This window comes from Parambassis ranga, chromosome 1, assembly GCF_900634625.1.
Source record: "Parambassis ranga chromosome 1, fParRan2.1, whole genome shotgun sequence".
Lineage (NCBI taxonomy): Eukaryota > Metazoa > Chordata > Actinopteri > Ambassidae > Parambassis > Parambassis ranga.
In genome coordinates this window covers 12,488,971-12,558,688 of record NC_041022.1, presented here as the reverse complement: position 1 = coordinate 12,558,688, position 69,718 = coordinate 12,488,971, and the positions used below count along the sequence as shown (strand labels likewise).

Here is a 69,718-nt window from a genome sequence, read left to right as displayed (position 1 = left end):
ATTCTACCATGAAGGCCTGATTCACACAGTCTTCTCTTAACAGTTGTTCTAGAGATGTGTCTGCTGCTAGAACTCTGTGTGGCATTGACCTGGTCTCTAATCTGAGCTGCTGTTAACCTGCGATTTCTGAGGCTGGTGACTCGGATGACCTTATCCTCCACAGCAGTGGTGACTCTTGGTCTTCCTTTCCTGGGGCGGTCCGCATGTGAGCCAGTTTCTTTGTACTTTGCACTTGGGGACACTTTCAAAGTTTTCCCAATTTTTCGGACTGACTGACCTTCACTTCTTAAAATATTGATGGCCACTCGTTTTTTCTTTACTTAGCTGCTTTTTTCTTGCCGTAATACAAATTCTAACAGTCTATTCAGTAAGACTATCAGCTGTGTATCCACCTGACTTCTGCACAACACAACTGATGGTTCCAACCCCATTTATAAGGCAATCCCACTTATTAAACCTGACAGGGCACACCTGTGAAGTGAAAACCATTTCAGGTGACTACCTCTTGAAGCTCATCAAGAGAATGCCAAGAGTGTGCAAAGCAGTGACCAAAGCAAAAGGTGGCTACTTTGAAGAACCTAGAATATGACATATTTTCAGTTGTTTCACACTTTGTTGTTATGTAAACAATTCCACATGGGTTAATTCATAGTTTTGATGCCTTCAGTGTGAATCTACAATTTTCATAGTCATGAAAATAAAGAAACTTCTTTGAATGCGAAGGTGTGTCCAAACATTTGGTCTGTACTGTATATGGATGTATGCTTTTTTTTTTCTTCTGGCTACATTGTTTTGTGTGTGTACACTCAAAAAAACAATATTTCTTGGGGAAAATAAGAATTTATTGTCAGTTCTTCTTAACAGTAACTTCCATATCTACACTGACAGTGTGCATTAATTACATTCATACATCATAAAAATAAATATATATATATATCATTCATAAACATCTGTACATTAAGGAGGAATAGCTGCAAGGAGGGGGAAGGTGATAAAGAGGAAAGGCAGAGTGGAGTAGAGGTTTATGAACAGAAATGCCATGTGCAAGTAATTTTGAAATTATAGATTAATTCATGGGTACCTCATGGAAGTAAATACATATTGACACAATATTTGTTTAGCTTTGGGGGATCAACCTTTGTGCAGATGTATAGTCAGGTGTTTGGGGAGGCAAAGGACAACATCGGGCGAGGTAGAGAACAAGGTGAAGGAAAATGAAAGCAGGGAGGTATTAAAGTTGTGATAAAGACACAGAAAGGTTTCTAGAGAATTCCATATTTTGCCAGGTCGCTCAGCTCCATGTCACCGAAGGCTTCCCATGGGCAGACAACTGTGATGTCTGTGCCAAGGCCCTCCATGCCGGGGATGTCGTCTCCAAATCTAAAGGGAAAAAAAATTATTTCCAATTTTTGGTAATCAAGTAGAAATGTTCCAGGTAGATAACCTGAAGCTCTGGAGACATAAAAGGCCATCTTACCCCTTCTGGCCTGGCTTAGGAGCCTTGCTCTTGAATGTGCGAGTTGTCCTTTGCTTGAATTTAGGAGGTGCCTTCTTGTCGGCGGGTGTGGCAACAGCTGCGTCTGCCATTTTTATTCCCTGAGAGAAATAGAATAAGAGTTAGTTAGATAATCCTGTAGTTACTTGAAGACCCTTCACCCCCCCCCCCCCCAGCCCTGTCAATAAGCTCCCTCTGCCCCGTGCTTCAGTCATATAACTCTTGCAGGTAAAATTATAAACAAAGCTGTCAAAGCTCCTTAAATCCATGTTACACAAACAGCTTTGTCTATTTTTACACCTTGGCTTTTAAGATTACCCCAAGTTACAGGCTGCATATTTTGAGGCCAGGACATTACTTAATTCTAAGGTTGGGCTGAAGTCAACACACTCACAGTGTGGTGTGAATCATAAACTCTGAGAATAAGGGGATTTGGACCTGAACTACTCATTTTCAATCTGCTTTAGTCTAACCTGCTCTGACCTTTGTGGACTCTTATCTTCAAGGAACATTTAGCAGCACTCTGGACTTTACCAGATTTCTGACTGATTCCAGAAATGAAAGATAATTACCTGTATAGACTTTGATTTAACTGGAACAGTTTAATCAGGTATTTTAAGAACAAATATATCTTAGTTTTATATACAGTTTCACTGTATATAAATTAAACTCATATCCTAACAATTTACATCTTATGTCAATTAAAATATAAATTACAAAACAGTCTTCATACAGACAATGTGCAAAAAGACTAAAAGAGAGATATAAATTAAAGCAAACTGCAAAATATATTCAGTAAATAAATGTGTCATTACAGTAATTAAAGCCAGGACCCTCCTAGAACTTCCTATGAATCCATTTACAGACCTAGAAGTCAGCCAAAAATCACAACTTCACAAATGAGTGAAGATCTTACCTTTGTTTCGTAGGTGAGTGTTCGACTTGTCGCTGATGTCTCTCTGGTCTGGTTTGAGTCGTTCTGCCTTTTTGTCTTCTTATATACTCAACCAGTAATCCCTCTTATGTACTCACCTATATTTGTTTTTAACACCACACCCTCTTTTGGTAGCTTAGAGCTTAAAGAGGGACCCAAGAAGTCTAAAAATGTCATGAAAACACCTTACATAAGGCAGAATATCTGGATTTACTTGACAATATTAGCTGGTTTAAGAATGGGTGCCATCCTTCATGAGGTAGTGTTTTCTGGAGCATTCACAGTTTTATTAAGTTAATGAGGCATTAGAAAATACTGGAGAGGAAACAAAGACAATTTTATTTTAAGGATGGGATTTCCTTTGGCAATTAACATAAGATGTGCTTTTTTTAAGGGCAAAACATGTAAGTGTATATCTTTAGCCTCTGGCTCCTTGTGTCACATTTATAAATGTTTATTTCAGGTGGCTCTGACAGTCTCAGTGGTGCTCTTTGCCCTCGGTTCATTCCATGAGATGAGGGATTAAAAGCTGAGTTAGGTGTTCTTTATTTGTCACCATGTTATTGATCGCCTGAGAAGAGTTCAGGGTGCCTATGCTCTTACATCACATGCTCCAGATCCTCGTGCAGGCTGTCTCAGGACACATGCTTGTTTACAAATATAAAAATTTGTTATTTCTGATCTAATTTTCCTGAAGCTGAATATTTCTCTATCTGCATTCAATCCTCTATGAATTAAGATTCATAAATAATATTTAAATAACACAAAGAGACAAACAAAAAAACACTTAAAAATAAAGGGAAGATTTGTGTGAAAACACCATCCTGCACCAGTTCCTCCTTCTATCACCTGTCTGTTGGAGAAGCTGCTTGTACAAAATCAAATCTTTTTTATGTGTACAGATGCAGTGTGTGTGGTGACAGGTAGACCGGTATCTTTCATACTTAGTGTCTTAGTCATGCTGATACAGTGCCAATAAGTGATTGACTCTAATTTGCACGTTGATGGGCCTATCTAATCTTCTATTTATATCTTGTTATCCTTCGTCTTCTCTATTCACGGCTGAGCTGGTACAGGTGAGGACTGACCTGAGCTGGCAAATAAGAGAATCACAGAATAAACATCTAAGTGGATTAATGGCTCTGCAGCCTTTAAAACCAAGCCTGTCAGACCGAGAAGCCACAAGTGAGAAACCAACCGACTGAACGGACCAACTTCAGGGAATCTTCAGACTCCAAACAAACAGTAAGAAGAAACTGCTACAGATACTTTTACAGCTGCCAGGAAGAAAGAAAACACAGGCGGAGTTATGGCTTTTTTTGGAGCTGAGAGGAGACTGTACATGAGTAGTCTGATGTAGTCGTGTTGGTTCTGCTCAAGACACATTTCTCTGTGTCTTTTTTGGATTTTTTTAAGAACTTAAATCAGTTTTGAACAGTGGATGTGCACTATATATCAAATGTTTAACTGACTGTTGACAAAAAAAGGCTAGAAGGAGATTATTTGATGTAGGAGAAAATTGTACTGTTGACTGGCTTTAAAAACAAACAATGAGCAAGTTCCAGTGCAGCTCCAGTAATAACTTAACATGACTAGTCTAGAATATCTTTCAATAAATGGTAAAGGTGAGTATGTGTTCAGATTTTCATTGTTTTTTTCTTTCTCTTTTAGCAAACAAGAAAAATGGCAGACGTTGCTGTTGCAGCTCCCGCCGACAAGAAGGGTCCCCCCAAATTCAAGCAGAGGACCACTCGTACCTTCAAGAGCAAGGCTCCAAAACCAGGACAGAAAGGGTGAGACATTAATCATTTCACACCTCCTTGTACTACCTGGGTAACATAAACTAAACTAAACCTGTCTCTCAGTTTGCACTCATCAGAACTTGTCTTTCTCTCACTCTCAGATTTGGAGACGACATCCCCGGGATGGAAGGTCTTGGCACTGACATCACAGTGGTCTGCCCATGGGAAGCCTTTGGGGACATGGAGCTGAGCGACCTGGCAAAATATGGAATTGTGTAGCCCTCTTTACCCATGTTGTCCCTCAGACCTAAGCAGCTGAAATACTACTACCTGTAAGCTCTACGATGGAGGCAGCCTTTGAGTCTATAGAGTTTAGACCTGGAAATAAAATCCCGCACTCTCTGTTGTCTCATGCACTTTATTCTCCCCTTGCCTTTCTACCTGTGCTCTATTATCTTTTCCTGCTTCCCTTCTTTGTCTCTTACGAGGCTAACCAGAGCTGTCAGCACAGAGAAAAGAAGACAAATGTGTCTTTTGTAATATATATTTTGTAAATTTGAAAGAGGGTTTGATATCTGTTATTGGGATACCTGAGGACTGTCCTACTTTTCTCTTCTTCTTACCCCTTCTCTTCAAGGCTGCTGATTCAACATGCACAGATGTCTATTTTGTGTATTAGTGAAATGAGATTTTATTTTTACAAGTCGCTAATGAAACAACCCTGTCAATTGTCTCAGTAGAAACAATTGCACTAAATAAAAATATTTTCTGTAGAACATCTTTGTGCCTCTCTAATTATTTAGAAAAATTATTTAAGACATTTTCTTTTTAACATTTTGCACTTCAGGCAGAAAAAATACCTTGACAGAAAAATCATCTTGCACAAAATATAGGTATATAACACTTTGGCTACTGCACTCATATATCATGAAACAAAAAAATGGACTGAGTGAGAAGAATAAATTGGCAGCAGGAACGATAATCAGAAGCCAGTGTTGCCATAGCAACTACTCAGTCTTAAAAGAATCTCTGTTTTTCTGTGTAATGGAACAGCCTGTGAAGATGATCCCTTCACTGAAATAGCATCACTGCAACAAACAACAAAGGTCAAAGGTTAAATAACAGTACACAAGCATTACATTGACATATGCAACAGCTCCACTTGTGACGTTTCATGTGGGATTTTTGTTGTTTGTTGGGGCCAGTGACAATCTGTCATCAGTTAGCTGTTCACACCCTCTGAACTGTGAGTTCAAAAGGGCCTATTGCTGGTGGGGCAGAAACATAACAAACATCAGTTCAGAAACCTTTTGCCACTTTATTTTTGATGACCTGCGGGCAGACAAGAGGGAAAAGATTACCAATTTAAAGAATTTAGAAAATAAAGGAAATTATTAGAAAGGGTGTTTGAATAAATAGATATATGCATGTGACAGACATATCCAGGATAAAACCTCAGCAGAAATAACCCTTAGAATTAAAAACCCTCATCAAAATCCTATGTGAAGGACAGACATAAGTTTTTAAATAATATTATTTCATACAGTTTTGTCCAAAGGATTGGTCCCAAACACAATGACCCACTAATTGGACTGAGCTCCTGGATAAAAACAAGGTGTTTTTAAAAGATCTGCTATAGTTAGCTGTGGACAAAAGAAACAACCCATGCCAAGGTGTATTGGTGTAGAAGTATCTTCTACTGTCGATTTTTACTCACAGACTATGGGATTAGAGATTGCAAAGTCACAGAGCGTCCATGCACAGTAATAGTTAGGGATCAATCACATTAGTGCAACAATCCTCACAGAGTCCAGCATTACTTTTAAAAAACCATATATTTGCAGCATTTGGACACATTTCTTTCTTCTCCTACTTTATTTGATAGTTTATGTTTAGACTCAACATCCTTAACTATATGGCCATGTGTTCTCAATAAAAAGCTTTGTATTCTCTCATGATGCAGGTGTGACAAGTGTTGGATCTCTCCCCACATCCATAACATGATGCTCACTCTGCAGATTTTTAGTCATATGTTCTATTTATGTTATCTCTGTCACCTCTGGAGCTCTAAACATAAACATAACATTGATACTAAACCAATTAGTTTTCATTTTGATTGAACATATTAAAACTAATTACCTGACAATTATCACATACCTCTTTTTGCAGATTCTGCATATGTTTCCTGCACAGACAAAGGATTATACAGTGTAAGATCATAAAGGGTCAGAGGACTTCACCATCCCCTGTGGACTCCTGACATAGCCATCAGTCTGTGACTCTTTTTACAACCCACCCAGTGAAATACATACTGCACACAGCTGACACAGCTAAAGTGACCAGACCAAACATACCACTCATATAAAGCCATTCTGAACATTTATTCAGTTAGATTATTTTCAGATTATGTACATATTTTTGTTATTTATTTTAACAATAGCAATATTTTTACACTTCACTTAAAATGCTCACCAGGATTCCAAAAAGTGGACTTATGTTAGTGTTTTAGTGTTTTAGATGTTCTGTCCTGTTTGGATAAATTGCATAAGTGAGCCACTGACAGTACCAGAAGAATCTAAGTGTCTGAGGATTAGTGACACCGTCACGCACACTGTGGGGCTATGTCAAAGCAGTTAATGCTGTGGTTGTGTAACTCATGATTGAGAGAAAGAGGCAGCTTTAACCTGGTCTAAATCCATCACCTTCAAATCACTTGCATGACATCATTGATCTTACCACTCTTCTCTGTGTTTGAGGGTAACCATCCACCCAATCATTTGAACCATTCATGCACACTTGACACTTGACATTACATCATTATTTCTTATTTCATCTAAAACATTCTTATAATTAATAAACAATTGTAAAAAAAAAACAATATTATTGACGACATATACCCACAGGCTGACACAGGTGCATATGGAAAATAACAAAGAAGCTTCTAGAAAGAGATGATCTGAGTGAAAATCTTTCCATGTTTTAACAATTGGTTTGTTTCATGGATGGATTAATTGATTGTCTCTGCTGCAGCTCACAGTTCCTGTTATCAAAGCCTATGTTACAGTTCCAACATGCAGCTGCCCTTATGATTAAGTCCATCCAAAGCTGTGATATAGCATACAGCGAGACTGCTTCTGTCAACTTGTGATCGTTTTTTCGACCTGTTTTTCAATAGCGCTTTATGAAGAAGTGATGACAGCTTGAGGACACCAGGCTTGTGACAGGTGTCCTGGGAATGACTCCATTCTCTGCATCTGTTCAATAACATGCAGGATTTCTCAGGCAAAATAATTTTAACATTTTTTTTTGGCAAATATTTCAAGAGTTGCCACAATCCTTAAAGGAAAACAGACTCTGCCTGCTGATGTTTTAATTCCTGCCTCTGTGTGTACAGTAATCATTGCTTCTGCTTTGTTTATTTGTAGCACTAACTATATGAGCTACTGACCCTGTAATTGTAACCTAGCCTGTGTCTTCTTTGAGCCTGTTGAACATTTAACACCAGTGCACACAGGGTCAGAAATGTTTTATTCATCCCAGTCCTGCCTGCCTCTCCATCTTCTTTTAATTTCATTTTCTGCCATTCTCTGGCAGGTTTTTCTGTCAGGAATGTTATAAACACCAACATTACTGCAAAACAAGTGTCAGCACTGCTGTAACATAAAGATAGTAAAAAGTTGTTTGTTGCCTTTAAAAGTGCAGCTAGAAAAACAAATAGCAGTCCCTTTGAAATAGGTTCCTAAGATGGTAAATGGTCTGCGTATATATAGCATTTTTCAACCTATTCAAAAGTACTCAAAGCATTTACACGTTTATGAGGAAATAAAAACAGCAAGAAACCTTTCTGACTGAGGGGGGAAACATAAAAATATTTGTTTTTCCAGCTTAATATTGAGTTACATAGCTGTTGTAGCTCCTCTTCTCCTCCTTTATCAAGGTTAACGTTAGCAGGAGGGTCAGTGATTATATATATTAAATTTTAAAAAAGAATTTACAGATTTCCTTTTTTATTATGTAATTTTGCACAAATACACTGTTTTTTACCTCATGAAATGATTGTGACAATTTGATTTATTCTCGATAAAGTGTATTTGATATTGTATATGATTTGTATTGATTAATCACTTCCGAACATATCACAGTGAAAATGAAAACAGGAATAAAAAGAGGAGTGTCTAAAAACTAATTTGTTTCAACTTCATGGGCAACAGTGTACATTTTCTTTTCTTTTTTTATTTAATCACAATGTACCATTGTTGTTGCTTTGAAACCAAGTATGGTAATCATAATTTGCATTCAGTGTATTTTTGAAGTATTGTGTGGTACTGATGACATATAGACCTCTGTAATATGTGAACTGCAATCTGAAGCACTGCTGTGACAGAGCAGGTGTTAGTAGGAAGCTTTGTCTTCACTGAGAAGTTGTGTGCTCATGCAGCGGTGACGTGTGTACATGTGTCTCAGAGTAGTCATAAGTCCTGTTGCCCTAATTTGCAGCATTAGTGTTTCCCTGTTGCTCTTAAGCCCCGTGTGAGCAGACATCACGCTTGCCTACCCGGTAAACAAGATAATTTCAGCTGACATTTGTTTGTGCCTGTGACAAGTCCCTAATTAACACAAAAGTCTGCCTTGCTGCTGTGTGGTTGCGGCATGTTTTTATTATGTATTTTTAGATTATCTTCAGTCATTTGGATCACTAACATTCTCCTACCTTTATGCATTGTAAGGATTGTCATGCTTCTGCTGTGGAATTTTTGTCAATGTATTTGACCACAAGACCATTTTAGGCTCACTATCTAATATTTTTAGCATTATAAGTGACAAGCATTTGGGTTTTATTGATCCAGACCAAAACTGTCTTGTCCTCAGGAGTCTTGTATTTTTGTGCACGTAGTTCTGTGGTTGACCAGGCATGCAGCTTTAAGTGAAGTAAAGTAAAGTTTTTAGAGGGAAAATAATATTGTGCCAACCTTAATAAAATCATTATTTTTAGTTTTTTTTTGTCTGAAGACTGCTGTGCTGTTATGACAGCATCTACAGATCTATTTATATGCATTACTCACTTTTTCTTTTGTTAGTTTGTTCTTCAGTTATTTCTGTTTTTAGTTTTTTTCAGTACTAATAAGTATTACTTTTTAATAAATTTCAATGTATTTGCTTTGTGTTATTATATTATATTATTATATTATAAAGGTAGTCTATATTTTAACACACTGGACAACAATTAGATAGTTAATGTTTAATTTATGAATTTTTTAATCTTTATCCTTAGTATGTGTATTTATGTTTATTTCCTGTGTGTCTACTAACATCAGAGAGATGTAAGGCAATAATAACTTTGTCTACATGATGGTGGATAAGTAGAAGCTGTGTCCCTCATGTGGTGAATCTACCATAGTGCAGCTGAGTTAATCTTTCACAGGTCACACTGACTTCTTCTATGACTACTTATAACCCACATGTAGGCCTGTCTGTGTATTATACTACAACTGCTCTCTCTTCCCATAACAGATCTTCACATAATCATATGCAATGTGTAACACATGCAAACACACACACACAGACTGTCGCACAGTGACACGTCATCCAATGTCCCTGTACTCAAACTTATCAACGGCACCTGGCCGATTCCCATGAAGCTACACCACAGCACCACAGATGTCTCAGCGGCCATGTGGCAACTATCGGAGAGGCAGCAGAGGTGACAGGACTCTTCAAACAGGACATCAAACAGCTTGAGAGTCTTTTGGGCTACAGGCCTCTGTGTGAGTTAAATCGGTCGAAACATGCTGGTCACTGTGGTTCTTGCCTTCCTTGTGTCTTCTGCCACTGCCACCGGCAAAGGTAAAATGTTTAAGTTTACATAATATATGTATTCTGAGAATGTTAGGCTGTCTGGCTAGATATTTTTTTACTTTGGCCTATGGTTAAATATCTGGGCAACTTTACTTAATGGACTACCATGCCTATTTTGTACACATATTCATGGTCCCAAAAAATAATGTGTGTCAGTATTAGCATGGGGATATCTTTTTAGCATTTTCACATTACTTGCTGAAGTGTGTATGTACATCGTCACAGTGCTGTATAATCCCTGCTGAAATGCGTGTCTATCCTGTCCCCCTACTTCAGACATTGGCATTCTGAGGCTGAATGACACCAAAGTTGCTGAGGCCTTCATTGACTCTGCTGAAGTGGTGGTCATCGGATTCCTGGAGGTCAGACGAGAAAATTGCATGTCTGAAGTGTGGGTTCAAATAAGCTTTCCTTGTCTTTTTATGGCTCAGTTTACTATCCGACATGCATGCTGCAAACCTCACATAATCAGACAAATTAGCTAAAATTGAGATTGTGAAAAAACACTCTAAACTCACAAAAAAACATCCAAAATACAGCATGTTTTTTGCACCCTGATCTTAGTGATGCTGCTGCTGTCACGAATAGATTTTCGAAGAAGGATATGTTTCCTGTGGCCACACCTTGGCAGCGCTGGTGATGTGAGAACAGAGCTAGCTGTCCCACGGAGGCAAGCCCTTTGGCCAGACTCTGTGTGCGGGGGAAGATACCAGGCTTGACAGGAAATACATACGTATCTAAAGACTTGTGGGATTGGCTCCATTGACCCTCTCGTAAACAAGTGCCATCGTAGGGACAAGGTTCATAAGAGGCGAGTGGAAGGGAGAGAGAGAGCACATAAGGATAGCACATAGCTGGACCGTGATGCTGAAGGCAAAAACAGACTAAAATGTTGGTGCTGTGACTCACTGAGAATGAACACATATTACAGGCTGCAAAATGAGAAATCGGATTGCCAGAGCTCATGCAAGAGTGTCTCAGAAATAGACATGATTCGCCTTCCAATGAGTCAGCCTCATCTTTCTTTTTTATTTACTTGTTTTTTGTGTTTCTTCATGCAACCTGCACCTTTCAGATTTTTTTTACAAATTCATTCTTCTTTAACTCTTTCTTCAAGAAGAAATGTTAATCAGACAGTTTCTGGTAAACAACCAAATAATACCAATAAAACCAAAAAACACCACAACTAATAACCCTCTAACTCCAACCTCCAACTAATGTCCTCTGTGTTTCAGGGAGTGGAGAGTCATGGCTATAAGGAACTCCTGGAGGCTGCAAAGCGAGTAGACTCTGTCCCTGTGGCCATTTGCACTGTAAAGGAGGTGTGGGCTGACTACAGTCTCTCCTCAGACACCATCACGCTCTTCAGAAAAGTAATCTACACCACACTGACCATCCATGATTTTATATATTTTTGTTAACAAATGTTGTGGCTATGCCCACTTGATGGTGTGTGTTGTGTGATTCAGGCAGATAACCACCAGGAGAACCTCGTTGTGGCTGAGGCCAAGAAATTAGATGCTGATGGACTTGTTAACTTCATTACTATCAACGAGGTCCGATACATCACAGAGTACAACCAAGTGGTAGGTCTGACACAGTTTCAAGAGACAGATAAAAATGAGAGGAGCAGAGACCTGACAAATGAGAGAAAAAACACATTGTCTCACTGTTAGATCTGAAAAAAAGAATTAAATTTACCAGTGAGAAAAGAGCTTCTTTCACCCTAACCAGCCCTTTTTTATCTCTCTTTTTTCAGACAGCAGTGGGTCTGTTTAATTCAGAGGTGAAGACACACCTCCTGCTCTTTGTCAATAGGGGCACTAAAGAATATACCGAGCTCAAGCAGCAACTGGGAGCTTTGGCCCCTGAGTTTACAGAAAAGGTGAGAATACTCTGAAATTCACCTCCAAGTTTCTAAATAATTACACTGTAGATGTCTCTTGTAACCTAGAATAAAAGCAGGCAAATTTCACATTCTGCCATGAATCAGATCTGTAATTAGGCTTAAATCATAAAACCTAAATGACTAAATGACTAAATGACTGTCTCTATTCCAGTTCTTGTTTGTGCTGATCAATGGAGCCGTGAAGTCCAACTTTCGGTCACTCAACTACTTTGGTCTGAAGTCACATGACCTCCCACGCGTTGGCATCTACGATGGCGACTCTGACATGAAGTGGCTCTTACCTGAGGGAGAAATCTCTACAGAGCGAGTGAGGGAGTTCTGTCAGTCATTTCTGCAGGGAGAACTGAAGGTGAGGAGACGCAGACTGTAAATACATTATTTATTACAATGCAGTATGTAAAGAGGTTCTATATTCATTTCCATGTGGTTATGAAAAAAAAAGTAATTTAGTTAGTCAAGAGTACCAAGAAAGAAATCCCTAAACTTCGGCCCTTTGGAGACAAGTGAAGTTACAGTGAAAAACAAGAAAGAAGAATAAAAACATGATAGGAAAAGTCTGTTGAAAGTGAAAGAAAGGAAAACAGCCAGACGGGGGCCACATCAAAATTGTACAACAAGCACCTCTTTCTGTCACTGTGAAGTATGTGCCACACAAAAGACAGGAAACCTCACTGTACACCAATTTGCTGTCACACCACAGAGTCTGAGGCCCTTCAGTGGATTCACAACTGTGGACTCACAAAGCTGCACTTGATTACAAAAACCATCTTCTCAGGTTTGCTCACAGCAGCGTCCACTAACTGACTCCCTACAATCACCAAGATGACCAGTATCACAATTTGTTCAATAGTCTGGTGGCATCTGCCTCCTGAGGCTCCACAGATTGTGAAGGCTTTGACTGTGGTCACACTCACACTTATACGCTTATAATATATATAATATATAATATTATCATGCTTATAAAGCTAATGTATGAATTAATGAATTATAGAGCATACATTTATTTGGGTTACTATGAACTTCACACATAACTTCACCCTTATTGCACAACCAAACCTTAAGCATCCTAAAGTCTACCCACTAAACTGAAAAAGTGCAGATATAATACTGATATAGAGACGCTGATCAAAAGCATGGCACTGAAACAAGCATTTGTGAAATACTAGAAAATATAATTAACCATGAAGTAAGTTATTAGTTAAAACCCACATTCATCATTAGTTTATAGTGAGGAATTCATGATGTGAATGTGAATTCATGCTTTACTCATTGTGAGTTAAGCAATAATTAAGTGTATGAATTGTATCATTATTATAAAGTGTTCATTATCCAACACCAAATGTTCAGTTCTGGTTGCTGTATTGTGACTTGTATTTCACTTACTTGCACTTTTACATTCTTCAGGAGGTGAAACAGGCCGGAGCTGAGCCCAAAACAGAGCTGTAGGTCACAAAAAACAAATGTAAATGAATAATTATACCTTAATTAAAAAAAATGAAAAAGGAGCATCTGATGTGAATTGTATTTCTTCTGTGAGAAATAGATTGTGAAATGGATTAGACACTCTTTTTTGCTGTGCAGGGAAACTATGCAAAGATCATATTTGCATGTGTGTATATCATGTGTCCTCACTTCTTTGCCTGTGTATGTTATGTTTTGTCTGTTTACACGAGTGTAAGCCCGTCTGCGGTCTGGTTGGCTGACCACAGGTAACTGGCCACAAGTCGCAAAGATTTGGCAGAGTTTGTTAGCCTTTCCCCTAATGTTATTGTCAGCACCACAACACACCGACCTCAGAGAGACTGACAGAGAGCAGACTGGGAAGATGGAAGGTCGAGGCAGTCGAGGCACAGTATTTAGTCGTGGTTTCTCATATGATTCATTCTGGATTGAAAACTAAAGTGAAAAAAAAAACATCTGCAGAAGATAAACTAACATGAAACTCCTCAGTGAGGAAAGGGGGCAGCAATCAAACACAATTAGAAAGAAGGGCATCTAATTAAAAATTAACTTGATATTCAACTTGAGGAAAGGCTCTATAAATATGGGATAAAAGGGAGAGTATTTAGCTATAAAAGCACTATAAAGCAGCAACAGATGGGCTGCAGACATCAAGAGGGAAAACGTTTGGGCTTGTCCCAGAAATATTCTCTCAAGCAAGAGGGGAATTTCATGGCCCAGACTAGGATCAGTATAATTAGTGGTGTTGTACTGCCAAGCGGATACATCCGGCGGAATTGGGAAAGCCTGGCAGGTGAACATTTCTCAGAGACCAAATGGAAATATACAGTATGTGTCCTCTGCTGATTTACGCCTACAACTAACACAGATGACAAATGAGACAGTGTTACATAAAGAGCTGAAGGCACACACAGGACATCAAGAGGCAATTTATAAGACAAAAGCCCCTAAATCTTTGTTTTACACATTTCTGCATATAAGAACTAGAATTGACATATGACATACATACACATGACCTTTGATTTTCTTTTTCAGGTTTTTCTGATACAAAAAAAATAAATCTTTTTTTTTTTTTTACTTAAAAAGTGATTTACTGGTGCTGTCTTGTAAGCTGTAAGTTTAAGACTTAATGCTTACAATATATATATATATATATACATAATAAATGTGGTTGTTCAGGAGACAATGTGCTGGGGGAACTTGTTTTAAATATGCTTACATGTGTATTATATATACTGTATGTATTAGGCCTAAGAATAACAATAAAACTATCCTTAACCCTCAGGCGTCATTGGGGACTTTTTTGTCCATTTGGGAAATTTTTGCCTCTTTACCTGGCCACCATTTTATCTGTGTTGGTGCATATGGCACAATTTTTTTGTAACAAAGACTCTCTCTAGACACATTTTAGAATTCCAATTTAAATTTTTCAAATACATCACCAGAACATGGTGAAACAAATTTACTACCCTTTTGTGTCATTAGGGGACAAAAATGTCCACTTACAAAAAACTGCTATAAAAAATTAACAGATTATTTTTTCTTACTTTTTTCTGCATAAATATGTTAAACAACTTCAGCCCTGCTCAAAACTACCAAACATTAAATCATTTTGAGGAATTTAACCCTTTAAATGCCAGTTTGATTACTTGATGTCACAGTAATTTCTTATGAAGAAAACTAAAAAAATGAGTTATTTTCCACAAAACAAAAGTTAGGTGGCTGAGGCATTATTTTTACATCTGTCATGGATATGTCAAAGATTAGCCAAAATATTGAGTTTGATGCATTAATAGTTTTTGTGTAGCAGCAGTTTAAAAAATTACTACCCTTTTGTGTCATTAGGGGACAAAAACGTCCACTTCCAAAAAAACGCTATAAAAACTTAACAGATTAATATGTTTTTCTGCTTTTTTCTGCATAAATATGTTAAACAACTTCAGCCCTGCTCAAAACTACCAAACGTTAAATCATTTTGAGGAATTTAACCCTTTGAATGCCAGTTACATTACTTTATGTCACAGTATTTTTTAATGAAGAAAACACAAAAAGTGAGTTATTTTCCACAAAACAAAAGTTAGGTGGCTGAGGCATTATATTTATATCTGTCATGGATAGGTCAAAGATTAGCCAAAATTTTGAGTTTGATGCATTATTAGTTTTTGTGTAGCAGCCGTTTATAATGGTATTTTCCACTTAGGTCCCATTAACTCCTATTATAATACTACATTTTTTAATATCATAACTATAACAACATATAACCATGCATTTCTTGATGTAAGGGTTTCATTTTTGAAAAAAATAGTTAAATTTGACATTTTCTACTGTTCACCACTAAAATCAGCCATTAACCCATTATATTCCTATGCATAAAATCCTTGTGTTTTGTGGATGTGTTTTGGATTGTGTTCAGTAGGCTGTTTTAAGTGTGTGTGCATGTGTTTGTACACGTGTGTATGTGTCCGTGTGTGTGCATACGTGTGTGTGTGTGTGTGTGTGTGTGTGTGCATGCATCTATGTGCTGTTTCATGTGTCTTTGCAGTAGTCATTGTTGGTGTTAAAACTTATGTATGTAATGTCTGATGAAGTTACTTCATATGGTATGGTATATACCATATATACCATATGGTATATGGTATATACCATCCACAGACATACATACACTCTTTCAAGTAAACAAAAACATGCCCCCTTCAATGTGTCAAGGTGAAGAAAACATGAAGATGAAGATGGTGTTTCTATGTGGAAGAGGCTCAGGATGAAATGATGCTGCCTGTAACTGCTAGAGAGATTCAGGGAAGTGAAACATTCAGAAAAAGAGGAGTCTGGACGCCAGGACTGCAGCCAGGTGCTGCTGGCTAACTGCTGTTTGTGTTTTCTCCACATTGACCTCCTTGAAGTGCAGTAGGAAGAGGTGGGGGGGGCATGTTTTTGTGTACTTCAAAGAGTGCGTTTGTGGCTGTTTGTGACAGTGTACTGCAGAAACTTCATCAGACATTACTAGCTTTATAAGGTCAACATACATACTACAAAAACACATGAAACGGCAAACACACACACATGCACATGCATGCACACATGCACACACACACACTTAAAACAGCCTACTAAGCGCAATAACACAACCACAAAAAATGATGAAATTACAAGGATTTCATACACTTTCTAAAGGTCTCCCTTAAACTGCAGCCCTGCCAGCATCACATCTCAAATCCAACATGTTAGGCCCTTATTCCAGAAACACCATCATCATAGTAGTGTTTATTCACTTTGTCTGTACTATCCATAGGCAGATATTAATGGTGGTTCTGAGAAGCAAAAAGGAGACCTTCCTCACCCTTGTTTTCCCTGGTTACTAAAACAGGGGTAAAGCTGATCCAAAGTGGTAAACAAAGTCTCTACAAGTCATTGGAGCTTACCAATCAGAACAGACAGGACTGTGCAGGAAGGGTGCAGCCCTGCTAATTGCACATAGAGAACCATACTGGACATTTGGAAACTTTAAATCCCATGGCAAAAAAACTTTTATTATGGGTTATATTTAAAAAATAATGGTTCCATATTGTTGTACATTGGTTATCATGGAAGTATTAACTGAGAGAGTCACAACTTCAGCCACTTACAGTGTTATATTTAGGAGTTGGTGGGGTTAACGGTGAGAAAATAGGTCTTGTCTCTAAAGGGACTTTCCTCCTTCACATAACAAAACATAAAACTCTCTGTTCTCTGGATCTCACGGTCCTATTGGTCTAAACTGTGCAGCACTGTGACTTGGCTTCTACAGTTCAAGTGAAGCCTCATAAATCTACATCTAAAACCGGCCTCTCAGTAAGACGAGTCTCTAATAAGTAAGCAATAAGTATACCGTCAGTAACAGGCCTAGTCTAATCTCTAGCCAAGTGTATAGCTTATGTAGTTTCCAGGTTTTCATATTATGTGATGCTTCAGGTGTTTGTTATGGTTCCCTAGAGGGCCTTTTTGTAATGTTACATATGAGCAGCTTGTATTTTAAGTGCCTCACTTATGTTACACTTTGCACTTTGTAATGTTTCACTGTAAAAACATATATTGGCATGTCTGGCATGCTGGAAGGTAAGTACACTGTAAAAAACATGAAATGCTGTGTCTGTCTGTGTGTCTGAGCTTCACACACACTCAGTGAGGTAATGGTTTAAAAAAATGCTGAATACATGTGTCCAACTGGTCACAGTTGGACACATGTGAAAAAATTGTTTGTTGCAATGATATGATGCGTGTGTATTATTCCGAGCAAAGTTGGCATGAAATAAAAAGACATTTACACTGAAGAGTTTCCAAGAGTACAATGTCCAAGGGTACATGTAATGTCCCCAGTTATCCACTTAGACTCTGTGCTGTGTTGTGTAACAGGCCTTAACAAACCTTTAATTCAAATGTACTGATGTTCTCTTTTCAATAATAAAATCAGCTTTGGGAGCAACAGTTATGCCAAGATCTGAAGGGATCTAAATTATCACAAAAAACAGCAACGAGTAGCGAAACTTTTCGACTAAACTAGTCTGAGAGTAAAAGAAGTCTCCAAGAATCTGACAGTCCATAGTCCGTTAGTATGTCAGTGAGCCTGTATAAAGGGACAAGTTGTTTTTGGCACTGTAAGCTTGCTCTGTGATAAATGCAACAGTACAATAATGCATTCCCAATCTGCAGGTTACCCTGTCAAAGTACTGTGTCTGCAATCAGAAAGAGGCTGCATAAACTTCCCTGTCAAAACAACAACCATACCACTGTATGCTAGTAAACATATGCAAAGACTCAGTGCTCTGGATAGGTCAAATATAGAGCACAGTAAAAGTATAGTGCTGACCACAAGCGGCTCTTCCATAGAAGAACCAAAGCATGCTGATGAACTGGACAAATTTTTCATGGAAAAGCAGTCAAAATTTTAAGTCAATGTCAAGGACTAGTGCAAAAAGCGCTACAACAAGTTATTACCATTACAGATTGAAAGACTAAGGCCAACCATGAAGTTACTCCTTCCAAAGCTTCTGATATTTAAATTACTTGTCAAGCTTGTTAAAATGTACCCAGTGGCACACATGACCTCATTCGCAGTATATATAGATGCTGTGTTGATATGGGATTTAAGTTATTATTGATGGGATTTGTTTATGTAAAATTTTGAGAACAGGCTAGGTCTGCCTCTGGCCACTGTACAAACGTAAGGCCAAAATATCTCACTTACACCTGCTGTCATTTTGGAAAAATACATTTTAGGAGGGTTACACTTTTAGTTGTGTGGGTCTGTGTGCCATAACAGATGAGGTTCCCCACTAAGGGGCTATCAATGTGTTTTATGTGCCTAACTATTGCGGAGCTGTCATGTCATCTTTATTTGCAGTCTACGATTAGGTCCAACAGGTCTGCTGAGGTCATGATAGAAGTCAAGAAAATAACATGACCAAAAAGAACAACTCTTGTGTACATGCATAACACAACAGACTGTTGAGGAGGGGATTTTAAAGTTAATGGGCTTCATAAGGATTTTGACCTGTGAGGATAAGAAATTATTAGATATAATTAGATATATACAGTACAATATCTATTATATTGTTGTGTGAGCCGCTAGACAGACGTAAGTGAAAAAAATCTGAGCATTACTCATTGTCTGGATGAGATGATTATAAAGTCAAAATGCATCAACAAAGAAGAACCAGATCCAAAGCAGAAATGCCCTAGACATTGTGTTTCCTTTAGGGAAGCTATGGCAATTGTTTTCTCCCGCTGTGTCCCCTGAAATGCATTCACGAAAATGGACACTGGACCAGACATCAAAATTACATGGCATGCAGTCCAAAACAAATCCAGGACACCAGGAATAACTATGCAACACAAAGGACACCAAGGTCACAGTGCAGCACCACTGCATTCTCGCACTACATGACAGATGAAGCTGGATGGGGGCCCACAGATATTTATATGTGAAGTGATATGTGTACATAATTGTTTTTTTTATCTAGACAGTACTTAAGATGCAATATGGTTTGGGTCAAAGCTGCAAATGCCACTTTTTATCAAGAAACCGCAGCTCAAGCCACACGTCAACCATATTGCACAAACAGACAGCTGCATCCAAACCCGCATGCATAACGCCGAGCATCCAACACATGGGGGTTGCCTATATTTAGCTCTATATACGCTGAAATACATCAAGTGGCTCTGTGCATTGGGCTACTAGTCGATGTTGGTACGCCGTGGCCATGCACAGGAACTTGTCTGGGACTTCAGCCGAGATGGATCTGTAAATAGGGACTGACTGCGGTTCTAGTGGGACTCTGCAACACTCTAATTAAGCTCTGTCGCATAATGAGGCTCACTGCTGTTCTGTGTCACTCGATTAGTAGCTTGTGGTCGGCTCAGGCTATAGTTTAGGGTTTGTGGGGGTGGGAGATCACATCTGGGGCAAGGAGTATAGTAACATAACAGCAATTGGCAACCACCATGTTAGAGAGGCAACCCTGCAACGGGTCTCCCTGATTAAAATCCAATCATATTTAAGGGTAATTTATTGAGATCTTGTAACACCACCAGTTTGGACTTTCACAGTATTATTTATACTCCAGTGATGAAGGGTGAGGATTTAAAGGAATTTGAAGGGGATGTACAGGAGTGGTAAACATAACATATATATAAAATGATTGGTTTAAACCTCAGAAAACGATTGACCAGAAAATGAAGGCATTTTTGCTAGTGGAAAAATGAAAAAAAAAAAAGTTTAATTTTATCCCAATCCAGAGACAGAGACGAGCTATTTTAAGATGTCAAGTTCCTTTGATGTTTATCTGCAGGTCATAGAACTTAACAGGGAAGATGTTTCTGTTTTTCTCCCTGCAAATCCTTATGATGCCTCCATGTCACCCTAATTGTCACGTAGAGCTTTACATGTGTATGTACAGGCTTACATGCCTCACTGTGTACTGTATGTAAAGTCAAATGCCAGGGATGCTTGCGGCTGTTTAAGTGTGTGTGCAGGCAGACAGTTTTTGGACTTAGTGCCAGAGGCTGCGTGGGTGTTTATGGAAGCTTTCACGACAAATGGAACCGGAAGCATTGACATTTGATTCCCCAGCCAATCAGAGGGTTATCTCATTGTGTGGGTCTGGTCTGTCTTGAAGTGGACTGCAGTATAAATTGACCTCGACTTGGGGCAAAGAAACACAACAAGCCATCAGAAGAAGGCAAAGCAAGGCAAGAAATAAAGAAGGCAACTTGTCTGCAGAGAGGCAATAACTACAAGCCACCATGAAGACTCTGGCTCTACTCTCTATTTGTGCTCTTCTGTCAGTGTGCTGGTCCATGGGAGGTAAGGACATGATTACTATGCCTGTTGCTTGATGCAGTATAATCACCTAAAGTTTGTATAATGTGTTCTGTGTTCTTCAGCTGTGACACCAGACGTCGTTGTGGACACCGCTGCTGACACTGCTGGAGCTGCACCTGCTGATTCATCCTCCTCATCCTCTTCTTCAGACTCCTCTTCATCCTCTGAGTCTGACTCGTCTTCATCCTCATCCTCTTCCTCAGACTCATCAGATTCTAACTCCAGCTCAGACTCGTCATCCTCCTCTTCCTCTTCAGAGTCATCAGAGTCCTCCTCCTCCTCCTCAGAGTCATCAGAGTCCTCCTCCTCCTCTTCCTCCTCCTCCTCCTCCTCATCTTCCTCCTCTTCCTCTTCCTCCTCATCGTCCTCTTCCTCATCCTCCTCTTCATCCTCCTCAGAGTCCTCAGAATCTTCTGAATCCTCCTCCTCCTCCTCCTCCTCTGCTGATTCTTCTGATTCTTCCTCCTCCTCTTCCTCTTCCTCCTCCTCCTCTTCCTCCTCTTCTGAGTCCTCTTCTTCTGAGTCCTCTGAATCCGACTCAACAGCAGCAGCAGCTGCCCCTGCAGCTAAAGCTGCTCCACCATCCTCCCCATCTTCCTCAGATTCAGATGAGGGTATGTTTGAAAAAAATCCAGCATTTAGCAAAATAAGAAAACCACAGAAAGTCTAAGTTTTTGATGTTTGCCTCCTCAGGTTCTAAAGTAGTTGTGAAGAGACATCTGGCTGCTATTCTCCTTAGAAGAAGAAGAGCACCAGGTGCTGAACTCACTCCTCTGCAGCTGGAAAGGTAATTGTTTATTCTTAATGAATATGGCAGTGTAGCTTTCAGTATGCACAACTTTATGTTGTTGTGTAACACTGATTCTCCCCTTATCCATCCAGCCTGAGAGAGGTGTGCGAGCTCAACATTGCCTGTGATGAGATGGCCGACACCGCAGGCATTGTCGCAGCATACACCGCCTACTATGGACCCGTCCCTTTCTAAGTTAAAGACTTTTCTTTTATTCACATGTGAACTGTTTTTTTTCTGTCATGTCATAAACAGTGCAACAACTTTCCTTAATGCAGACATGGAGCAGAAATAAAGCCAGGTTCAGCAAATGTGATAATGCAAGATGGACATTATTTTTATTTTTTTTTCCAGGCACAAATTATTGCACAAGTGACCAGCTTCAGTGGTCTTGTATTTAAAAGCCTCTTCCAGGCTTTCAGAGAGAGAGAGAGGCACATGGAAACACTAGCCTGTGAAGTATGTAGTAGCCCACAACTTTAAATTATTCTTTGTATCTTTAATATAATACAATGAATGGTGCTACAAGTGCAACTGTATTGTATGTTAATGTATTGATGTTTTTATATTGTGCCTTAGTCGTACTTTAAGTGGTAGTTTTAGTGAGTAGTGGATGTAGTGCTTAGAGGTACTGTAGTAGTAGTAGTAGTAGTAGTAGTAGTAATATACTGGTAGTGTACAGTATGTGTCAAACGCACATCAGGTATCTGTAATGACTGTAACCACACATTGCCTCTGGGTTCGAAACTAATAAATTATTTTGTTTTGTGGAATTGTTGTACTGTCCTTTAATTCAAAACAATTTTGCCAATTAGAGGAAGTGCAAACAAGCTCTCATTTGAACAACACTGATGAAGTCATAGTATAAAACTAAAAAAAATAATGAGCACAACAACAGGTGCTAACAGACATCCAAAAAATTGTATTATAAAAGAAGATTTTATGGTAAACACAGCAAATTTAGGTCATGTAGTATTCTACATACTGTTCAAGATGTGATTGGTTAAATAAACAGTAACAAGATCCAAGATCCTTAGTTTTCAGGTACTAAGTCTGCTTGGCATTCCAGGCTGTCTATCTCCTTCCCACATTATTTGTGAGTTGCCTTTGATTATTTTGAAAATGTAACTTCAGAAGTTTCTGACATCATTAATGTAGCATTACAAGTGAGTATGCTAACAAATGCATTGCAGGCACTTTCTAGGTCTGTGTGTATATTTTACAGTTTTTGCTTTTTTCTGCACATACAGCTTGTAGATACGGATTCTCACCACATCAATAATGTCAGCTACAGCCCTACTGATTACAGGACATGGATTTTGTAATGTATTTATTCATCTGTCTCCCTCTCCTGCATTTAGTTGTCCTTACATGGCTCTTGCTTTTCACACAACTACCTTTAGATGGCAGTGTTGGTCATCAATCTATCATTTGAACCCGCTTGTAGTAGTACAGGGTCATGGGAGGCTGGAGCCTATCCCAGCTATCTAGGGTAACACACTGGACAGTTCACCAGTCCATCACAGGGCAACACACAGACAAACAACCATTTACACACGGGCAACTAACCTTTTGACCTAACATGCGCGTCTTTAGAATGTGGGAGGAAGTCTGAGTACCCAAAGAAAACCCACACAGGCACAGGGAGAATGTGCAAACTCCACAGAGAAAGGTCAGAACAGAATGAGGAACCTCCATGCTGTGAGGCGACACAGCTAACCACTGCACCACATCACTCAGATTTCAATTTCAATGCCGATTTCACTTACTTAGAGACAGGGATAGAGGTAGATGAGGTAATCTCACTTCACAGGAGATAGATAAAATGGATAATCCTTTTATAGTCCCACAGTTGGGAAATGTACAGGGTTATAGCTGCAAAGGTGACAGAAGAAGCACTGAATAACAATAACTAACTAAAAAGCAATGTCCGATAAATCGATTGTATAAGTAGCAATATTGCTCACATTAAAAGCTGTCACCGCCATGACTGCTTCTGTAAAATTTAATTTGGCATTCATTTTACGTTGTACATTTTAGTTGAGTTTTGATATTGCTTCACTTATATATTAATGGGAGCACTGTTTATAACCACTGCACCAAAGGACTAAAGTATTTTTTTTTTTTTTGCTGGTAATACAGTATATAAATAAGATTCATGTGATTCGTTTTATATGGACTATTAATCTGCCCCTCTGCCTAAAGCTAAACTATGTGGCAATAAATAGGAGATGGGTTTATTATAAATACAAAAAAAATGAAATGAAATGTTTGACTGTACAAAATAATGTTTTTATACCACTGAAATTAACATTGTGATTTTAAAACATGTCCATGTGATCTATGTCAGAGCTGCGGCACAATTAGGTCACATGTTGACCGGACATGAACAGTAGTAGCCTGTGGATGTGTGCAATCATTTAGAAGAAGAACCATCCCCTTTTGATTTGATTTTGGTATTTTTTTTAATTTACTATAATAACTAATTTTGTGTAATACCTCCACATGCTGTAAGGAGGGTGAAAAGCTCACACAGCAAAAGGTTGTACTTCTCAGATGGCTGGTTAAAGTTTTTTTTGGACAGTAATCACATGTGACAGTTGGTAAATTCTCTAGTTTCACTTTAACTCTAACTAATAACTAAATTAAAAAAAATTTAATATATGCTATAAGCTATAGCTCCACTAAAACTATTATTTCTTTCATTTATTTTTGATGCTGCAGTAAACCTTGAAGTGTTTTTTATTGACATGACACAGTTCATGTAGTGAGTGTCAGATGATCATGTGGAAACTGTCTCATGTTGTCTGGTTTGGCACAGATGTGCACCCTCATTATTGGCATATTGATAATCCATGTTCTGTTCTTTGCACATGCTCACTGACATGTGACAGTACAGCTGTCAGTACAACAACAGAGTTTTTCTGGACACTGACTCACTGGTTCGAGACATTTTGAAGGAAGAACTCACAATTGCAGCAGAAAAGTCATAAACTAGAACCAGAAAAGCACCCGACCACGTGAATTACAAAAACTGTGAAACATTAATTTGGTTTATGATATATTTAGAGCATGGATTACTATGGACACTTTGAACTCTTCTTTACATCGTTATTGTTCACTCCCACCTTGTTTTACTCAGAAATACCCAAGATAACACTGATAACAGGGCAATAAATATGTGGTCAGCACACATACTGCTAAGAGTGTGAGCCAAGGTTACTTAAAAAAGTGAAGCCAACAAAGCGGCACATAGTATAATAGAGTAGAGTTTAATTAGGTTGAATTGGTTGAGTAAATATAAATCAAACTTTTAATTAAAAACACCAAAGTAGCAAATTTAAGGAATGTTTACAACATATTTAAAGAAAATTGAGTTACATATGAATGAATTGTGAATATTCAAGGTTCAATTTGTACTGCAATCTAGCCACTATGAAACAAATTGAAAACATATTGTATTTCAGACCAACAGCCAACTGGCCTTTGACCTTTAACCTTTAACCAACAAAATCTAACCATGATTATCATTATTCTTGAGACCCAGGTAAAGATTTGTGCCAAATTTGGAGAATGTCTTTGAAGGAGTTCATGATATGAACAGATGTACAGTTGGATGTAAGGCTGGACAGATGGGCACCCTCTGACTATGGCTGTGTCCAGCACAAAAGCACAAAAACACTTGCTTTCAATAAATTAGTGGGAGAAATATAAGTATAACTACAATTTTGTGCTATGATATGGCAGGTGAGAACAAAGAGCGATGGCAGAGGAAGCAGTCTTAAACATTGTGCTCTTTGAATGGTTAAACTGTGGATTCTCCTATAGGTACACCATCAAACACCAGATGACAACCTCTGGTCATGTTGATCCTGTGACTATAATGAGCCTGAAATGACAAAAATGTCAGTATTTTATTTCACTTCAACAATAATCAATTCACATCTTCAAAAACATCATCTGTCACCACAGCTTCTCAGTGCATCTTTGATAAATATATATTGTACATGTATTTTATGTTGCTTTAATCTAAAATTGACTGTGTGTAATACAGTCAGGAGTCAACTGTCATAGTAACACACTGTTAGCACCGCCACTTATAGCTACACATACTGTATAATGGGAAAGCAGCAGATATCGCTGGATACTTAGAGCATGGCATGCTAACATGCTAATGTTAAATACAAATACAGTCGCAAACCGACGGGAGTAACATGATGGTATTGTCTGCACTCTGCTGTAATAACTCAGACACAGTCAAAAAAGTTTAGAACAACATTCTGACAGAAGTACGAACCAAATTGACTTTGTTACTTGAGTGTGTGGCTGGAGGCAGAAGAACAGAAGATGCAGCAGACATATCATTATCATGTGTGAAAATAACAGCAAAAAACACAAGCAATATCCAAGTTTTCTTTTTTAGTCAGACCAGTGCTGTGTGTTAGTACCTTGACATGTTTCGACCACTTCCTGTAGTCTTCGTCAGAAGTGGTCGAAACATATAAAGGTATTATCACACATCACTGGTCTGACTAAAAAAGAAAACTTTTAGTATATAACTTTGTGAAGACCAAATGAATCTTTTTGGAATAGCAGTATCCAAGCATTCTGCCTGGTCAATGTCTAGTGCTGTAATGTACATAGTTAGTGATAATGTAGATGGCGTTAGTGATAGCTGTGTTTTCTTGCTTGCATGCAAATCTGCCTTATTCTGAATCATAAATAAGGTAAAATCATCTATTTTAGCAACATACTTTTGTCCCTGCAATTTCACCACAACAAGCATCTAAAAACACAACTTTCATTGCAATTTTTTGAAAAAGCTGCTGCAAAATCAGACATTTTAGGTTGCAGGAACCTCAAAAAGGCCCGCGAAATCCTAGAGGAACTGAGTAAAATGGTCTTACCTGTAGGAAGATGGAGGACTGCAGCTCTTGCAGACTGTTGGTGACCAACGGTGTGATGCAATGGGGATGGAAATGGGGCGGAAACTTGAAATCAATGCTCTCCATGACTTGTATATTAAATTAAACTCTACTCGGTCAGAGCTCATTTAACTCGATCAAAACCTAACAAAGCACAGTAAAAAGGGTAAATTATGTACACTTTATTTAAACAATTTAACAAGAAGCATTTTGGAGACTCAATAGACTACATATACAATTAAATATTAAACATCAAATGTCAGAAAACTTTACGTTAGATGGTAATTCATCTGATCTCAGACGACATATTCCTTGAATACAATTATCTTTTAAATTATAAAATCATTTTACACCTTAAAACGATGTGTTAACAATGTGTCTTACATACACAGTCATTTTATTTTCTTTGTAAAAGTACAAAAGAGGAACCCTGATAGTAATGTGTGTAATGTGTGTGTGTGTATGTGTGTGTTAACTCTAACCTGCTCTGTGCCTGTTTGGTTTACACAGTTCTTAACGTGACTGTACCCACTACGTATTAGTAAACAAAGGCCATATTGATCTATAGATTCTCTATAGATCCATATATGGGATCTATAGAGAATCATACTAATAGTGTATGCCATCCAAATACAGCCACCTCTAGCTCTACACTGCTTTAAAGGCTGCTAATTACGCTGATTTTGTTCAATTTTAGAATCACATAAGCTACAACTAATTTATATATTTGAATATTTTTGTATACAAATTCAATATTTGGTCTAAACAGCAGCTTCATTTTAGTTAGTAACCCAAATGTTGAAATATAATTTTGATTATTTATTTAGGAATGATGTTCACCATAATGCCACAGTAGCTAATAGCCTGATAACATTTGCTTATTAGTGCTTAATACATAGTACATACCATAAACATCTCTATAAAATTTCGATGAAGATTCGAAGTCATCCAGGTCATTATACGTAGAGAAGATTGAAGCAAGGCGTAAGTCCAGATGCCTTGCTTCAAGCTTCTCTATCTATAGAATTTCATGGCAACAGGTCAAATGGTTGAAATATTCCAGTCGGAGCAGGTGGGCGAGTCACAAGAATCTGTCCGCATACACTGTCCTGCTGATGTAAAATAAATAAAAATAATAAAATAGTAATAATTATTATTACCTTATATTTAGGTAATGTATAAAAAACAATATGCAGGTGCTTTGATTAACTAAAGGGACTTCATGTCAGAAGCCACAGACACATGGGATTTGTTGTCAATAAGAAAATGCATAGATCGTCATCTTTACATTTCTGATGACATAATCAAATCCACCTGGGGTAATCAACACTCACCTGCTTTTGTGTCATCTATAAAATTTTAAATTAATGACATAAATATTTTTGTAATTGGTTCTGTCACATTGCATGATGCACACATAGTCTCAAAGCCGGGTCATTTTCAAAATCTTTAGCTCAATCTTCAGCTCATTTTCTACTTCTTTCTGTGCACTCATCGCAGGGTTGTCGTACACTGCTGCCTGCCTTGTCTTTTCACTGGGTTCTTGTGCTTGATGTTCTTGGTCGTCAGAAGCAGTTTGGCAACATTTGCAGCAGCAACAGCATTTGGTAGTGAACACATCGACCACTTTGTCCCATGGGGCCAGGGAGTGGGCCCAGAGAGGCAGGAAGTCCCAGGATCTTAGTGCTGCGGGCAGGCACCCAGATTTCCGTTTCTGCAGTATGTTAATAACTATGACAGCAATCAACAAGATGATGAGAGGAACGCCCACGCCCACCAGCACCTGCCACCCAGCCAACGACAGGCTGAACACAAAGAGCGGTAAAATGAAAAAGCACAAGATGATGTAGACAGCAGCAAACCATCGGTAAGAAGCAGTAATGTTGCCCAGACTTTTAGCCAGCCGGATAGGGATGCGAGTGAAGGGGAGAGGATACCACAGAACAATGCCAGAAATGTTGAACAGGAAGTGCACCAGGGCAATCTGAAATGAAAATGTTTTAGTTACTGTACTGTAGTACTGTAATGTTTGGCTTGAAACCTTTGCTTTCTATTGACTCCTTCTTCCTCCTTTCAAAAGTGAAACAATGACTCTGGTTTCGTCACAATTCAAAGAATCCCTAATGGGCTTTGATATGCATTAGTTAAGAAGTATCGCTTTAAAATGTATCCAGGAATTTGGTAGTCCAAAATGTGAAACCAAATAAAAAACATACTATGTATACAACATAAACGAAAGCTAGACATATATTTACAATGATACTTAGTGTATGCAGGGAAGAGAGTTTATTCAACTTAATAGTTATCACTGACATTGATTATAGGGACTTCTAAACAAAAACAGCCCTCAACATATAACAGTACTGACCTGTAGGGCATTAGCCAGTGTATCTCCAGGACTAGCCATGGCTGCCAAAATGGCTGTTGTAGTAGTGCCAATATTGGAACCCAAAGACAATGGGTATGCTCTCTCTATGCTGATGACACCAATACCTATTTACACAAAATATTCATCAGTCAAACATGATACAGAATCATTAAGAAAATCAGAGATTGATCAAATATTTACTGGATTGGCAAAAGAATGATGCATAGAGTTCAAACAATGAATGAAAACAATGAATGGTTAACCTTACCCACAAGTGGAGTAATGGCAGAAGTAAAAACTGAACTGCTCTGCACAATGAAAGTCATTCCAGCTCCGACCATAATGGCAATGTAACCAGTGACCCAGCCAAATGGAAATGGAAAATCTGCACACAGACACGCAGATATTCACATATATTCATATGACATATGCAACATATCCATTTTTTTAATGTCCAGTATGCAGTGCTGCTGCTCACCGGTGTTCAGGATCTTCTTAATGACTGAGGCCACCTGTCCCTTCAGCATGGAGTTGAGCAGCTTGACGATAAGCACCAAGCAGGAGCACAGCACCAGCAGAGAGAGTGCCAGCAGAATCAGACCCACCGCTAGGTCTGACAGATTCACATTCACAAAGAGGTGTTTGCCTGACAACACACAGAAACACGTATATACAGATGAAAGTAGGTAGTATTAACATTTTCTCATAAGGCCATATGCTGCAAAAGATAAATCAAACAGTTATTTTTTCAACATAGTTGATCCATTTGTTTGTAGAAGCTGGACCTCCAGAAAGTGGTCCACACCCACAATTAAATCATCATCACTGTCAAAATGGCGAACACTAAGTTCCTGCCTTAACTTGGAAAAAGTTTTTTTTTAGGTGAGTACTAAAGACGCACACCCTCCACCAGTGTTGTGACCATATCCTTGTGTCTGGGTGATAAGCCTGGCAATAGATGACTTCAGAAACAGAAGACACTACAAATTCCATGTATAAATATTCTTACATTTCTCAATATTGTAGGTCTCTGAAATGTTCTTCAGTGTGAAGGTGTAGTTGCCATCGACCCAGCAGAGAGTTGGTGAGGTGCAGTTCTCTGGACCAGGAACTGTGACATTCTTTAAGGTCTGAAACACAGAGGCAGCGTCACAATGAAAACCCCCTAATGCTTTTTTATTTTATTTCAGGATATGCAGGATACAGTTGATCATATTCATCTTACTGTGTTGGTGTAGGTTAGGCACCATTTCATGATCAGACTTTTATTTCTGGCTTCCTGGTCTCCGGTGGCAATACCATTAATGACGGACTTGTCAAGCTGAGTCAGACAAAAAGAGAAGACACTGCAGGATTATACAGCCATTACAAAGATAACACTCTTATATAATGGCTTCTTATCAGTCTGATAAACTGAAGGGCACATAAACAGCCATGCTGTTGTGCTTCTCTGAACACATCTCATGCTCCTTCACATGTCACATTTCTACCAATTTATCACTTTAGCTACAAATAGCTACTGTGAATAGATAACACCAGCATTATTGTCCACTAACCACAACACTAACTACAGTAAAATGTTACAAAATCTTACCTGTATAATAGACTGAGTGAGGACATCAGTGATCACATTAAGAAGGTCTGGGGCTTCTCCACTCTGAATATTGAAGGAGGCAATGATGAGCTTCGTAACCTTGTATAAATACCCAGAGGCAACCTCCAGAGGCAGCAGCACCAGCACAGACAGCCAGTTAAAGAAGTCATGCACTGTGGCCCCGGCAAAGGCCCTGGATGCATCATGAGAGAAAGATAAAGATATTAATATCAGACACCAGGGACATCAGTCAGCGGGGTTATGGAACTGTAGGTAACCTCTTAACTGTTTATGTAGTATTAATCTAATCTGTTTTTATCATTTTTTTAGAACAGACCAATAAAAGATTTTTGATCACCGCTTCTCTGTACCGCACAAGAATAGAGCTCAGTGATTCCTCCTCCAGAATTATTACCTGCGAAAGGTGCTGCGGTCACCCGCCTGTGTCATGGCCACTAGTGTGTTAGTGACAGAGGTGCCGATGTTGGTGCCCATGATGATAGGAACAGCTACCTGGACTGTTAGCACTGTCAAAACACACAGATCTCCTTCAACATCATTGTCGTTATAATTAATGCATGCGTGTCTGTGTGGGGCTCATACTCACATCCAGAGGACACCATACTGACAACTATGGAGGAGGACGTGGATGAGCTCTGGACCAGGAGAGTAACAAGGACGCCAATGACCAGGCCAGCCAGAGGATTTGACAAAACTGCATTGTCCTGAAAAATGTCGCCTGCTGTTTTACCTGGACAAGGATATTACCAGGCTTTAGTAACAAAATGTTTGCAGTGATAAAAAAAATACTTAGTGTGATTACCTCCAACAAGTTGGAAAGCTGAGCTGAGGATGTCGAGAGAACAGATAAAAATGTAGAGGAAACCCAGAAGCAGAATTATCTTTGCAACTGACGCAAACACTCTCAACACCTTCCCTTTTGTATCCAGATCTGCAACAAATGACACAAATGTGGATTAAATACAGGTGGAGGAAAAACAAATTAGAACCATTTTCTTATTATTGTTTGACTTTTGTAAATCATTTTAATGGGAGGACCTTATCCTTAGTTGCAGTAAGATTTGACATGTTCATCCTACACTGACTTTCCCTCACTTGTCTAAACTGTGACATCCTGTCATATGTTCACTGGTAGAGTCTCAGCTGTCTGTCGTCATCATCTGGGTCATATTCCTTATTATTTTACGACTTGTGTGTGCTTTCTAAATAATCAGAATGGTCATTAATTTGGTTTATTGTTCCTCTAAAGAGGCGGTGATATCTTGAAAGTTCAGACAACGCCAGCGGGTTCACATGTTAATAAGCCCTTTTCAGCAGTTTTTACTGATTTATTGCTTTATTATGATGATATACACAAATATTCACTGACACCCCTCTCATTTGATTCAATTATTCAGGTCTGTAAAAGGGAGCTCCATAAAAAGACATTAAATTAAATTGTATTTATAAAACTTGAAAAATACAGAGAGCAGTGAATCACTTAATATATATGTACCATTGTGTAATTGCAGCTCTTAAATAAGCATTAGTCACTGACTTCTAATCAGGACAATGATAAGATGTCCTGATTGGATGAATGGTGTTAATGAAAATCAGGTACATTACGAGCCTTTACCTGACCACGAGACCCCGCTGTCCTTTAGTTCTGGCAAGTCCCATGGATCTATTTCCTCATGCTGCTCCTCAATCAAATCCACAGTAGAATGTGCAGGGCTCACTTTAGCCTCTAAAACAGATGAAACATCAGAAGGGGTTTAGGTTATATAAAAATGCTTTAATGCTTTAGCTTTAATGCAGCATTTATATATTAGTTAGTTCATTAATTAATTAATTAATATATTGATAAATAAGGTTACCTTTTCTTTTATCTCTTTTGTCATCATCCCCATATTTGTCTTGTGGAGCCATTGTCTAAACGAGACGAAAAAGAGGAAAAATATATGACATATATATTCTATATTTTTATCATCTGGCATCTTTAAATACTGACAAATCTCGCTATTTTCTTTTTTCTCAAATGTAAACTTTCTCCTGTTGAAACAACTTATTCAACAGATTACATACATTAGTATGTATGACATAGGTTTGATTGATAATTGGGTGGAGGTTGAAGTTATAGCTCCTGTTACATGTCCACCAACTCTTTCAGTGATTGTGTAGAAATGTTCAGGTAATTTACAGTTTCCCTGAAACCAGCACTGCTTGAAAAGAAACTCAAAAGTTGAAGGTAGTTTAAATTCAATAAACTGCTTTTTTGCCATACTGTAAAAAGGAGCACACTCCTCCGATGTTGTTATTATCTCCTTGTGGACCTGCTTGGGTGACAAACCCTTCAGACTGAATACCAAAGTCAGAAAACCTGAACCAGGATTTATCAAGTTAATTTTAAGCTGGTCAGATATAGTCACTTGTTTGATTATTAGGCATTAGATACAGACATGTACACACACAGACACACAAACACACACTTTCCCTCACATGCCAGGGTATTGATCATATTGTCACATGCTGTGGTAGCAGTAAAATTCCATCCACAGAAAGAAACCAAATTCTATATTGAAAAGTGTATCACACTTGCACTGAGATGAGCTTCATTTTCATTATTCAATAGTCCATTATATTATATTACTTTGTTTATATGAAATTAAAGCCTTTGTTGTCTATACTAAGCATTTTTGTCTCAAAAAATCCATATAAATAAATATAGGTTTGACTCTTTGTGTCACATGAGTTGTCTTAAAATCATATGGCATTTAATTAATTTTTTAAAAATAAAATGTAAAAATATACATAAAAACACTTCTGTTACACATCAAGTATACAAATCTGTAACCTTAAAGCAGATGTTCAATTTAGGTATAAACAGTGAAAATATATTCAGTTTTCAGAAGCAATAAAAGCAGTCATATTGACAGAAGACATGCTTGTCCTCACCTGTGGCAGGCGCAGTGAGTCCATGCTTTGTGTGTGTCGAGCTCACCGAGGCCTCGGGTTTAGAAGTGCTGCCTTCACATGTATATAAAATGAAAAGGAAGGGGGTGGGAGGGTGGAGAGGTTAAGTGAGATCAGAAGACAGTTAGATGTACAGCTTTCACATCACTGGGAACACTTCTGCCTCACAGATAAGCTGGACACACCTTTCAAACCTTGATTAGTCTTACCCGACACTGCTTTGATCGCCCTCCAGCCTGTGTTGCAATCACATTGTATAAATGCTGACTCAGTGATGTCTGCCTTCACCTGCACCTCTACACCTGCTGTTACCAGACTCTATGCCTTTCTTAAATACTTGACAAATATTCACAACAAGCACTGTTTGTGTGTCCAAATTGAAAATGTGTCCTTCCATTTAAGTCTGTCGTCTTGAATCTGCTGGGTCCATTAAATAAAAAACAATCTTCGTTGTATCTCTCGTGCACAGCTCTCAGAGTGATGGTAGCTCTGGCTAGTGGATTAAACACAATAGAGGAGGGACAAAGAGTATAGATGGCTTCCCTGTCAGTGGTTCATCCAGACCACATGGGTGTTGGGGTGGAGGTGGTGAGATGTACACAGTGTCATACAAACCCAACATGAGTGTATGTTCTATTTTTGGAACATTCTTTTAGAAATTCATTGATTTTCTTGATAGAACTCCCCACTCATCAATACTTTTAAACATCAATGATCCATGTTCAGGCCTATAAAATGGTGGTTTAGAAAACTTCAGTGTGAAGTCATCCTGGGACACACTGATGCACTGAATTTGTGAGGGGAATGCTACTTCTCCTCTGAGTCAGCGACAAACACTGTCAGCACCACTGCTCTGATGCATTAGGACAAGTGGAACATTTTCGTGATTCTTTCCTATCTCTCAATGTCAAGTTTATTGGGTTTTCTGGAAAAAAAGTGTCAAACACAAAAATACAACTGAAAGCTAAACTATTGTGTCTCTATCCAGAAACCGTTACCCGACAACTCAAGTATACACTACATGGATTACAACATTGGATTTTGGGGTGAATTATCCATTTAAACAATCCAGTATAAATGTGCCAGTGTTGGCTCAGCTGTTAATTTGCACTCATGTCCTAACATACCCCACCTAAGAGCAACTTGTAAGCTTAAGTGCCCTCATCATACCAGTACCAGTATTGACCATTGTGGTGCCCCTCTGTGACCCGCTGCACTGAAGTCCCCATCTGACTTTTCCAAAACCCACAGAACCCCACAGATACAACTGCTCCTCAGGTGAATCTGTGATTGGCCAATGTACCCTGCTATTATTGTTTTGACCTCCACCTTGCAGGAGAGCTTCTAAATCAGATTAGACACAAATGATTTTTTTATAGTCTGGCCGGATACTGACAAACTGAATGGATGGAAAACAAAGGATAAAGCTTTATATTTAGGTTTATCAATAAACATTGTGATTATCATTTAATTTCTCTCACCTCTCTTGTACAGTGCAAGCCCACTAAAACAATGTGCAAGTGCATCAGCACCACCTAGGCACCACACAATGTTACTACAACTTTGTACTAAATGGGTCCTATTGGTAGGAGTCAAATGTATATTTGTGTTCCATCTGTTATTGTGCAGCTTTCATTGGGCATATTTTACTTGTATTTTATTACAGTTTTTTCTGATTGCTTAAGCACATTTCTGTAACTATTGGCTATTTGTGCAAAACTCTACACACAAATAAAAAAACCTTACACCAAATCAGCAAAACATTGTAGATCTCTTGCAAAAGCTAATACATCTTGCTTAACTCTTCAAACCTTTTTAAAATTGTATTTTTGTACCACACAGTTAACACAAACCACCATATTACTAAGCACACAATGTGCCAACTACACACTGATGGTATTAACTGAAAACACATCTGGCTTTTGCTTTCTCTGTGCACAAGGTCTGTCCATGTGAGGTCAAACTTTTGTCATAAATAGTTCTATAAACACACAGGGATTCAAATTTCAAGTATGAATGTTTATTCACACACATCAAAACAAACACAAGAAAACATACAATTTCACTGAAAGAGAGAGAGAGAGAGAGAAAATCAGTCTCATTGTCTCTCTGGGTCCGGCCACAGAATTTCATCAACATCACATGCAATGTCTTCTAGTCCAAGGCACCGGGGAACATGTCTCCTGGAGTGCCGTATCCAGGCCTGACATGATGCCTGGTCCATATCCTTGCATGCCTCCTTCCAGATGCTGGATGTCTAGTAATTCTGTGGAGTAACAGTTTCAGTTTTACATGTACAGTATTGTTGTTTTTCTCATTAGAGTATGGTACTACTACAAAACTTAGTGTGAGGGAACTGTACTAACCCATTCTCCTCAATATGTCCTTATGATGCTTGCTACAGTGTAGCGGCTCAGGCTGAACCCGTTGTCCAGCTTCCCTCAGGGTCATTCCATGGTTGATCACATGATCCACTATTGTAGCTCCGATGACATCAGTAAATTTATTTCTTCTTACCCTTCCAACTTCCTCTTCACCTCCTCGTCCTCTTCCTCTAAATTCACATCCTAGTCTTCGTCCTCCTCCTCTTCCTCATGTTCCTCCTCTAATTCTCACTCTTCTCAGTTTCCTTCTCCCTCCATTGTTCTCCACACTGAAGCTTACCTGTGGCTTATTCACAGTGCTCATGCTGATTGCAAAGTGAACTAATGATGTAAAACAGTTCTCACATGTGACAGTGTAGCCAGACAGTTGGCAACATAGTGTAAATACCAGCCATAAATGTGTGTAGTTTTACTAGGAGTGTGTTGATCATTTGGAAGTTGTGTGTTAAGCAGTGAGTTGTGTTTACAGTTCAGCAAAAAGAGTGCTGTGAGGTGGATTATATTTATACATTTGCAAATTGTGTGTTACAAAAGTGCAAACTGAGTGTAAAGCAGTTTTTTTGCTTTTAGTTTTGCAAACTCAGTGAGTGATTTTGCTAAAACTATTAATAGTTTTAGAAATTGTGCTATAAGAATCATTGATAGTGTTTAAGCAATCAGAAAAAACTGTAACTGAAAACACATCTGGCTTTTGCTTTCTCTGTGCACAAGGTCTGTCCATTTGAGGTCAAACTTTTGTCATAAATAGTTCTATAAACACACAGGGATTCAAATTTCAAGTATGAATGTTTATTTACACACATCAAAACAATCACAAGAAAACATACAATTTCACTGAAAGAGAGAGAGAGAGAGAAAATCAGTCTCATTGTCTCTCTGGGTCTGGCCACAGAATTTTATCGTCTCATGCAATGTCTTCTAGTCCAAGGCACCGGGGAACATGTCTCCTGGAGTGCCGTATCCAGGCCTGACATGATGCCTGGTCCATATCCTCGCATGCCTCCTTCCAGATGCTGGATGTCTAGTAATTCTGTGGAGTAGCAGTTTCAGTTTTACATGTACAGTATTGTTGTTTTTCTCATTAGAGTATGGTACTACTACAAAACTTAGTGTGAGGGAACTGTACTAACCCATTCTCATCAATATGTCCTCATGATGCTTGCTACAGTGTAGCGGCTCAGGCTGAACCCGTTGTCCAGCTTCCCTCAGGGTCATTCCATGGTTGATCACATGATCCACTATTGTAGCTCCGATGACATCAGTAATTCTATTTCTTCTTACCCTTCCTCCTTCCTCTTCACCTCCTCGTCCTCTTCCTCTAAATTCACGTCCTAGTCTTCGTCCTCCTCCTCTTCCTCATGTTCCTCCTCTAATTCTCACTCTTCTCAGTCTCCTCCCTCCATTGTTCTCCACACTGAAGCTTACCTGTGGCTTATTCACAGAGCTCATGCTGATTGCAAAGTGAACTAATGATGTAAAACAGTTCTCACATGTGACAGTGTAGCCAGACAGTTGGCAACATAGTGTAAATACTAGCCATAAATGTGTGTAGTTTTACTAGGAGTGTGTTGATCATTTGGAAGTTGTGTGTAAAGCAGTGAGTTGTGTTTACAGTTCAGCAACAAGAGTGCTGTCAATTGGATTATATTTATACAATTGCAAATTGTGTGTTACAAAAGTGCAAATTGAGTGTAAAGCAGTTTTTTTGCTTTTAGTTTTGCAAACTCAGTGAGTGATTTTGCTATAACTATTAATAGTTTTAGAAATTGTGCTATAAGAATCATTGTTAGTGTTTAAGCAATCAGAAAAAACAACTGAGAAGAGTGAGAATTAGAGGAGGAACATGAGGAAGGGGAGGAGGACGAAGACTAGGAGGTGAATTTAGAGGAAGAGGACGAGGAGGTGAAGAGGAAGGAGGAAGGGTAAGAAGAAATAGAATTACTGATGTCATCGGAGCTACAATAGTGGATCATGTGATCAACCATGGAATGACCCTGAGGGAAGCTGGACAACGGGTTCAGCCTGAGCCGCTACACTGTAGCAAGCATCATAAGGACATATTGATGAGAATGGGTTAGTACAGTTCCCTCACATTAAGTTTTGTAGCTGTACCATACTCTAATGAGAAAAACAACAATACTGTACATGTAAAACTGAAACTGTTACTCCACAGAATTGCTAGACATCCAGCATCTGGAAGGAGGCATGCGAGGATATGGACCAGGCATCATGTCAGGCCTGGATACAGCACTCCAGGAGACATGTTCACCGGTGCCTTGGACTAGAAGACATTGCATGTGATGTTGATGAAATTCTGTGGCCGGACCCAGAGAGACAATGAGACTGATTTTCTCTCTGTCTCTCTCTCTTTCAGTGAAATTGTATGTTTTCTTGTGTTTGTTTTGATGTGTGTGAATAAACATTCATACTTGAAATTTGAATCCCTGTGTGTTTATAGAACTATTTATGGCAAAAGTTTGACCTCACATGGACAGACCTTGTGCACAGAGAAAGCAAAAGCCAGATGTGTTTTCAGTTAATACCATCAGTGTGTAGTTGGCACATTGTGTGCTTAGTAATATGATGGTTTGTGTTAACTGTGTGGTACAAAAATACCATTTTTACAAAGGTTTGAAGAGTTAAGCAAGATGTATTGGCTTTTGCAAGAGATCTACAATGTTTTGCTGATTTGGTGTAAGGTTTTTTTATTTGTGTGTAGAGTTTTGCACAAATAGCCAATAGTTACAGAAATGTGCTTAAGCAATCAGAAAAAACTGTAATACCATCAGTGTGTAGTTGGCACATTGTGTGCTTAGTAATATGGTGGTTTGTGTTACAGTTTTTTCTGATTGCTTAAACACTATCAATGATTCTTATAGCACAATTTCTAAAACTATTAATAGTTATAGCAAAATCACTCACTGAGTTTGCAAAACTAAAAGCCAAAAAACTGCTTTACACTCAATTTGCATTTTTGTAACACACAATTTGCAAATGTATAAATATAATCCACTTCACAGCACTCTTGTTGCTGAACTGTAAACACAACTCACTGCTTTACACACAATTTCCAAATGATCAACACACTCCTAGTAAAACTACACACATTTATGGCTGGTATTTACACTATTTTGCCAACTGTCTGGCTACACTGTCACATGTGAGAACTGTTTTACATCATTAGTTCACTTTGCAATCAGCATGAGCACTGTGAATAAGCCACAGGTAAGCTTCAGTGTGGAGAACAATGGAGGGAGAAGGAAACTGAGAAGAGTGAGAATTAGAGGAGGAACATGAGGAAGAGGAGGAGGACGAAGACTAGGAGGTGAATTTAGAGGAAGAGGATGAGGAGGTGAAGAGGAAGGAGGAAGGGTAAGAAGAAATAGAATTACTGATGTCATCGGAGCTACAATAGTGGATCATGTGATCAACCATGGAATGACCCTGAGGGAAGCTGGACAACGGGTTCAGCCTGAGCCGCTACACTGTAGCAAGCATCATGAGGACATATTGATGAGAATGGGTTAGTACAGTTCCCTCACACTAAGTTTTGTAGTAGTACCATACTCTAATGAGAAAAACAACAATACTGTACATGTAAAACTGAAACTGTTACTCCACAGAATTACTAGACATCCAGCATCCGGAAGGAGGCATGCGAGGATATGGACCAGGCATCATGTCAGGCCTGGATACAGCACTCCAGGAGACATGTTCCCCGGTGCCTTGGACTAGAAGACATTGCATGCATGTGATGTTGATGAAATTCTGTGGCCAGACCCAGAGAGACAATGAGACTGATTTTCTCTCTCTCTCTCTTTCAGTGAAATTGTATGTTTTCTAGTGTTTGTTTTGATGTGTGTGAATAAACATTCATACTTGAAATTTGAATCCCTGTGTGTTTATAGAACTATTTATGACAAAAGTTTGACCTCACATGGACAGACCTTGTGCACAGAGAAAGCAAAAGCCAGATGTGTTTTCAGTTAATACCATCAGTGTGTAGTTGGCACATTGTGTGCTTAGTAATATGATGGTTTGTGTTAACTGTGTGGTACAAAAATACCATTTTTACAAAGGTTTGAAGAGTTAAGCAAGATGTATTAGCTTTTGCAAGAGATCTACAATGTTTTGCTTATTTGGTGTAAGGTTTTTTTATTTGTGTGTAGAGTTTTGCACAAATAGCCAATAGTTACAGAAATGTGCTTAAGCAATCAGAAAAAACTGTAAGCATTCAGAAAAAACTGTAATACAGGCTGATACAGGTGATAACCATTAGAGGGAGTTAGTTGATATTGTAACTGATTGTAGTCACATTGGATACTGCCAAATTAAATTTGTTCTGGATTTTGTATGCAAATAAAATAAAGGCATCAATATATAATAATTCTTCGCTAAATGTTATTTGTGTATGTTCACGTTTGAGCAGTAATAATAACCTTTTTCTTGTCTTCAATCGCTATTAACGTCACTGCAACTTTTGTACTTCCGGGTTACTGCAGCGTTAGCAGGAGCAATGACATTGTACCAAATAAAACAAAAGTCAGACCGCCGTGTGTCTTACACTCTGTTTATTCACATGCTTTAAAGCCTCAATAGGCACTGACATTGCTGCTAACATGTCGTCCACCACTACAGATTATACGGAGGAGCGGCAGCGCAGAGCAGCGCAGGTAAACACGTCAATAAACACACTTTGTCTGAGATGCTAACGCTATAGCTAATGTTAGCAGGCGTGAATGATACACGTACTGCAGGCAAAACAATCTTATCGGGAGGTGGTGCGCATTGCTTTCCGCTGTTGAAATCTCATTAGTTTGAAGTTTGGACTCTGCGTGGGTTTCCATGGTGTTTAGTGCAAAATTAAACAAACGTGTGCGCGCATGTGTGTGTAATTCTGCAGGTAGGCATGGACTACATTCCCACAGAGGAAGAGAAGAGGTTGTTGAAAGAGTGCAATACGGAGAGCATTATCTATCGGTGTAAGTTTGTGTCTTTCACATGCATGTTATGTTTACGTTTGCTGATTAGTAAAATTGTCAAACATGTTCCAGACTCCTTTTGTATTCAGTCTGACATGTCTGCTCCACAGCCATGCCCTTGTCTGTGATCAGCATGGCTGTCACTCAAGCCCTAGTATCAAGAGGTAATACTTTAAATACTACAGAGTATTTGCAACATGAAATATGCAGCTTACTTTGATACAGATCTGCTTGTATTCTAGGGTCTCTATCTGCATCTCCAAGGTTTGGATCTATGCCCAAAGTGGTCTGTAAGTTCATGAATATGTCAGTCTGTGAAATATTGGTTTTATTTGCCATTAATGGGCTGTCTAAATATTAACCTCCGTAAAATGTAATACAGCTAAACAGATGCTTCTACCATGCAGTTGCTGGCTTCTGTGGCTACCTGGCTGGAAAACTTTCATACATGAAGACGTGCCAGGAGAAGTTTAAGAGGCTGGAGAACTCCCCTCTGGGCGAGATGCTGCGACAGAGGACAGGAATGTCTCCACAATAGTGAGCAACACACTCATTAGTAATTAATGCTGGACTAATGCAGTATTAGAGTAAATGTATTTGAAAAATAATAATCAATTTCCCAGTTTCACACAATGGATAGTGTTGCACTGAAGCTGTGAGGAGCATTTATGTAAATCTAACAATGACATCATTTTAACAGATTAATGAAGCCTGTAACCTCTTTACTACCGTATTTTCTGGACGCACTGGAGTATAAGTCGCACCAGCCAAAAAATGCTTAATGAAGAAGAAAAAAAACATATATAAGTTGCACTGGACTATTAGTCGCAACGTTGCCTCTTGAATTCCTCTCAACTTAAGTGGTGTGGCTGCAGGGCATTGAGAATGAGACAAACACATTTGTGGACAAGCTGGAGGTGGGAGAGAACCGTCAGGAGAGGGTCAGAACAGCTACCATGATATCTGTAATCGGACGTCAGGGCACAAGGCTAACAAATTGTATATTTTTTATATATAAGTCGCATACCCAGCCAAAGGATGAAAAAAAGACTTATAGTCCGGTAGTACGGTCCCTCTAAGATTACAACTCTGTCTCTGTCCTTGCTAGTTCAAAGGGCCCTCAGTCTGAGCTGAGTGACACAGAGTCATTTGACACCACGTTCCAAACTGCAGAACCTCCGAGCCACATGTCCCCATACACCAGAGACTATGGATACAGTCCAGACCCACCCGTGCAAATGGGCAGACCAGATGACTTCACTGCTCCAGGTACCACAGAGGGATTCTGAATAAACAACTTAACAAAGCATAATACCTCATCTGTAGCTCACACCAGTCGTGGAAAGTAACTATGGACTTTTATGCACTTTTACTTTAGTTTTTAAACTTTATGCTCTTCAGAAAGTACTACAATTTTTTGGCTAACCATAAAGTGTAGCAGTAAGGTAACTGAACGCTATAATTTCACAGCATATAAAGATAACCAGCTTTGTCTTTTTAAAACTCAGCCCAGTCGTATGAGGATGAGGAGGAGCCCAGGAAGAAGACTATCCTCTATGAGGACTTGAGGCTCAAAAACAGAGAGAACTATGAAGTCACGCTTACTCAGAAAGCAGAAACTTTGCTCAAATCACCTGAAAAGGAGCCAGCAAGACCTAAGAAAGAAGGTACGCTGCTGCTGCAGAGATGTGAATCACACATGATAAGAGGACCACAGTGAAACAAGTTGTCTTTAAATTAGTCTGTCGAAATACTTACCTTTTTTTTAATCTCTCTCATGATATAGTGAAGAAGAACATATATGGAGACACCTGGGAAGACTGAACCATTTGACAATTTGATATGTAATCTGACATCACAGGGAAGTTGCTTTGAGTGTCATCAATGTCTTTGCAAGTGTCAATAAATCCATAAAATCAAGAAAATTCAATATCTATTTTTTTGTCTTTGACAGCACAAAATCAAAGTTACAAAAAAGAAATATCTAAGCCACATTTTTTTTATGTTCATGCACAAGTTTCATACAATAAAGTATTCATACCTGCAGCCTCCTGCTAAACACTCTATGATGAGAGGCTCTTATTTCTTTTCTGCTGAGAAACACCATCATTACTAAAAATGCACCTAAAGTAGCTTAAAAACTTGAATATAAGTTGTCATAAATCCTGTTAAGCTCCTCTGACAGAGACCATGAAAAGCAGTAATATTTCTGTCAATATAGAAAAAAATTATTTATGAAAAATGTTTACAAAAGTCATCTATAACAAACATTCAGAAGTGTCATAAATATATAGGCCACAGTTGTTTAGCAGTGAAAACAGTACAACATTGAATAAGGGCACACCTGGAATAATTTAAAGCTGTTAAGTAACACGCACTACTGTTGACCATGACTGTGGCCGTGGTTGTGGGTGCAATTGTGTCCATGAGTTAGCCCAAAGCTATGCACTGAACCGTGCCCCTGAAGGTTAAGAGGTGACGTCGAAGTGGACATAGCAGTGGTTGAATGTGGCCAGCCTTCATACATCATGGCTGTGGTATCAGCAGTGTTGATGCTGGACACTGGAGCATAAGCCTGGACTGGATAGGACCCAGGTGTGGGATTGATTTGTGGTAGCAATGTCTTTCTCCTCTCCTCTGTGGAAGCAGGGACAAAAATAACACCACTGATGTTCTTCACCAGCCTGAAAGGCATCATCTTCTCCAGGACGCCTGCCCTGGCTTCAGACATGTCCAGAAGCGAGAACCATCCTTTACCAAACATCCAGCCTATCAGGATGGCAATGATGTTACAGGGCAGCACACTGTGAGGGATGAGGGCTGTGGTGATTATAAGGAAGACCCAAGGGAGGGCCATGGTGGGGAAGCTAACGCCACACAGAAATCCTTTAGTCATCTTTGTGTGCATGGTAGTCAGGGCAACACAGGCCAGAGCCACGGGAACCAAACCCTCAGTGTGACCCTGCATGCTGTCATTCTGCAGGAGATCCAGAAAACTGTAAAAGAAGCCCGTGGTGGAAGACAGCAGAACGAACAGGAGCAGGAAACGGACCGTGCCAACACCTTTCTCTAGGCTGCCACTGAGACACATCAAGGCTGTGGCGTTCAGGAGGAGCTGGACCAAAGTTTGGTGGTAAAATGGGTGAACAAATAGTCTGTGGAGGTGTCCGTTTCGTAAAACACTCGCGCCGACGCTGAAGACGCCTTCAGGTAAGTTAAAATATGTTTGGATACCAAACAAAACACACGACAACAAAACTACTGTGAGGGTCCCACAGGTGAGAACAGGAAACGAACCTTTAAAGGCGCTGAAAATGATCTTAAAGTTATCACGTAGTAACATCTTACCAAACTAGTAAGGTACTGCTAATAATAACTAGCTTATTATTGTTTTTTTGGTAGGTTTCACCAACTGTAGTCCATCTGTTTCCTCCAAGCAGCAGCTAACTACCGCGTCCTCCTTTACTCGTTTCTTCTTCGTCGTCTTCTTCCTCATTTTGGCAGTTTTGACCTCGTTGGGCGCATTACTGACCTCTGCAGGATACGATTATTTACACAACAACATTTAGATGCTGAAACATCAGGATGCAATGTGTGTGAATACTCTCTATGCATGAGAACAGTAACATTTGTTCACTGATGTTGTCGAATAGGAACAACAACATTTTCTGCTGGAAGACGGAAAGAAGCAATTCGAGCAGATGAAGTAACTCCCATTCGAAAATCAAACTGTAGTATTTACTGTACATCGGTAGGAGGCAGCAATGCAGTAAACAGTACATATTCTGTGCAACATAGAAGAAGAGGAAGAAGAAGAAGAAGAAGAAGAGGCGTACGAGGAGGAGAAGAAGAGAAATAAATGACGTAAGGACGTCTGTCCCCCTTCCGGTGTCGTATGGTTACTGCGGCGGATGTTGATGTTTTGTTTCAGAGCTGTTTGCTGAACGATGTGAACTGGATCGTCTCCGGGACTGCTTGATCTTTTTGTGGCCGTGTTGCAGATTGTTCTTGTACTATTTTCTCGGTGAGGTTTCGCTGTTCATCGGCATCGTGTCTCTCCCGGTGTCTCTCCCGGGAAGCGCGAGGCCGAGTCGTGCGATGATGGAGGACTTTGATGAGATCTACGAAGAGGAAGAGGAGGAAGAGGTGGACGAAGACAGGGCCGCAGAGGAACAGCTCCTCAAGTACGCTCCGGACCCGGTGGTGGTACGAGGGTCTGGCCACGTTACTGTGTAAGCAATTGGCAAGCCTCTTTGTAGATGATCGAAAGTGAAGTTTAATTTTGACGTGAAAGGATAAGCCGAGGTTTATGAGGACAACTGGCTGCTAACTAGTTCAGCCGCCGCTGGTGATCGAGTATAGCTAGCTAGCTGCTAAAGTAGCGGTGAGCTAACTCAGCTAGCAAGCTAGGAGTGGCTAACTGGAGTTGGCTTTCGTTTCTAGTTGACTAGAGAAATGTCTACACTTTACGTAATTATGTGACAAAAATGTACAATTAGAATAACTCCTAGGCCCAGATAGCAATACGTTTTTGAGACAAACACTCAGCTATTTTGTACCAAGTATGGGAGCATAAGAGTATCAGGGCACAGGTTATTCTTAAGCGTATACACTTAATTATTGTTAATTATAGTGTTGTACATCTACACATATTATTTTCGTTGAGTACATACACTCGATTTGCGAACTCATTCACAAGCTTCTGTTTCCAACAAAAGTTATCTCAGCAGTCATTAGTTCCAGGATGTTGCGTCCTGTCCAGAGGAAGCAAGGAGCAGCCAACTGTAACATACATTATGCAAGTACTGTCACACAATAATGTTGCCATATTAAATCACACAACAGTCTTTTTAACTTACTTTACCATCACCATTATTGCTCTTTTTGGACACAATGGCAGCAGCTGCTCTAATCCATGCAGTTTGATTGATCATAAAGGTTTATGGGGTTGAAGTTTCCAGCATAAATCACAAAGTTCCTCCCTTAATAATGTCTTGAAAACATGTCCTTGTCATCTGGCAGAAGTATTTCAAATGACAACAATAAATATTAACCCCAACATGTTTGTTTCTTGTTCACTGTGTTCACCCCACAGGTTTGGGCTTAGTAACAAATTTGAATCAGAATTTCCTTCAGCACTTACAGGAAAGGTGAGTTTAATACATTAATAAAATGCAGCCATTGAAAAGACACATAAGGCTCGACTGTGACATGACCTTTACAAGGCCAATTAGCACTTTTCCTGGGATAGATGGATAATATCTGTGTAGTCACACTGAATTCATATTCTAAACACCAGCCATCATATAGTACCACTACTTAAGGTTTGATAATTAGTTTTTATACTGTGATTACAATACAGATGCAGAAGAACACAATACAAACCTGGCACATATAAATACTACATACTAATCATTCGATAAATGTGTATTTCCTGTAGGTGGCGCCAGAGGAATTCAAAGCCAGTATCAACCGTGTAAATAGCTGCCTGAGGAAGACGCTGCCTGTCAATGTTCGGTGGCTTCTGTGTGGCTGTCTTTGCTGCTGTTGCACATTGGGGTTCAGTTTGTGGCCAGTCATCTGCCTCAGTAAGAGGGTGAGTTAGCTATGCACATTTGTTGTGTCGCTCACTCGTGCATCAGTAAAAAACAGTTAAAGTTTTGATGAAAACACCATTGTATAGTGTTGCTTTTTTTACTTTCCAGACAAGAAGGTCCATAGAGAAACTTTTGGAATGGGAGAACAGCAGACTTTACCACAAGGTAATTTGTAATTGCTTGAATGAATGGGTGTAGATTCATAGTGAATGTTGTATTAAACATTCTCTGATCATAGTTGCTCTCTGTTTGCAGTTGTGTTTGCATTGGAGACTAAGCAAACGGAAGTGTGAAACTAATAACATGATGGAATATGTAAGTATCATTGTATTCCAGAGGAAAATTACTTCAATTATGTTTATTGTGGGTTCATTTCATCAGTTGGTTATAAATAACAGTTTACTGTGCACTCTAATATTAGTTCCTGAAAAAAAGAACCATTCTGCATTACAAAGAAAAAAACATGATTGAATATGATGCTGCAAGAAAATGTTGTGTAGAAGCTGCTGCTCATAAATGTGCAACACTGTGTACAGTGACTTATTGACACACAGACACCCATCCATGTCTTCCCACTAACTTTCTTGTATCACCTGCAGGTAATCCTAATAGAATTCCTACCTAAGATCCCTATCTTCAGACCGGACTAGTCCAAATGCAGCTGATCATAAATCTCCACTGCTGTCAACACAACCACAAGGCTATAAAGCTCCTGATTAACTGCCCTTCCTGAAATACTCCAGTAATTGTGTTTACATTGATCATCCCTCTTTGACCTTTGACCTATTGTCCCCTCACATACCTTATCTACAGCCTTGTTTACAAATCCAGCAGCCCCACACTTGTTTTGGGAGCAAATTCACCTTGTAACCATGAGCTATTAAGCTGGCACACTGGTGGGCAACTGCTACCAGCCTATGGGACATCAGGACACCAGCCATGGGCAGTGTTATGGATTTTGGAACTAGAGTTGGACACTGGACTCTTGAATGGCTGTGAGCCACAACTGGAATATTGTATCACCTTTATGCTCTCTAATCTAAGCACATGGAACAGTCAGACCATGATAACACAAACATTTTCAAATGTCACAGCCAACTGCACCTGCAAAAAATACACCCCAGTGCTTTTGTAACAGTTGGTTTGGTGCTCCAGATCTTCACTAGAGGCTGTGGAGGCAACATAACAGAACTCCTAAGGAGCCTTCATCCAAATCAGTTCTGCAGTGGACAGATTAGTCTCACAAAAACACAATGGGCCATTGGCCTGAACAGCTAAACTCCTCAACTACCAGACATCCTCTTGCCTCCTTTCCATGTCTGCACATTTCACTGTGCATCACCCTAACCCAGTGACAATCACACACTCTTTGACTGTACTGTCCATAGAATGAGTGGGTCTTTATGCCACACAGTTTGCCTGGAACAATTTCTTTTCAACATGACCTGAGTCCAGGCGATGGGCTGGCTGCCTAGCAACTGCTTCTGAGTCACAGTGGAACAAGTCGGAAAGACAAAACCGCTGGTGATGAAGAGGAACATATTTTCTTTTTCTAGTATCTCAAGATTTGTTTACTATTATGGTGAAAGAGAGGTAGTCTATACTTGCAAAACTGTTATGTGTGTGCGTGTCAGGAAAACACAGAAGGATAAGCAAAAAAAACAGACAAATCAGACATAAAGAGATTCTTATTACATTGTGAAGCAGGGTTCTTTTTGAAGTATTTCTTTGCCATAACCGATCTTTTGTTATTTTTATTTTGTTGTAATAATTCACAAGCGTGTGAGAGTGCTTTCTTGAAATAGCCCTGTCATGTGATGTCATGTCATGCGTCGATACTAACGCACACAGTGGCTTTTTTTCTTGAAAACCTTTACATGGCCTCTCTCACTCGTGTGTCTGCTGACCGTGGCTTAGTCCTCTGTTTTTGGTGTCTTTTACATTTAGAGGTTTGTGGCATATACCAGGGTTCTCTATTATGAAGCAGGATTAATCAGGCTGCTCCCAAATCAGGAAACAGGGACTGATCATATGTTCTCTATTGTAAATTGTCAATGAGGAGAAATGTCACCTCAGATAAACAGTTTTCAACTTACTCGTAAAAGATTGTACCAAACATGTGGTGAAAACAAGGTAATAGACTTTAGTTAGCTCTGTAACTATCCTGCCTGTTTTGTTTTTTAGATGAAGCACATCTCATTTTTCAATATCTTCTCAGCAAAAAGTTAACAAAACATAGATGAGGAGGGCCTTATTGTTAAGCTGTTCACAATCTGCACACCTTTATAAGAACACCCTAATAAACAGACTGTGTGGATGATGTATGTCAAAATCTGAAGGAAGCCACTCAGCTCTGGTGATTGTATGGGTCACGCTCAGGGGATTATACTAAATAACAAAATGTAGCATTGTAAAATCTCGCTGTCAGGTATGTTCCAAAGTTACACCAGGTTGTCAAGTATGATAACACACGTCACACATTACTTGAATTATTGTAAAGTGATGCATTTTTAATTTGTTTTGAGACTGACAAATATCCCTGAGGTAAAATACACGCAACCTTTCTGACGCTTCTGTGGTCTTCTGTGGTCCTGTTCAGATGGTGAGGAATCACATGCACCCACAAAGACAGGCATGCATTGTAGAAGTGTTGTTTTATTTGTTAAAAGACCCAAACTCACTTGATTATAGCTGGTTTGCCCATTGGTTCATCTGTCACTTTTCTATATTTTTGATTGTGGTCTTTTCTGTGTAAATCAAGGCATATGGCCATATGCGTATATTTGTGGTGTGTGTGTGTGTGTAAAATGTATGCATGTGTTCCTCATAGATCTGACTGTGATTGAATCTTGCACAGAAAATGAGTCTTTTTTTATATAATCTTGAACATATGTGTGTGTGAAAGAGATGAAAGATAATATGTACATGACTCATGAACAGATGTATGTACAGTAATAAACTACCAATAAACAAAGCTATGGGCATCTTCCTCTGATGCTGGCTGACATTATTCCTTCAGGGTGAGCTCATTGCTCAGTCCTTTCAGCATTAGATGCCCCACAGAGAGGTTTTGACTAGACACCCAATTTTTACCTTTGATGGTTCTGCACACTACTTTTATTGCCCGTCATATTTTTACTGAGCAACATTTTTGACTCTGTACCACTGAATCCACTATTTTATCAGCAGTGGCACAGAGATGTGTAATTCTTTTCTGTGGGAGAAAGGCTTCTGCTGACAAAAGCAACTGGGAGTAAACCATCCCCCTTGATAAAGAACCCCTCCCAGACCTTTTCTGCTGGCATCCACATGCAGGACATAAGGTAATTTTGGGTTAGTGAATGCCAACACAGCTACTGGTATTGTGCTATAGGAGGGCAGCATCAGAACTTTAGAGCCAGCAAACCAAGAATGCCGTCTGAACTTTGTCACCATGTCCATCATTGGTTGCTAAATCTGGAGCAGAAGAGTTTTACATCAGCAAAAAAACATTTGGACTGTGGGAAAACTAGTCAGCAGGTTAACATTCATCTAATGAAAATGAGTCAGACAAACTGCAGCCCTCTGTTTTCTGATTGAACCACAAGTCATACAGACACACACTTCTTTAGAGTTATATACTGGCCGTTCAAAGTGGCAGCAGTTTGTGATGCTCTTCATATAGCAGTTGAAGGTAAGACAGTTTGTATTGATTCATCTATAATATTATTGTTGAGAATAAAAAGTGAAATGAGTGTCTTTGGTCTCGGATGTAACCTTCACTGTGAAATGAAATATCTACTGGAGGATTATCAACAGTATCAGTCAGAGTGCAGAGCTGCACAAAGCAGTTTGTCAACACAAAGTTAGTACAGATCAACACTGCTAACACAATATACATGAGACTGTCTGTATGATATGTGTGCTGTTGTCACACTCAGTGTAGTTCATTCTGTAAATTCAATATAAATCTATCTGTAGAAAATAAACATATAAACTGTGTTTGTGTGTGTCTCACTGTGTTCTCTGTGAAATGACAGCTTCTCCTTGGAGTGCCAGCATTAAAATGTCAGGTGATGATCTGAAGGTGAGGTAGTCTGTCCTAATAAGCTGCTCAGCTCTCACTCCCTGTCCACACTCCCCTCCTTAACTCACCTGGAATCTCCAACCAGACTCTCAATGCAGAACAGAGGAGAACACGAATGGAAACTTTGCAAGTAAACTGCAGCAGACCGTCACTCTGTCACACACACACGACAGATACAACATCAGCTGCTCTGCCACATATCCTGTAAATAATTATCGTGTTCCTTCATCTTTCATTACTTATTTCAGTGGTTACATTATTTCAACAAGATTCATTTGGTCTTCACCTTTTTAACTATAAGAGTATTCCTTTCGATCAGACCAGTGTTTTGTGTTTTTACCTTTACATGTTTCGACTGCTTCCTGCAGTCTTCTTCAGAACGTGACTTCTAAAGAAGACTGCAGGAAGCAGTCGAAACATGTAAAGGTAAAAACACAAAACACTGGTCTGATCGAAAGGAATACTCTTATAGTCAGTGGTTACACTTTCCATTAAAGCATCAATCATTTTACCTTTTAGACTGTTCATTACAAACATCACCCCCTCCTCTTTTGTTCACAATGTTCTGTTAAAATAATTCATAGTCCTCTAGTTCCATGACCAACTCCTTACTGTCACACAACACATCTCTGAGGGCTACAGCAGTACATTTGAATGGTAGCTGCTGTAAATAGGCTAATAAGTTGCTATAGAGACTCCTGCTGTCAAAATGGCTCACAGAAAAACATTCTTGTGTAAATTTAAGTTCATCTTCTGGATAATAGAATAAAAATTCTGGCAGAGATGTTCATCCGGGTCAATGCTATTTTCATAACTTTCGGTTTTTGCTCTTGTTTCTGCAAGTATAAGGATTTTACATCATAACAAAACAAAAAGACAACAACAAATAAGACATTATCTTACGGTGCGCTGCACACCTTGCGGGGCCCTGGGCCTCGGCGTCTCGCGTTTTGTTGCTGGGGGTTTTTGCAGGGAGGTGTCCAATGGGCTGGTTGTGGGGCTACTACCACTACTCTACTCGGCTGCGGTGCCTGCTGGGGTCCTGTTTGTATGGGTCACCTTGGCTGGCGCCTAGCACCTGACTTAGAACTGGGACTCCAGCTGTTTAATTAAAACAAAGCATTGTGAAGCCCTGGAGTTTGACACCCAAATCATTGCATCCCAGCAGCAACGCACAACTGGAACTGATGCCGTTATTCAATTGTGCTGCTACTGAGAAGAGAAGCCAATTCCACACGATGCAACTTATATGGTGGAAAATTAATGACCAACATTTCCCTCTCAGCTTGGTTACGAAGAAACACCTTGGTGTAATTGCAACATGTGTATCTGCAGAAAGGATTTTCTCCAAGGCAGGACAGTTAGTATCTCAGAGAAAAAGTGCCATAAAAGGAAAGCATGTGAACATGCTATGGTTTCTAATTCAAATCTGTTGTCGTCAACATGGGAAAAGGGCCGAAAAGGGTACCGTACCTCAATTGATATGGCCCTGTTCCTCCACAGGTACCAGGGAGCTTCGGATGAAGGCAGGCTGCATCATGCAGTAGGGGGTTGAGGACAACATCTGGCTTCCTGGGTGGAAGCCAGCAGCTCCATGCAGGAGTTTTTGGCACAGAAAATAAAGACAAGCCTCAGACAGAGGAGGAGAGGACCTGAGCAGCAGCTCATTGCCTGGTCAGAACAAGCAAAATGTTTCATGCGATTGTTAATTTATTCATTTAATACATTTTATTTGTAATGCACTTTGCAACAAAAACAACATAAAATGGCCTAGCCAGAATAAGCTTTCCTAAAAAAGGCCTTTAAGCCATTTTTACCTCTGAGGTGGTCTTGCAGGGCGTTTCAGATGAGGAGCAGTGGCCGCGAAGGCCCGTTCGCCCATGCTCTTCAGGTGAGTCCTGGGAGGCTGCAGTTTGTCCCTCAGATATTCAGGGGCACTACCGACAGAGGTGAGTGTGGAGGAGGAGTTTGTATTGTATGTAGAAGTGGATAGGAAGCAAATGGAGTGTGTGAAGAACGGGGTAATGTGTTTGTGTTTCTGCACCCCCTCCTTTGTCTATCCCATTTGTAGGTGCAGCTTCTTAAATCATTAAGTCGTTTCTGTGACAAGTTCTTTGAGCTTAGGCCAGTGACATGAGACTTCTTTAAAGTTTCAACAGTTTACTAAACCAAAGGAATTAGGTTCCAAGTATAACAAAGCAAATGAAAGCTTCTTTCCAGTATATCCATAACAAGAGATCGAGTGTAGAAATCTGTGTAGTCACAGTCAAAGACTGCTGCGCTCTGTCCCTCTACATCACTCACACATTTTAGTGCTTCAGCAGAGTGATGTCATGCACATTAGCATGATTTAATAATATGAAACTTAATCACTAACATTCAAAATAAGCAACAGTCATTTCTTTTAAACATGCTAACTAAACATTAGACATTACAAAAATGTTAATTATTATTCATTATTTATTCTATTATGGCTCTAGCATGCCCCAAACCCCAACTGAAACCAATATCCAAAAGGGTAGAAACAAAGTTAAAAATAAAAACCAAGGGATGAAAAACTAACCAAACACAGGATATCCTCCAAATATCTAGGAGGACGAGAACATGCAGGAGGAATCCGGAACACAGAGGAAAGACATCACACCAAGGTAAGCTGATAATCTGACAAAAACAAAGGGGAGACAAGACACAGTAGACAAGGGTGACAAAACACAGGTGAAGACAATCAGGGCATTGCAGGTTATCACAGAAGGCGGGAAACAACAGGAAGTAAAACACAAGGGAATACACAATGAAGATGGGACTTTCAAAACAGGGAGAATGGGCCTGCAGTTCATGTCATGCTTATATATATGTATGCAGACTTTCTGACCTATAAAAAAAGCACACCAGGTAGTCTGAGTTAGAGCACATATTTTTGTTGATTGTCTAAATGTATATGTTGGTATTTATTTAACTGCTTTCATGTGTTTTATCTTTCACAAACATTCACTCTGTAAACATCAGTGGTGGCTGCTGGTCTTTCAAACAGGGGAAGCTTATTTTAGGCATACATTATAAATGTATGCTATTGCAGCCTGACCATTACTAATAAAGGGAAACATTAATTGATCCTGTTGTCAACCACAGCCATGCCACACAACTACAGCAACACACATGAAAATGATTTCCAGGAGTAACACACCTGGCCCAGTCAGCCAGATCATCACAGGTAATTACATTTACACATAAATAACATTTAGTGCTATTGTTTGTAAGTTTTTACCCAGACCCACCCACTGAGGTCTGCAACCACATATAAACCATGTTTCCCCACCAAACAGTTAGAACTGATAAAGCTGCTTGGATGAGCAGCGAAACGTCTTCAAGAAAACTCTACAAGTCCTGATGCCTTGCTTCTCTACAAGCACAGTAAAATGAGAACACTTCACTCTATGCATAACAGATAAGCTGAGAAATCTTTTTGTGTCCAGCTGGAACACTCATCCTGTCTAACCAGGGAGCTCATATACTGAATTCATATAAAACATGTCAAATAATCAAACCGAAAAGTAGGAGGGACCAACAAAGCTGCAAAACCCATGAACCAACAAAACCCTGATATATATACTGTATATATTCCTTTATCAGTAGTGCAGGCTGTGCATGTTAGTGGATAGTGTCATGTGTGAGTGGGTGTTGTATAATGTGCATCTGGACGTGTTCTGTGTGTGTGCTGATTTTACTCCAAAAAAACCCCTATGGGGAGGAGTATTTTAAAAATTGCGCCGCCACACGGACACCATTGCAGTAGCTTCACGGCCTTCATAGTGTAGGATGGGAAGGATTTAGAGCAGAAACAAAGTTGATGGTGTCAACTATGTAGGAGCAGTACACGTCCTTTTGAGTAATTTATACTGTATATAGTTATGAGGAAAGACAGGGGCACTGACACAAGTTTTAAGCCTAGCTGTATTTTGGCGATATGCCACAATATGAGCATGTGTCTCCAAAATCTGAGGATTTGAGTATGGAAAAAGTTTGAAAATGAGTAGGTCCTACAAAAGTAAATGACTGTGATTACATAGTTGCCACACTAGACCGTAGGTGAAAAAGCAGGCTGTGCCACATTAATATGTTGAAACCATACTGTTCTGTCGCTGTCCGGTGCTGAAATCATTGACCCGCGCTGTATCCCGGTGGCGCTGTCCAGTGCTGAAACGGCAGGGCTGCTCCCTCTTTGCCGTCGTCTAATGCTGATGGTTGTGGTTGATGTTGGAATTTCCTCTGGCGCAGTTGTTCATGGGCGACTGAAAACTCTAAACTCTAAACTTAACAGCATCTTCCCTCATTTGTCTGATTCTCAGAGGAAAGATATGGTCGAGAAAAAAAAGAGCGCTTTCTCTGCACAGATGATCGCCAGCGTTCATTTGAGTGTGTTAAAGCGCCAGTTGTAAATGCGTCCATTCTAGGTGCACCTGGTTTTGACCGTAAGTTTAAGTTGGCAGCGGGGTTATTCCACCTTCCAGAAGGAAGCTTTGGATCTTATCTTAGCTTTTATGTATTAGCTTTTCCTGTTGTCCAACGATTATCTACGGACCACAACACCTCGGTGTTTCTTAATGTGAAACGCAAACGAGAGGCCGATGCTCTGCTCGCATTTTCTACATGGCTTTCAGCATAGATGTTAGGCATATAAACGACAAGGATAACGTTTAAGCCGACACCCTGTGGTGGGCTTTGTGAGCCAGGGTTTTGACTTCCCCCTTTTCACAAACTGTGGGTAGAGGCGTTACGTCGCTCTCTCTCTTCTCTCTCTCTCCAAACATACGTGCCTTTGATCGAGGACCTTACTTTGTCACCAGACGACAACTTTTGTAAGTTGTTGTTTTAGGCAGAGATGTTTGTGTAACTATGATATTGTTTTTATTGATTGTGTTATTTCAGACTCTACAGTGTCTGAAATAACAATTCTCTGACAATTTTCAAATAAATTCATTTCTGCAAGAACTTACATGTCAGCATTTTATTGAATTATGGCTGCAAAGAGATTCTTCTAGACGTGTTTACAGCACTACAAATTCTGGTCAAGCTTGATGTCTGTGAAAATATGACCATATTAGGGTGTTCATTTCAGACAGACAGAGGACAAGCACCCTTCTAAAAGTGTATATCAAAACAATGGAAAAAGGCCCCGTACAGATTTGGTCACAAGTAAATCACACATACTACAGTTTTTTCTGATTGCTTAAGCACATTTCTGTAACTATTGGCTATTTGTGCAAAACTCTACACACAAATAAAAAAACCTTACACCAAATCAGCAAAACATTGTAGATCTCTTGCAAAAGCTAATACATCTTGCTTAACTCTTCAAACCTTTGTAAAAATTGTATTTTTGTACCACACAGTTAACACAAACCATCATATTACTAAGCACACAATGTGCCAACTACACACTGATGGTATTAACTGAAAACACATCTGGCTTCTGCTTTCTCTGTGCACAAGGTCTGTCCATGTGAGGTCAAACTTTTGTCATAAATAGTTCTATAAACACACAGGGATTCAAATTTCAAGTATGAATGTTTATTCACACACATCAAAACAAACACAAGAAAACATACAATTTCACTGAAAGAGAGAGAGAGAGAGAAAATCAGTCTCATTGTCTCTCTGGGTCCGGCCACAGAATTTCATCGTCTCATGCAATGTCTTCTAGTCCAAGTCACCGGGGAACATGTCTCCTGGAGTGCCATATCCAGGCCTGACATGATGCCTGGTCCATATCCTCGCATGCCTCCTTCCAGAAAAAACTGTAACACTGAGACAGTTGCTGTGAATACAACAGGCTATACCCAGTACTAATGTACTAATGTGAACACAAGGCTCATCCAGGTTTACAGTTTTTTCTGAATGCTTACAGTTTTTTCTGATTGCTTAAACACTAACAATGATTCTTATAGCACAATTTCTAAAACTATTAATAGTTATAGCAAAATCACTCACTGAGTTTGCAAAACTAAAAGCAAAAAAACTGCTTTACACTCAATTTGCACTTTTGTAACACACAATTTGCAAATGTATAAATATAATCCACTTGACAGCACTCTTTTTGCTGAACTGTAAACACAACTCACTGCTTTACACACAACTTCCAAATGATCAACACACTCCTAGTAAAACTACACACATTTATGGCTGGTATTTACACTATTTTGCCAACTGTCTGGCTACACTGTCACATGTAAGAACTGTTTTACATCATTAGTTCACTTTGCAATCAGTATGAGCACTGTGAATAAGACACAGGTAAGCTTCAGTGTGGAGAACAATGGAGGAAGAAGGAAACTGAGAAGAGTGAGAATTAGAAGAGGAACATGAGGAAGAGGAGGAGGACAAAGACTAGGACGTGAATTTAGAGGAAGAGGACGAGGAGGTGAAGAGGAAGGAGGAAGGGTAAGAAGAAATAGAATTACTGATGTCATCGGAGCTACAATAGTGGATCATGTGATCAACCATGGAATGACCCTGAGGGAAGCTGGACAACAGGTTCAGCCTGAGCCGCTACACTGTAGCAAGCATCATAAGGACATATTGATGAGAATGGGTTAGTACAGTTCCTTCACTCTAAGTTTTGTAGGTGTACCATACTCTAATGAGAAAAACAACAATACTGTACATGTAAAACTGAAACTGTTACTCCACAGAATCATAGACATCCAGCATCTGGAAGGAGGCATGCGAGGATATGGACCAGGCATCATGTCAGGCCTGGATACGGCACTCCAGGAGACATGTTCCCCGGTGCCTTGGACTAGAAGACATTGCATGAGACGATGAAATTCTGTGGCCGGACCCAGAGAGACAATGAGACTGATTTTCTCTCTCTCTCTCTCTCTCTCTTTCAGTGAAATTGTATGTTTTCTTGTGATTGTTTTGATGTGCGTGAATAAACATTCATACTTGAAATTTGAATTCCTGTGTTTATAGAACTATTTATGACAAAAGTTTGACCTCACATGGACAGACCTTGTGCACAGAGAAAGCAAAAGCCAGATGTGTTTTCAGTTAATACCATCAGTGTGTAGTTGGCACATTGTGTGCTTAGTAATATGATGGTTTGTGTTAATTGTGTGGTACAAAAATACCATTTTTACAAAGGTTTGAAGAGTTAAGCAAGATGTATTAGCTTTTGCAAGAGATCTACAATGTTTTGCTGATTTGGTGTAAGGTTTTTTTATTTGTGTGTAGAGTTTTGCACAAATAGCCAATAGTTACAGAAATGTGCTTAAGCAATCAGAAAAAACTGTAAACACTTAAAAACTGTAAAAGGCACAAATCTACATCAAACCAAATACAAATCTAACATTCACTCAGACCGATTACAGTTTTTTCTGATTGCTTAAGCACATTTCTGTAACTATTGGCTATTTGTGCAAAACTCTACACACAAATAAAAAAACCTTACACCAAATAAGCAAAACATTGTAGATCTCTTGCAAAAGCGAATACATCTTGCTTAACTCTTCAAACCTTTGTAAAAATGGTATTTTTGTACCAAACAGTTAACACAAACCATCATATTACTAAGCACACAATGTGCCAACTACACACTGATGGTATTAACTGAAAACACATCTGGCTTTTGCTTTCTCTGTGCACAAGGTATGTCAATTTGAGGTCAAACTTTTGTCATAAATAGTTCTATAAACACAGGGATTCAAATTTCAAGTATGAATGTTTATTCACACACATCAAAACAAACACTAGAAAACATACAATTTCACTGAAAGAGAGAGAGAGAGAGAAAATCAGTCTCATTGTCTCTCTGGGTCCGGCCACAGAATTTCATCAACATCACATGCAATGTCTTCTAGTCCAAGGCACCGGGGAACATGTCTCCTGGAGTGCCGTATCCAGGCCTGACATGATGCCTGGTCCATATCCTTGCATGCCTCCTTCCAGATGCTGGATGTCTAGCAATTCTATGGAGTAACAGTTTCAGTTTTACATGTACAGTATTGTTGTTTTTCTCATTAGAGTATGGTACACCTACAAAACTTAGTGTGAGGGAACTGTACTAACCCATTCTCATCAATATGTCCTTATGATGCTTGCTACAGTGTAGCGGCTCAGGCTGAACCCGTTGTCCAGCTTCCTTCAGGGTCATTCCATGGTTGATCACATGATCCACTATTGTAGCTCCGATGACATCAGTAATTCTATTTCTTCTTACCCTTCCTCCTTCCTCTTCACCTCCTCATCCTCTTCCTCTAAATTCACCTCCTAGTCTTCGTCCTCCTCCTCTTCCTCATGTTCCTCCTCTAATTCTCACTCTTCTCAGTTTCCTTCTCCCTCCATTGTTCTCCACACTGAAGCTTACCTGTGGCTTATTCACAGAGCTCATGCTGATTGCAAAGTGAACTAATGATGTAAAACAGTTCTCACATGTGACAGTGTAGCCAGACAGTTGGCAAAATAGTGTAAATACCAGCCATAAATGTGTGTAGTTTTACTAGGAGTGTGTTGATCATTTGGAAATTGTGTGTAAAGCAGTGAGTTGTGTTTACAGTTCAGCAACAAGAGTGCTGTGAAGTGGATTATATTTATACATTTGCAAATTGTGTGTTACAAAAATGCAAATTGAGTGTAAAGCAGTTTTTTGGCTTTTAGTTTTGCAAACTCAGTGAGTGATTTTGCTATAACTATTAATAGTTTTAGAAATTGCGCTATAAGAATCATTGTTAGTGTTTAAGCAATCAGAAAAAACTGTAATAGAAGCCAACTGGACTGATGAACTTTTTAATATGCTGTTTTTTTATTTTTTCAGTGGAAATTCATTACTCCACCCTTACTCATGGTGCAAACCCTCCACATTAAGTTACACTAAAAAAGTAATTAAAAAAAGCAAATACTTTCCATAATTTTCCCAACAAATGATTTTTTGAGTGTTCTGTGGTTAGCACTGTCACCTCAAAGACAAAACAAGTTTCCTGGTTCAAATCTGGCTGGGGCCTTTTTGTGTGGAGTTTGTCTTTCTGCACAGGACAAAGCCGGTATCACAAAATGGATGGATGGACATTCTAGACAACATGCATGTACAGTTGCATACCCTAGTTGAATAACTTCTAATAAAAATCTGCACATAGGTCTTTAAATATCTTGGTAGGCAGCCTCTGTACCAAGAATTTGCCATATTATCAGTAGCTAACATCTAACCTTTGTCCAAAATCACCCCTACTCACACTATAGCACCCTGTTTGCCATGTTGTAGTGCTATCTGAATGTGTATTGAGGATTATTAGTTTAATAATAAATACAGCAACAAAGCAATTAACATCATCAAGAAAATGATGCTGGTAGTGTTTAAAATGTATTTTTCATTTTCCTGATGAGGTCACTTTATTGCCCCCCCCCAACACACTCCTTATATTGTAAGTAAGGGTGATTTTGAACAACTTTGAAACTGCTACCCACTCAGCTAAGGTGGCAAAATGACAGAAGTGCTTATCTATGGTTTTAGTTACATACTCAAGCTTTATGACTGATCTGAAAATCTGCATTTAGGTCTTTATGTAAACATCTTGGTAGGCTGCTTATGGCAGCCATGTTGCGAGGAAAAGATATTACCTTTTCTGTTTCTTCTCCTCAACAGGAAGTGCCTGACCACACCTCCACAGTGAAACCTGGGGACTAGGTATTTATTGAGGTGACAAAGAGAAAAACCTGGTCATCTGAGAGGTGGAAGAGACCTTACCACGTGTTGCTATTCACACCCACCACTGTTTGTATTGCTAAGAGACCAACCTGGATTCATCTGTCACCTCTGAAAGAGCTGTCCAAGCCAGACGAACCTACGAAATAATCTCATCAATCACACCTGCTCTGTGGTAGTTAACACTGCTGGCTACAAAGGGAAGTGATACCAATAGGGTTACTCATCTCAAACAAGTGAAGAGATTGGCTATTCCCTAAATCAAAACTGACCCAGAGCACTAGAGTAAGCCGGTGAGACATTACAGGACCTAAAAGTGGACAGTGGAAGAAACAACATGATGCCAGGAAGACACCTTTTCAGACACCTAGGACTCTGTGGACTGCAAGACACACTGACTTCACCCTGATTGCCCTAACCCTGATGGTAGCCCTCCTTTGGATGGAGGAATTGAGAAAGCTACAGGCCTGGAGAAACTACAGAATGCTGATGAAGAACACCACTACCATCAGTGGAGCAATGAACATCACCCACCAAGTGAGGGGAAGAAGAGCTGCTGGTGATGACAGACGGTCCAATGTACAACTCTGCAGAGGACATGACGCTACCCTACCTTCAAAGATGACGTGTGCTTTACTGGAGTCTGTGAAGAACCGCAGAGGAAAAGGGACCCCCTTTGCAAAATGTCTGCTGCACATTCACTCCCAACAACACCGCACCAGATGGAACTGTCACCAGAGCCCTGGTTGGGCTGGAAACGCTCAACTATGAACTGGCTGAGTGTAAGTGATCCTTTCACACACCTGCTTGAGAGCTGGTTCGGAAAATGGAAACAGCTTGCTGCATCCACAGTGTGTATCCTGACTGGTGTGCTGATTGTCTGTGGATGTTGCTGTATCCCCTGCCTGAGAGGGTTGCTGATGAGACTATTTGACACTGCTTTGACTAAATGTTAATTTTGTGGGGTGTGGGTGGAAATAAGGGGAACAAAACAGTGATAAGAATTCTATCTTGTCTGATGACCCTGGTGTGCACCTCACATACAACAAAGTCTGTATGTTCTCTGAAGTTCAATCAGAGATGAAGTTGCAAGTTGATGATGTCCTGGTTGGTAAAAATAATGAACAGAATCATGATTTTGTTTTTGTTGTTTGTTATTATTCTTTTCTTTTATTACAGTTCTTAATTATTTCGAATCTATATCTTGAAGCTTACATTGCTTATTTTACTGTCTAATCACTCAGGTGTATTTTAACATGCATTATATCCAAAGCTTGTGTGTGTTTGATTTATTTCTTCCTTTTATTATTGTTATACTTTGTATAAACAGGAGGGTTATGTTGGAAGAATTCCTTTTACTCTGTCTTTAACAGTTAACCATTAATAAAGTAAGTTGTGATTAGGTGTGTCAGGGTTAATATAAGGTGGAGGACACAAATGCAGCTGAGCCGGAAGTATCAGGCAATTCTCAGTGTTTTAATACAGGCAAGGTTCAGTACACAGAAGTTCAGTCAACGTGGCAGAGGTATCCAAAAGGCAAAGGCAAAAAAGGCAGTAGTCAAATCCAAAAAACAGGTCACACACAAGAGAATCCAAAACTTACTCGAAAACACGTAGGGAAAAACACAAGAATCCAAAACTTACTCGAGAACACGTAGGAAAAAAAAAAGTGACTAGTAAAACTAACACTACTATAAACAGAAAATAAACTACAAAATAAAAGACCTGGCTGAAACCATGACAGTACCCCCCCCTCAAGGAACGGCTCCCAGACGTTCCACTAGAAACCACAAGTCTGAACAAAAATACAGGGAGCAAAAAAAATTAGTCTAATAAGAGTCCAGAAAACAAAAACTCAGAAAACTGGGTAGAGACCCAGCGTGACGAAGTCTGGGGGGGCTCAGAGAGCAAGGCCAGAGTCAGCTGAGAAGGCCGAGATTTCCCAGGGTCGAGAGAAACGGCGGGGTAACACCAGAGACGAGGTTGCAGACCCTCCAGGGTCTGGGCGGAAGAACAACAGAGATAGAGACACGGCCCCTCCAGGGTCCGGGCGGAAAAACAACAGAGATAGAGACACGGCCCCTCCAGGGTCCGGGCGGAAGACCACCAGCGAGGACGAGACGACGGACCCTCCTGGGTCCGGGCTGAAAACCAGCGAGGAAGGCAAGACGACGGACCCTCCTGTGTCCGGGCTGAAGACCAGCGAGGAAGGCAAGACGACGGACCCTCCTGGGTCCGGGCTGAAGACCAGTGAGGAGGACGAGACGACGGACCCTCCTGGGTCCGGGTAGAAGACCAGCGAGGTAGGCGAGACGGACCCTCCTGGGTCTGGGCAGAAGACCGGCGAAGACGAGACGACGGACCCTCCTGGGTCTGGGCTGAAGACCAGCGAGGAAGGCGAGACGACGGACCCTCCTGGGTCCGGGCAGAAGACCAGCGAGGAAGGCGAGACGGACCCTCCTGGGTCCGGGCAGAAGACCGGCGAGGAAGGCGAGACGGACCCTCCTGGGTCTGGGCAGAAGACCGGCGAAGACGATGGGGCTGACCCACCAGGTCCAGGGCAGACGGTCAGCGGAGACGAGGAGGCCGACCCACCAGACGAGGAGGCTGACCCTCCAGGGTCAGGGCAGAAGGTTGGCGGAGACGAGGCTGTGGACCCTCCCAGGTCCGGGCAGAAGGTCGGCGGAGACGATGAGGCTGACCCACCAGGGTCAGGGCCGAAGGTCGGCGGAAACGATGAGGCTGACCCACCAGGGTCAGGGCAGAACGCCGGCGAGGACGAGACAGAAGACCCTCCAGGGTCCAGACTGGAGACCGGCGCTGGAGCAGAAGACCCTCCAGGGTCCAGACTGGAAGCCAGAGCCGAAGACGAGGCAGAAGACCCTCCAGGGTCCAGACTGGAAGCCAGAGCCGAAGACGAGGCAGAAGACCCTCCAGGGTCCAGACAGGAAGCCAGAACCGAAGACGAGGCAGAAGACCCTCCAGGGTCCAGACAGGAAGCCAGAACCGAAGACGAGGCAGAAGACCCTCCAGGGTCCAGACAGGAAGTCAGAACCGAAGACGAGGCAGAAGACCCTCCAGGGTCCAGACAGGAAGTCAGAACCGAAGACGAGGCAGAAGACCCTCCAGGGTCCAGACTGGAAGCCAGAGCAGGGGACCCTCCTGGGTCCCGACAGGAAACCAGAGCCGAGGACCCTCCGGGGTCCGGACAGGAAACCAGAGCCGAGGACCCTCCGGGGTCCGGACAGGAAACCAGAACTGAGGGAGGACCACCGGGGTCGGAACAGGGACTCGGGAGCGGTGGACCACCGGGGTCGGAACAGGGACTCGGGAGCGGTGGACCACCGGGGTCGGAACAGGGACTCGGGAGCGGTGGACCACCGGGGTCAGGACGAGGGCTCAAGAGAGGAGGCCCACCAGGACCGGAGCAGAGGCTTGGGAGCGGTGGACCACTAAGGTCAGGACAAGAAGCCGGGGACGGAACCCCACCAGGCTGAGGACAGGGAACTGGGGACGGAACCCCACCAGGGTCAGGACTGGGACCCGGAGCTGAGGGTTCATCAGGGCCTGGGCTGGAACCCAGGGTCGAAGACCCTCTAGTGTTGAGGAAAGGCACCCCCACAGTCAGTGTCAGTGCCGCAAACACACCAAAGTATAAAAAAAATCCACAAGCTCAGCAGATAAATCCTTGGGGGCAGCACAGAAACACCCACCCTCGGGTGGTGCAGGAGAAGGCGACGTTATCTGGAGTCCGCCCTCTGACGGAGCGGGGAGGAGCGACGTCGTCTGGAGTCCGCCCCCGGTGTCAGGGCTGGAGACCAGAGGCGAAGGACCACTGGGGTCAGGACTGAAGATCACAGTAGGGGACGGACCACCAGCGTCGGGACTGGGGCTCGGGAGCGGTGGACCACCGTGGTCGGAACAGGGACTCGGGAGCGGTGGACCACCGGAGTCGGAACAGGAGACAGGAGACGGAAGCCCTCCAGGGCCAAAACTCGAAACAGGAAACGGAAGCCCTCCAGGGCCAAAACTCGAAACAGGAAGCCCTCCAGGGCCAAAACTCGAAACAGGAAACGGAAGCCCTCCAGGGCCAAAACTGAAACCCAGAACTGAGGACCCTTCAGTGTCAGGCTCAGTCACTATGGTTAAGGGTCCTTCTGGGTCAGAACGGGTAGCCAACTCTGCGGGATCAGGGCTGGAACCCGGAGCCAGATATTCTCTAGTGACAGAGCTGGTCACTAGAGCTGAGGGTCCATCTGGGTCAGGACTGGAGCCCAGAACAGAAGACCCCCCATAGTCCAAACAGGCTTTCCCCAAAGTCTCAGTCTGCGTTTCTTTGGTCCCAACAGATATCAAGTCCTTCGCCATGACAGATATTCCATCAGGAGTAACACAGGCAGGCCCCAGAACAGGTGGTGTAGTCTGGGGCGTGTCCTCGGGAGGAAAAGGGACGCCGTCTGGAGCCCGCCTTCTGGCCGAGACGGGAGGAGCGACGTCGTCGGGAGCCCGCCTCCAGGCGGAACCGGAAGTGGTGACGTCATCGGGAGCCCGCCTCCGGGCGGAACCGGAAGCCCCCCTCCGGGCGGAACCGGGAGTGGTGACGTCATCGGGAGCCCTCCTCCAGGCGGAACCGGAAGTGAGTGGTGTTAACCGTGGTGAAGCCGTGAACGTGAACGGTGCGGTACGAACGGCCCAGGCAGGGAGCACCGGAGCCACCGGAGAATGGAAATTGTCCATCTCTTCGAACACGGGTTCATAGTCAATTCTCATCCACGGCTCTTCGACCAGAATTTCCTTCATACGGGCCTGTAGCTTCTGTGTCGTGTTCCAAAGGGCCCCTAGCTTTTGCAGCAGTGAGACGCGGTGGGAACACAACCGCCGAACATCTGTCTTTTCCAGAGGAGGAGAGGACATGTGGTCTATGCAGTCCACAGCCTGTTGGAGCTGGGCTTTCTCTTCAGAAATTCCTTCCCATAAAAATATTACCTCCACTGGATCCTCCATAGCTGCTCAGTCTGCTGCGTCCAGTTATGGCCAGTTCGTAATGTCAGGGTTAATATAAGGTGGAGGACACAAATGCAGCTGAGCCGGAAGTATCAGGCAATTCTCAGTGTTTTAATACAGGCAAGGTTCGGTACACAGAAGTTCAGTCCGCGAGGCAGAGGTATCCAAAAGGCAAAGGCAAAAAAAGGCAGTAGTCAAATCCAAAAAACAGGTCACACACAAGAGAATCCAAAACTTACTCGAAAACACGTAGGGAAAAACACAAGAATCCAAAACTTACTCGAGAACACGTAGGGAAAAATCACAAGAGCAGAAAGGCTACTTGGACGGCTGTGTCGCATGGAAGACTCACAAAACGAACTGGCAACAAGGGGCAGGAAACGCACAGGCTTTATACACAGGAGGGCGGGAAGACAATTGGACACAGGTGAAGCACATTAGTAATCACAGGAGGGGGAAGGGAGCACACATGAGGAAGGGGAAGTAAACAGAACTGAAACACCAGGGGAAGATCGAGTTTAAAAATAAAACAGGAAGTGACTAGTAAAACTAACACTACTATAAACAGAAAATAAACTACAAAATAAAAGACCTGGCTGAAACCATGACAAGGTGTTAAGAGGCAAGTGTTACACCACATGGTGGTGGGGTCACGTAGATGGACTGGTGACATGACCTGATCACAAGTAAATAACGCTTGACCATTTGCAGTAGAAGAGTGTGAAATCCTGTGATCTTGTTTTATGATTATGCTTGTGCCTATTCTAAGATGTGTGTATTCTGAGAAGCTGTGTCTGTTAGGTATAAGAAGGGAGTTGCTCTGAAAAGACCTTAAGCACTCCTACAGAGGCTACTGTCTGTGTATGTGACTGCTCCTTCCTGCAGGAATAAAAGCACTTCAGTGATTAACAGCTGATTCCTAACAGTATCTTACAACTAAAGCTTAATTTTGTTTTGTTAAAGCCTGCTTAAAACAATTAAAACAATGTGTATCACATGTTTAGCTTCATTCCTGTGAATGACACACTATATTTTATGTCAGTAACATTATCCATCACCTTTAAGAATTAGCATCAGTTGTACGTGCATCATCTTTGCAACTGCTGTCACTGACAATGACCAACAGGGTCAATAATAGCTGTAAAAAAATACAAATATATAGTATATCGTTATGTTACCATTATCTAAATCACTTTTTGTAGCAATATTAGTAGCTGTTCTGCTCACCACTGTATCAATACAATACAGATTATTAATGCTGTACTCACCAAAAGTAAATTTGCCTTGATTGTTGGCCACAGCATGCAGCAGGGCGATGGTGCCACAGGAATTGAGAACTGTCTGCTTCAGGAACTAAACCTCAGAGCCTCCTTCCACCTTGTCTGCCTGCTGTGCTCTGAAAGACTTGTGGTGAAATGCGCATACACACACAGCATGGTCATTATCATCTGCCCATGAGAACACAATGTACAAGCACAAAAGTGTGCATAAATTATGAACCCAATCAAAAATCACCAGCAATAGCCAAAATGAATTACATGATATTGTTACATATTTTTCAGTATAAATATTTAATTTACATTTCATTTTTTCTTCTTTGATTACTAATCAGCCATTTAAAATGTCACATTTTGGCTGTGCCCTGCATTCTGAAACCTGCTCATGAGCCTCAGAATGAGCACAAAGGAATGCACTTCTGACTGTCTGGCTGTTTGTGTCTCTGTGTCCTTCTTCTTTGTGCTGAAGTGTGGGATGTACTAAAGAACACACCTCACAGCTCAACTTTGCCTTGCACATTTTACTCATGTGTCCATGCTTGAGACAACTAAAACAAAGTCATTTGCTTCTCAAGAATTCCAATTTCTATTTGTGAGGTTTGCCTTTAAGCTTGCTACAAGTCTCTAAGACATGCTCACCTTTGCAGTAGAGACAGCTCGGTGTTGAGGCAGGAGCTGAGTGTTCGGCCCATCCTGTATCTTTCTTTTCCAGTTTCACAGCACTGGTGGTGAATGACTTCCTGGTTATGCCTTTTTCTGCTCCTGGTGATGGTTCAGTTTAGCTGAGGATGTTTATGTCTCCAAAAACTGGATGAAGAGCAACTTTAAACTTGACTCTCCTGTCACAGTCCTCTTGTATGCCATATGCAACATTTCTCCACCTTTCTCGCAGCTTGAAAGGAAGCTTTGCTACAATAGCCTTCAAATCCAGTTCCTCTATGTAACTCACCTCAGACATGGTGTTGCTGCAGGCAGTGAGGAAGTGAGAAAGCATTAAGCGACTCTGCATCTTCTGGTCTGATAGGTGCCCAGTCCATCACTTTGTTCATGTAGGCTACTGCTATTTTGTAGTTGTTTCCAACGTGCTCTTTTAGTAGCTGTTTGGCTCTTTGATAACCCGTTTCTGGCTTCATGTGCAGGCAACTGTATTAGCTCCCTTGCTGTCCACTTGTGAACTGTTCTAAATAATAGAGACAGTCTTTAGCTTTTTTAGTGCGAGATTCCACTCCATGTTCGAAGGCTCTAACAAAGGAATGGTAATCCAGAGGGTCACCACTGAATGTAGGAATGCCCAACTTGGGCAATGTCATCATTCTTTGTTGCTTTATCATTAGCTCTGTTATGCCATTCTGTTGTGCCATAACATTGCAGAGAGACTCCATAGTATGGTTGTCTGTTAGAAGGCCACCGCTGGATTGTGATAACGCAGCAGTCAGAGGTTGCACTGGCCTAATCATCATGTCTTTTCTCCATGTTGTTAACTGGATTTTCACTCACAGATAACGGCTTGCATCTCAAACTCTCTAGTTCCACCATGTGCACTCACATGTGAGAGGCGTTCACTCTCATAATTTTCCAAAACTTTGAGTTTTGCATCTGATGCTGCAATGGCAGTTTGCAAATCCAAAGCCTCTCTTTTTGCTTTCAGCTCGGCTTCTTGCCGTTCCAGATCTTGCTTTTGCTTAAGAGCTGCAGCCTTTGCAAGTAAAGTAAAGTGTAATGCTGCTCTCTCTACCTCAGCCTTAAGCCGCGCAGAGGAAGCGCTGGACCCGCTGGATGTGTTACTCTCAACAGCTGAGCTACGTTGTCTGCTCCGGTAGCTTTCAGCAGCTGAAACCAGCGATCTGTCCGCTGTAAGTCCGCATCACACTCTTTAGCTTGTTTGACACGAACCTCTTTCCAGTAAAACCTTCCTCTGGAGCTTATGGCTGACGCGTGTATAAAAAAAGGATGTGTCCTCCACAGTGATTTCTTCTCTTGCTTTTATTAAACTCATGAACAAAACACGGATCCAACAAAGCCAAAAAAAATAACTTGCCCTTGCCAGCTCCACAAAAATGTAACGCAAACTTAACTTGGCTTGTCTTATCCTCCACTTTCTCACATTCACCTCACGGTATCACATCCCACCACACGGTCAGAAACCGTGCGCTCCTCTCGGCTCCTATCGCCACACTGTATCTGTGGATGCTCTCATTCATCCAGGTCATAGTCATTTCCAAGAGATTAAATCGAGGCAACCTGGACTCAAGGATTGTTTTTTGAATTCGTTTCGCCACTCCCCCAAGTGGCTTCTTCAGTTCTGCTACTTTTCTGGTAGGGAATCTGAGTTTTATGTGTTCAGGACCTCTGTGGGTGGATCTTGCAAGAGCTCACATGACTAAGATCCCTATAGTTGGTTAATGGCCAGTTAACGACCAGAAACTGTGGGATGAAGGGACAATAATTCTAGCATTTGTGGAGTATTTTTGCGGTGGTGTTTTTAAGGTGGCACAGGTTCCAGGACACTTCTCGCTCATTTTAGCAGGAAGAGCTCCAGGAACACTCCAGTAGTGGAGGTAGGTAGACATCCTGCTGGCCTGAATGGCCACAAGATTTTCACCTACACTTTAAACACAAGTACATCACAAGAAAATCACATTAGTTTGTTCTCATAGAATGATCAGGAACAAACTGTACCATCACAGAGCAAACATACTTGGAAAAATATTTCACTACATCATCCACACTTTTGGGGATTTTAAAATGAAGATTTGTAAGAATTTTTACATTCAATCTTGAAACATGATAAACCTCCAATGGTCAACACCTGTTTAATATTAGCCTGTTTGCTTTATAACTAAAAGCATGTTTATGTTAGCAATGAGCTGTATAATAAGTTCAACCTGACAGAGAGGAACGCAACATAAATATACTGTGCTTATCATGATCTTCTATTCACCATTGATGACTGGAGTGTACACTGCCATACCTTCAAAGTTTGGATTGCTCACAGTTTTATCTAGTATGAGGCCATCGATGCTAGGAGGAACAGAGACACAGTGCCCCAAAGTGAGCAAGGAGATCACCAGCACACAATCTAACCCCATGTTATTAGATCAATACAGCTCACCTGCTGAGGGACATGGCCAAAATGACAGGCTGCCTGCCAGACTTTAGGACTTCTTTGATTGGTGGGGAGCAGCCAAATGAGAATCCATTCATCCATCAGAGGTGGTTCAATAAAGGATAACAGTGAGTGTTCTGTTTAACTTAAACAACAGTGATCTGTTAAAGTCTGATCTTCACATCATGTTTGTAGAAGTTA

The 69,718-nt window shown here is 40.6% G+C and overlaps 8 protein-coding genes across 9 annotated transcripts; 5 read left to right on the top strand and 3 right to left on the bottom strand.

Annotated features, from left to right (window-relative positions):
• Positions 1-962: 962 nt before the first annotated feature.
• On the bottom strand, positions 963-2,451 carry LOC114437887 (retinal cone rhodopsin-sensitive cGMP 3',5'-cyclic phosphodiesterase subunit gamma-like). The gene is made up of 3 exons (XM_028408837.1): positions 2,412-2,451; positions 1,478-1,596; positions 963-1,380 (listed from the first exon to the last, which is right to left on the bottom strand). Exons 2-3 carry the CDS (start codon positions 1,585-1,587, stop codon positions 1,263-1,265), a joined length of 228 nt encoding a protein of 75 aa, XP_028264638.1. The 5' UTR covers positions 1,588-1,596; positions 2,412-2,451; the 3' UTR covers positions 963-1,262.
• A 1,174-nt stretch (positions 2,452-3,625) lies between these two features.
• Positions 3,626-4,594, top strand: LOC114438375 (retinal cone rhodopsin-sensitive cGMP 3',5'-cyclic phosphodiesterase subunit gamma-like). The gene is made up of 3 exons (XM_028409672.1): positions 3,626-3,674; positions 4,101-4,222; positions 4,333-4,594. The coding sequence occupies exons 2-3, from the start codon at positions 4,113-4,115 to the stop codon at positions 4,448-4,450; spliced, it is 228 nt and encodes a 75-aa protein (XP_028265473.1). The 5' UTR covers positions 3,626-3,674; positions 4,101-4,112; the 3' UTR covers positions 4,451-4,594.
• A 5,243-nt stretch (positions 4,595-9,837) lies between these two features.
• erp27 (endoplasmic reticulum protein 27) lies at positions 9,838-13,441 on the top strand. Of its 2 annotated transcripts, XM_028413229.1 has the most exons (8): positions 9,838-10,015; positions 10,304-10,389; positions 11,263-11,400; positions 11,497-11,613; positions 11,787-11,912; positions 12,088-12,285; positions 12,637-12,711; positions 13,341-13,383. In XM_028413229.1, exons 1-7 carry the CDS (start codon positions 9,958-9,960, stop codon positions 12,688-12,690), a joined length of 777 nt encoding a protein of 258 aa, XP_028269030.1. In that variant the 5' UTR covers positions 9,838-9,957; the 3' UTR covers positions 12,691-12,711; positions 13,341-13,383. The 2 variants fall into 2 exon arrangements, with proteins under 2 accessions (XP_028269030.1, XP_028269036.1); XM_028413235.1 differs by lacking the exon at positions 12,637-12,711 and having other exon boundaries at positions 13,341-13,441.
• Positions 13,442-20,595: 7,154 nt separating this feature from the next.
• Positions 20,596-21,739, top strand: bglapl (bone gamma-carboxyglutamate (gla) protein, like). Its single transcript, XM_028413881.1, has 4 exons — positions 20,596-20,736; positions 20,817-21,368; positions 21,448-21,541; positions 21,637-21,739. The coding sequence occupies exons 1-4, from the start codon at positions 20,676-20,678 to the stop codon at positions 21,737-21,739; spliced, it is 810 nt and encodes a 269-aa protein (XP_028269682.1). The 5' UTR covers positions 20,596-20,675.
• A 5,115-nt stretch (positions 21,740-26,854) lies between these two features.
• On the bottom strand, positions 26,855-33,437 carry slc34a2a (solute carrier family 34 member 2a). Its single transcript, XM_028403568.1, has 13 exons — positions 33,387-33,437; positions 32,309-32,363; positions 32,068-32,178; positions 31,255-31,383; positions 31,039-31,182; positions 30,847-30,958; positions 30,432-30,624; positions 30,063-30,158; positions 29,847-29,967; positions 29,316-29,483; positions 29,106-29,222; positions 28,838-28,962; positions 26,855-28,453 (listed from the first exon to the last, which is right to left on the bottom strand). The coding sequence occupies exons 1-13, from the start codon at positions 33,408-33,410 to the stop codon at positions 27,893-27,895; spliced, it is 1,956 nt and encodes a 651-aa protein (XP_028259369.1). The 5' UTR covers positions 33,411-33,437; the 3' UTR covers positions 26,855-27,892.
• Positions 33,438-40,286: 6,849 nt separating this feature from the next.
• On the top strand, positions 40,287-42,695 carry LOC114434264 (OCIA domain-containing protein 1). The gene is made up of 8 exons (XM_028403334.1): positions 40,287-40,461; positions 40,692-40,770; positions 40,881-40,934; positions 41,013-41,060; positions 41,178-41,307; positions 41,879-42,039; positions 42,279-42,437; positions 42,557-42,695. Exons 1-8 carry the CDS (start codon positions 40,408-40,410, stop codon positions 42,592-42,594), a joined length of 723 nt encoding a protein of 240 aa, XP_028259135.1. The 5' UTR covers positions 40,287-40,407; the 3' UTR covers positions 42,595-42,695.
• rhbdd2 (rhomboid domain containing 2) lies at positions 42,687-44,244 on the bottom strand. Its single transcript, XM_028403325.1, has one exon. It carries the CDS (start codon positions 44,111-44,113, stop codon positions 43,148-43,150), a length of 966 nt encoding a protein of 321 aa, XP_028259126.1. The 5' UTR covers positions 44,114-44,244; the 3' UTR covers positions 42,687-43,147.
• A 256-nt stretch (positions 44,245-44,500) lies between these two features.
• chic2 (cysteine-rich hydrophobic domain 2) lies at positions 44,501-49,356 on the top strand. Its single transcript, XM_028403347.1, has 6 exons — positions 44,501-45,002; positions 45,866-45,920; positions 46,211-46,366; positions 46,476-46,532; positions 46,623-46,682; positions 46,967-49,356. Exons 1-6 carry the CDS (start codon positions 44,869-44,871, stop codon positions 47,015-47,017), a joined length of 513 nt encoding a protein of 170 aa, XP_028259148.1. The 5' UTR covers positions 44,501-44,868; the 3' UTR covers positions 47,018-49,356.
• The last annotated feature ends 20,362 nt before the right edge of the window (positions 49,357-69,718 follow it).

What these genes read in the sequence shown, in the direction of transcription:
- LOC114437887 (XM_028408837.1), bottom strand. Translation starts at nt 1,587, where the DNA reads ATGGCAGACGCAGCTGTTGCCACACCCGCCGACAAGAAGGCACCTCCT. An exon ending in CCTAAGCCAGGCCAGAAGGG is followed by an intron (nt 1,381 to 1,477) that starts GTAAGATGGCCT and finishes TTTTCCCTTTAG; the next exon opens with ATTTGGAGACGACATCCCCG.
- rhbdd2 (XM_028403325.1), bottom strand. Translation starts at nt 44,113, where the DNA reads ATGTTACTACGTGATAACTTTAAGATCATTTTCAGCGCCTTTAAAGGT.
- erp27 (XM_028413229.1), top strand. Translation starts at nt 9,958, where the DNA reads ATGCTGGTCACTGTGGTTCTTGCCTTCCTTGTGTCTTCTGCCACTGCC. An exon ending in CCATCACGCTCTTCAGAAAA is followed by an intron (nt 11,401 to 11,496) that starts GTAATCTACACC and finishes TGTGTGATTCAG; the next exon opens with GCAGATAACCACCAGGAGAA. An exon ending in CCCCTGAGTTTACAGAAAAG is followed by an intron (nt 11,913 to 12,087) that starts GTGAGAATACTC and finishes TCTCTATTCCAG; the next exon opens with TTCTTGTTTGTGCTGATCAA.
- chic2 (XM_028403347.1), top strand. Translation starts at nt 44,869, where the DNA reads ATGATGGAGGACTTTGATGAGATCTACGAAGAGGAAGAGGAGGAAGAG. An exon ending in CTTCAGCACTTACAGGAAAG is followed by an intron (nt 45,921 to 46,210) that starts GTGAGTTTAATA and finishes TATTTCCTGTAG; the next exon opens with GTGGCGCCAGAGGAATTCAA. An exon ending in CTAATAACATGATGGAATAT is followed by an intron (nt 46,683 to 46,966) that starts GTAAGTATCATT and finishes TATCACCTGCAG; the next exon opens with GTAATCCTAATAGAATTCCT.
- LOC114438375 (XM_028409672.1), top strand. Translation starts at nt 4,113, where the DNA reads ATGGCAGACGTTGCTGTTGCAGCTCCCGCCGACAAGAAGGGTCCCCCC. An exon ending in CCAAAACCAGGACAGAAAGG is followed by an intron (nt 4,223 to 4,332) that starts GTGAGACATTAA and finishes TCTCACTCTCAG; the next exon opens with ATTTGGAGACGACATCCCCG.
- slc34a2a (XM_028403568.1), bottom strand. Translation starts at nt 33,410, where the DNA reads ATGGACTCACTGCGCCTGCCACAG. An exon ending in CAGTATGGTGTCCTCTGGAT is followed by an intron (nt 30,959 to 31,038) that starts GTGAGTATGAGC and finishes GTGTTTTGACAG; the next exon opens with TGCTAACAGTCCAGGTAGCT. An exon ending in GCCTAACCTACACCAACACA is followed by an intron (nt 29,968 to 30,062) that starts GTAAGATGAATA and finishes TCTGTGTTTCAG; the next exon opens with ACCTTAAAGAATGTCACAGT.
- bglapl (XM_028413881.1), top strand. Translation starts at nt 20,676, where the DNA reads ATGAAGACTCTGGCTCTACTCTCTATTTGTGCTCTTCTGTCAGTGTGC. An exon ending in AGTGTGCTGGTCCATGGGAG is followed by an intron (nt 20,737 to 20,816) that starts GTAAGGACATGA and finishes TGTGTTCTTCAG; the next exon opens with CTGTGACACCAGACGTCGTT. An exon ending in ACTCCTCTGCAGCTGGAAAG is followed by an intron (nt 21,542 to 21,636) that starts GTAATTGTTTAT and finishes TTATCCATCCAG; the next exon opens with CCTGAGAGAGGTGTGCGAGC.
- LOC114434264 (XM_028403334.1), top strand. Translation starts at nt 40,408, where the DNA reads ATGTCGTCCACCACTACAGATTATACGGAGGAGCGGCAGCGCAGAGCA. An exon ending in ACAGGAATGTCTCCACAATA is followed by an intron (nt 41,308 to 41,878) that starts GTGAGCAACACA and finishes TGTCCTTGCTAG; the next exon opens with TTCAAAGGGCCCTCAGTCTG. An exon ending in AGATGACTTCACTGCTCCAG is followed by an intron (nt 42,040 to 42,278) that starts GTACCACAGAGG and finishes TTTAAAACTCAG; the next exon opens with CCCAGTCGTATGAGGATGAG.